The sequence below is a fragment of the Salmo trutta genome, chromosome 28 (assembly GCF_901001165.1).
Source record: "Salmo trutta chromosome 28, fSalTru1.1, whole genome shotgun sequence".
Lineage (NCBI taxonomy): Eukaryota > Metazoa > Chordata > Actinopteri > Salmoniformes > Salmonidae > Salmo > Salmo trutta.
The window spans coordinates 25,916,306-25,988,394 of record NC_042984.1 but is presented as its reverse complement, the minus strand read 5'-3'; the positions used below and the strand labels follow the sequence as shown (position 1 = coordinate 25,988,394).

The window sequence follows — 72,089 nt, the reverse complement described above, 5'->3', positions numbered from 1 at the left end:
TCTTGGTACAACAAATGTGTATGAAAATATACAATGTATCCTAGTATCACTGTGGTGAAATCCATATCACTTTAAACTGTCTCATGGCCATGTTGAGATATGAAGGACAAGCAGTGGATTATTTTACAAATCATTTTTATTCAATCAATATTTACAGGCCATTTTGTGTTCTCACTCAGAGCTTCACAAACCCTGTTGATCCTCCCCCTGCTAGTTGGGTTGGTGCAGACAGACTTTCAGGAATCCCTTACAGTATCCAGGTTTATCCTTTAGCATGTTCAGTTTACACAACCAAAACCTCCTCACTAATATGACATCAGGTAAAAACCTTAGTCAGTGGGGAAGCAATGTAACCGAACACTCCAGATGAATGGTTCATAGTTAAGTGACTACCACAGTGTCCCTTTCTATCTGAAGCAGTAACATGGCTGCTATAGAGGGCCCTGGACTCCCCTGGGTTCTTTGGAGTAGCGTAGTGATATTCCTCCATTCAAATACCATGGCATACTGAAGGGGCCAGAGGCTAACCACCTGGCAGACTTGGACTGACTCTCAGATTCCTTTCATTCCAAACATACATTTGTTGAACACGTCGGTGCAGCATTATCAGTTTTGAAAGTAGGTGCTAACTCAGGTATTATGAACATCACCTTTTTTTGCACTCAATCCCTCCCTAAGATTGAAATGTCAGACTGTCTCTCATCAGCACCTGAGTTACTACTTCAGTGAAGTACATTAGAAGAAATGAACATACAGTTGACAGTAGAAATGGAGGAGGGGCAGTAAAGGGTACAGCAGTACATTTATTTCCCATATGACCCCCCCCCCCCAAGTCCTGCCAGCACCACCTCTACAGTTGAGTTTGAACGAACCGATATTTACAGAATGATTTAAAATGGGGTTTGATTAAAATACAGCTCTGACATCACTACAGTCTCATCATACAAAAAGGCCAAAAAAATTAAACAAAAAAGGACCAAAATGCACAATTTGATCTCCATTTGTCTTGTTGTACTGTTTTATTTAAATATTTTAAATAGAAATCAGGACAGACACCAGAAAAAGCTCAATTTTAAAAAAGACAACCGTAAACAGAAGTTAACAGAACTCAAACTTCCACACATCACCCTCTATTGAAAACTAATGGCAATGTACAGATTTGATCAATAATCAAAATAAAAGTGGAACATTGACAAAAAAAAAAACATGAGATGAGGGCTGTGGATTAAGGGGGAATTGAATGGTATCTCTAGCATTATTGCTGGGTGAAGCTGGTAACAGGTATAGTGCCTTCAAAAAGTATTCACACCCCTCAACTTTTTCCCACATTTTGTTTTGTTAGAAACTATATTTAAAATGTAGATTTGCCACTGGCCTACACACAATACGCCATAATGTCAAATAGGAATTGTGTTATGTAATAATGAAAAGCTGAAATGTTGAGTCAGTCATTAAGTATTCAACCCCTTTAAGGCAAGCCTAAATAAGTTTAGGAGTAGAAATTTGCTGAACTCATAAGTTGCATGGACTCACTGTGTGCAATAAGTGTTCAACATGATATTTGAAGGACTACCTCATCTCTGTACCCCACATACAATTATCTGTGAGGTCCCGCAGTTGATCAGTGAATTTCAAACACAGATTCAACCAAAGACCAAGGTTTTCAATGCCTTGCAAAGAATGCTACCCATTGGTAGATGGGTAAAAAAAAACAGACATTGAATATCCCTTTGAGCATGGTGAAGTTAATTACACTTCGGATGGTGTATCAATACACCCAGTCACTACAAAAAGACTGACAGCCTTCCTAACTCAGTTGCCAGAGAGGAAGGAACCCGCTCAGGAATTTCACCATTATGCCAATGGTGACTTTAAACAGTTACTGAGTATAATGGCTGTGATAGGCAAAAACTGAGGATGGATCAACAACACTGTAGTTACTCCACAATACTAACCTAATTGACAGAGTGAAAAGGAAACCTGTACAGAATAAAAAAACAATTAATACTTTTTATTCAGGACAAAGTTATGTTTGGAAAAATCCAATACATTACTGAGTAGAATTCCCCATATTTTCAAGCATAGTGGTGGCTGCATCATACGATGGTATGCTTGTAATGGTTAACGTCTGGGGAGTTTTATATGATAACAACAACAAAAAATGTATGTAATGGAGCCAAGTACAGGAAAAATCCTAGAGGAAAACCTGGTTGTCTGCTTTCCACCAGACACTGGGAGATTAATTCACCTTTCAGCAGGACAATAACCTAAAATATTAGGCCAAATCTACACTGGAGTTGCTTACCAAGACAGTGAATGCTCCTGAGTGGCCAAGTTACAATTTAAATCTACTTAAATCTATGGCAAGACCTGAAAAATGGTTGTCTAGCAATGATCAACCACCAATGACAGAGCTTGAAGAATTTTTAAAAGAATAAATAGGCAAATGTTGCACAACCCAGGTGCGGAAAGTTTTTAGAGACTTATGCAAAAAGACAGCTGTAATCGCTGCCAAAGCTGCTTCTACAAAGTATTGACCCAGGGGTGTGAATACTGATGTAAATGAGATATTTCATTCAATACTTATGAAAAAACATGTTTTCACTTTGTCATTATTGGGTATAATGTGTAGACGGATGAGAGATTTTTTTAATTTAATACAAAATGTGGAATAAGTCAAATGGTATGAATACTTTTGAAGGTACTGTACTACCCCCATTTTGCTTTGCTTCGGTCACTACTCTTCTGTCCTCTGTTAAGCATCCTCTGCTCTCAGTATTTCCATATGGAAGTGTCCATGGCTGATGACCAAATTAGCCGCATAGAAGCAAAAGCCCCATAGGTTTCCCATGACGAGAGAAGGAGAGGACTCCTTGGACAACGTGGGTGTAGGGTGGGGTACTTAAAGGGATCATCACAATAGGCAGAAGATGTCCTTTATCACAGTGTTAAACAGTGGGGGTGGGATGGAGAGGGGGAGAAAGCATGCTTCCTACAGAGCCTCTAATCCATCCCACACATTACCAGTGGGAGCCATGAGAGGGGAGGACATTTGCATTCCGATTCACAGCTGATCCCATACCATGGAATAGAAGGAAATGGTTTTTAAAACCCTGTGATACCCCCTGGAGCCCAGACATTTCATCTTCCTCTCCATCTCTCCCAATAGCAGGATTGCCCCTCTTCCACTTATCTGTTTTGGCAGAAGCCTTGAGTGCCGTCGGGGCCTGCTGGTTGGCGGACAGCATGATTGTTTGATCGGTCCTCTGGAGGTGTGGTAGAATTTGTACGCCCTGGTCTGGAGGTAGGGAGAAGGCCAAGAACGGATATAGTCAACTACAAAAATAGGCTTTAAATCAATAGTTGGGCTTCCAAGCTGTTTTTTTTATTTTCACTAAATAAATCTATTGTAAATTGAGCAGATACAATAACGATCCATTAGAAAGTTGTGACAAGATTCCCAGACTTTGTTTACAGAATCATAGAGATGATGGTGTCTGTTCTAAACATGTACAGGTATACATACAGTACACTTGGGATTAAGAACTGTAACATAGTAGATGTGCAGTGGACACAACATTGCCCAGCACTGTCCAGTGGTAACAGGTGTAGGTGTGTGAGGTATTTATTTACCTGTCTGTGTTGGGCTTTTCCTGAGGCGACTCTTCAGGGCTGGCACTGCCCAGTATTCTCTTCCTGGCCTCAGCGTACTCCGCTTCCCGCTGGGCCAGGGACTTGACCTGTGGCACGGGCCGGTTCTGGCCCTGGGGCGACCCTAACGACCCGTTACTGGAGGGCCGCTTCAGAATGCGGATCTGGGGCGGGGGCGCAGCGTGTGGGGAGTCGTCCTGGATCACGATGCCCGTCTTCAATGGCGACTGTGTAGTGTTATTACTGGACACTCTGGGAGGCAGATGTTTTGAGTAATGAGGTTATGAAATGCACATGCCATTAATTAATTGACTATATTCCAAAAATCCTGTTCATTATTAGAAATGTTTGCTCTATGACTTGTTTGATTAATGAGTAATGTATGAGTGAGTGCATCTTCTGAAGGCCAACAGTGTTTCAGAACTGAGCACTTTACTCACTTCTCTTTCTGGCTGATCCTAAGCTTTCCTTCTAATCTTCTGTCCATTTCCTGCATTTAAGAGACAGAACAGAACGATCGGTCATTAAAATGCAATTGTACATTTCATACATCATGAAAAATTCTAACATTAAGCCAAATGCAACTTAAAAGGGGTAGCCGGGGAGAGTAACGTTAGCAGGTAGAAAGGGGGAGTGGAGGGTGGCTGCAAACCATGGAGGGCTGGATTCTAATTTCAAAGTTATTTATACACTGGCAGTAAAACCATAGCAAGGCTGAAATACAGGATTGCTAGTAGCTGGTAAATTGACGTTAAAGATGGAAACCCGTTTGACACCATGATTTGTTTTCAAGATGCAGAAATATTACCGCTAGATATAGGTGCACAGAAATCAGTATAAATGTTTATGAAATATGCATTAATTCATAAATGATTGACACACAACTAACGTTAGCCAGCTATACAAGACATTTGGATTTTAAAGTGAAGCTACCTAAAGCGTTTCAACAAGCTATTTTGAACATTCAGGGCAATCTTCCATCACATCAGGTCCAAGGACAGCTTTGGCTTGCTTTTCAGTTGTGGTAATGTCATCATGCCAGTCATTAGCTAACGACGTTACTGGCTAGTTCAAACAAACCGGCGTTAGCTAACGTAATGTCATTAGCTGGCTAACTAGTAGCGTTATCTAGCTGGCTAACGTTGCTAGCCTAACAATATGAACATACCAGTATCTGGCTAACTAACGTTAACTGATTGGCTAACGACGTGGCTTTAAATAGCTACGGTAGCTAGCTAACGTTAGCCATAGCCCGATAGCTAGCTGGCTACCCGTTGCCAATCGGTCAAAAATACTAAATCTGTGGTGGTTGCTGACTGAATGGCTAGAAGTTTAGGTTAGCTTGCTAACTATGCTGGTTGCCGGCGAGAAGAAGAGGCTAGCTAAATGTAGTGGCTGGTTCGACTGGGCCATCATTGCATTTCCTGTGTCAGTTCCCTGGCTCGAATTTAATATTAGCCAGTTAGCTATGTCTAAAAATATCTGTCCCACTTCGTCTTTCATTTCTGGCATTGCTTGCTAACTTTACTAGCTATCCATGTTAGCCAACTAACTTAAGCTAGTTAAGCGAACGTTGGTCATACGGACTGCCTAACAATGTGTCAAGTGACCCTTTCCTCAGCAAAAAAAAAAGCCAATGCATACTAACTCCCACAGATCTCCATTGTAGCATATTCTTACCCCACTGTCCGCTACTTAATCACAACTTTGGGAAACTTCATCATCCATGTTGCATTCTTTCAGACACGCTGAAGAGTTTCGTTCGTGGGCACGCCAGATCCGCCCCTTATCCCACTCGCTGACATCACTTGGTTTTACGAACAAACATAGCCAGAGCACGGCGTAGAAAGGTTTGTGTTCCGAACGAAATGACGTTTCACAGTTGCCATGCCTCTCCCCTGCTTAAAAAAAAAATGTAAATTATGATTTATTAAGCAGTAACATGCAAAACACAAGACACAGAACAGCCAGAGGGATTACACAAATAAATAAGGAAGATAAGAAAAAATAATAATACAAATCCACATTATATTAAATCAAATACAGACATGTAGCGAATACATTTTTTAAACATTTTGTTTTGTATACGTTTTAATGATTCTAAATAGTTTTCCAAATCAGATGAAAAATGTAAGAAAAAGTGCTTTTTCTTCATAAATGTTGATTTGTGTATGAAAATTTGTCCTAATAAAATAAAGGGATTTATGACATACTGACGTTCAATTGTGGAATCAGTGTAGTAAAATAATATGTCAAATTTAGATATTTCAATGGTTGTATACATTTTGTTGCGAAGATTTAGTTTTACATCAATCCAGGACACCTCACCATGTAAACAATTACAATAAGTGTTCAATAGATTCAGTTTCTAGTTCACAAAAAAAGGATTCACTGGTAACATCAGGTATATATTTAGAAATGAGTGTGAGGATGTAAAAATCACTAAAACCTCTCCAAAATCTGGATCGTCACTAGCGATGGACATTTCGAGTTTTTTCTGTGAGCCGGATCATTTGGTTTCGTTCAACTAAAAGAGCCACTCATTTGGCTCTTCGTTCAGTAAGGCTTATAAATGGAAAAACCATGAAAAAGAGTCAATCTCTCATTTAAAGCCCAAAACATTGCCTAACATTATGTCAGATAGTGAAATGTGAGTTCAAATACATGCTTACCATACCCAATTATTAGATGGCCTACAAAAAATATATATAATTATGCACTTAAAAAAGTAACATGGACCAGAATGAGACTCTCTCCTCACTATATCAAATAAAACTAAATGTTATTGGTGCATACACATATTTAGCAGATGTTATTGCAGGTGTAGCGAAACGCTTGTGTGCCTAGCTCCAGCAGTGCAGTACTATCTAACAAATCACAACAATACACACATCTACAAGTAAAATAATGGCTTTAAGAAATATATAGTCCAGAGTATAAATATATATGTATGCATGTATATACAGTTGAAGCCGGAAGTTTAAATACACCTTAGCCAAATACATTTAAACTCAGTTTCACAATTCCTGACATGTAATCCTAGTAAGAATTCCCTGTCTTAGGTCAGTTAGGATCAGCAATTTATTTTAAGAATGTGAAATGTCAAAATAATAGTAGAGAGAATAATTCATTTCAGCTTTTATTAATTTCATCACATTCACAATGGGTCAGAAGTTTACATACACTCAATTAGTATTTGGTAGCATTGCCTTTAAATTGTTTAACTTGGGTCAAACGTTTTGGGTAGCCTTCCACAAGCTTCCCACAATAAGTTGGGTGAATTTTGGCCCATTCCTCCTGACAGAGCTGGTGTAACTGAGTCAGGTTTGTAGGCCTCCATGCTCACACACACATTTTCAGTTCTGCCCAGAAATGTTCTATATGATTGAGGTCAGGGCTTTGTAATAGCCACTCCAATACCTTGACTTTGTTGTCCTTAAGCCATTTTGCCACAACTTTGGAAGTATGCTTGGGGTCATTGTCCATTTGGAAGACCCATTTGCGACCAAGCTTTAACTTCCCGACTGATGTCTTGAGATGTTGCTTCAATATATCCACAGAATTTTACTTCCTCATGATGCCATCTATTTTTGTTTCATCAGACCAGAGGACATTTCTCCAAAAAGTACAACATTTGTCCCCATGTGCAGTTGCAAACCGTAGTCTGGCTTTTTTTATTGCAGTTTTGGAACAGTGGCTTCTTCCTTGCTGAGCGGCCGTTCAGGTTATGTCGATATAGGACTATTTTTACTGTGGATATAGATACTTTTGTACCTGTTTCCTCAAGCATCTTCACAAGGTCCTTTGCTGTTGTTCTGGAATTGATTAGCACTTTTCACACCAAAGTAGGTTCATCTCTAGGAGACAGAACGCATCTCCTTTCTGAGCGGTATGGCGGCTGCGTGGTCCCATGGTGTTTATACTTGCGTACTATTGTTTGTACAGATGAACGTTGTACTTTCAGGCGTTTGGAAATTGCTCCCAAGGATGAACCAGACTTGTGGAGGTCTACAATTTTGTTTCTGAGGTCTTGGCTGATTTCTTTTGATTTTCCCATGATGTCAAGCAAAGAGGCAGTGAGTTTGAAGGTTGGCCTTGAAATACATCCACAGGTACACCTCCAATTGACTCAAATGATGTCAATTAGCCTATCAGAAGCTTCTAAAGCCATGCCATAATTTTCTGGAATTTTCCAAGCTGTTTAAAGGCACAGTCAACTTAGTGTATGTAAACTTCTGACCCACTGGAATTGTGATACAGTGAAATAATCTGTCTGTAAACAATTGCTGGAAAATGTACTTGTGTCATGCACAAAGTAGATGTCCTGACTTGCCAAAACTATCGTTTTTTAACAAGAAATTTGTGGGGTGGTTGAAAAACGTGTTTTAATGACTCCAACCTAAGTGTATGTAAACTTCCGACTTCAGCTGTATCTAAGTGAGTCTATGAAATGGCTAATATATGAATGTTAGCAAGTTATTGATTCATGAACCTTATTTCTAAGGCTACATATATTCATATGGGCTATTTTCAGCCCTTTCCTGTGTAGCTTATCAGAGATAGACATAATACTGAAAAGAGCAAACAAAGCAAGTGAAAAATATATACATTCAGCAGTCCAGCTCCTCAGACCTGTCCTTGGTCAGCAGGATCACTGGAAAGAGACAAGTAGTCCCAGCAACTGATGCCAGCTGCGTTGCGGGATCCAAACTAAGAAGCTTGCTAGTTACCAAGAACTTCCCAATACACTCCAAACATCAAACTTTTCAAAAAAGGTACTTCAACAAAGTACTGAGTAAAGGGTTTTGAACTCTGTGAAGCATTTATTTGAGCTGCAATTTCTGAGACTGGTAACTCTTATGAACTTATCCTCTGCAGCAGAGGTAACTCTGGGTCTTCCTTTCCTATGGCGATACTCATGAGAGCCAGTTTCATCATAGTGCTTGATGTTTTTTGTGACTGCACTTGAAGAAACTTTCAAAGTTCTTGAAATTTTCTGGATTGACTGACCTTCATGTCTTACAACAACAACAAAAATGCTGAAAAACTGCTGTGTTGTTCAATGCACATGTAACCAGGTCAAAAATACCGACCTACGGTTAGCCAATGCTCCCACGTCAGGAAATAGAGCCAACCGGAATAACCCTGTGGCTTCAGGTTATTTGGCATGTGAGAATGGGAAATGTGAGGACCAGTGTCCAAGTAGGCTACACATACACTACCGGTCAAAAGATTTAGAACAACTACTCATTCAAGGGTTTTTCTTTATTTTGACTATTTTCTACATTGTAGAATAATTGTGAAGACATCTGTGCAATTTGATTAATCAGCTGTCTTTGCTAGGGATGGAGAAAAAGTGTGACACCAATCATGCCCTCAAAGACTGGAGTTGCCCACCCCTGTCTTAAAGTCATGATGCACTGTTGTTTCTCTTTGCTTATTTGAGCTGTTCTTGCCATAATATGGACTTGGTCTTTAACCAAATAGGGCTATCTTCTGTATACCACCCCTACCTTATCACAACACAACTGATTGGCTCAAACGCATTAAGAAGGAAAGAAATTCCACAAATTAACTTTTAACAAGGCACACCTGTTAATTGAAATGCATTACAGGTGACTAAATCATGAAGCTGGTTGAGAGAATGCCAAGAGTGTGCAAAACTGTCCTCAAGGCAAAGGGTGGCTTCTTAGAAGAATCAAACATATATTTGATTTTTTGGTTACTACATAATACCGTATGTGTTATTTCATATTTTTACATCTTCACTATTCTACAATGTAGAAAATAGTAAAATAAAGAAAAACCCTGGAATGAGTTGTGTCCAAACTTTTGACTGGTACTGTATATATACATATTGTCACGCCCTGACCTGAGAGAGCTTTTTTTATGTCTCTATTTAGGTTTGGTCAGGGTGTGATTTGGGTGGGCATTCTATGTCCTTTTTTCTATGCTTTGTATTTCTTTGTTTTGGCCTGGTATGGCTCTCAATCAGGGACAGCTTTACATCGTTGTCGCTGATTGGGAGTCATACTTAGGCAGCCTGTTTTCCTTTGGGGTTTGTGGGTAGTTCATTTCTGTTTAGTGTTTTGTTATACCTGACAGAACTGTTTGGCTGTCATTTTCTTGTTTTGTTGAAAGTGTCTCAATAATATTAAATATGAGCACTCAACACGCTGCGCCTTGGTCTACTTCTTCAGACAGCCGTTACACATATACAGTGCATTCGGAGAGTTTTCATACCCCTTCACTTGTTCCACATTTTGTTCCGTTACACCCTTATTCTAAAATGGATTAAATAGTATTTTTTCCTCATCAACCAATACACATTAATTGCAATAATTTATGTCTAAGGTTGTAGGACAAGAATGAAAATGTTCTCATATCTGTGATTAATAGTTTTCATCAATTTTGTCCTTAATTGGTTCCCTATTTTTTTCCTTACAGCTTCTGAAGTTGCAGCTTCTTTCAATATTAAAAAAATGCTACATGCTTTAGATTCATCCAGATTCTGTTTAAGCGATTGTATAAGATTGTAAGAACTTAAAAAAATTGGTTGTGGATAACCCACATTTTTCTTGTAATTGATTGAATGACAGTAGAGCCACTTTGGAACCAGGACTTAAAGGTCTTGTCATTAAATGCTGGAGGTAATGTGGGGTTATTCCATTTCATGGATTTACGTACGTTTCCCAAGTACGAATTGAAAATCATTGGCGGTGGGGGAAAAAGTACCCAATTGTCACCTACTTGAGTAAAAGTAAAGATACCTTCATAGAAAATGACTCAAGTAAAAGGGAAAGTCATCCAGTAAAATACTATTTGAGTAAAAGTCTAAAAGTATTTTGTTTAAATATACTTAAGTATTAAAAGTAAATGTAATTGCAAAAATATACTTACATCAAATGTTATTTGTCTCACGCGCCGAATACGACAAGTTTACAGTGAAATGTGTCCCACCCTGATCTGTTTCACCTGTTGTTGTTATTGTCTCCACCCCCTCCAGGTGTCACTTGTTTTCCCAGTGTATTTATCCCTGCGTTTCCTGTCTCTCTGTGCCAGTTCATCTTGTATGTTCAAGTCAACCAGCGTTTTTTCACATTCGCCTGCTTTTGCTATTTCTCTGTTTTCTAGTCCAATTTCTGGACTCTGTACCCGCCTGCCTGACCATTCTGGCTGCCTTGACTTCGAACCTGTCTGCCACTCTGTACCTCCTGGACTCTGATCTGGTTTTGACCTTTTGCCTGTCCACGACCATTCTCTTGTCTACTCCTTTTTTGGATTATTAAACATCTAAGACTCCAACCATCTGCCTCCTGTGTCTGCATCTGGGTCTCGACTTGAGTTATGATAAAATGCTTATTTACAAGCCCTTAACCAACAATGCAGTTTTAAGAAAAATAAGTGTTAAGTAAAAAATAGATAATAAGTAAAAAAAAAAAAATAGTTAAAGAGCAGCAGTAAAATAACAGTAGTGAGGCAATATACAGCGGGTACTGGTACAGAGTCGATGTGTGGGGGCACAGGTTAGTCGAGGTAATTGAAGTTATATGTACAACTACACATAGTGACTATGCATAGATAATAACCAGAGATTAGCAGCAGTGTTAAAGAGGGGGTGAGGTGGGACAATGCAAATAGTCTGGGTAGCCATTTGATTAGCTATTCAGGAGTCTTATGGCTTTGGGGTAGAAGCTGTTAAGAAGCCGTTTGGACCTAGACTTGGCGCTCGGGTACAGCTTGCCGTGCGGTAGCAGAGAGAACGTGCTATGACTAGGGTGGCTGGAGACTTTGACAATTTTTAGGACCTTCCTCTGACACCGCCTGGTATAGAGGTCCTGGATGGCAAGAAGCTTGGCCCCAGTGATGTACTGGGCCGTACGCACTACCCTCTGTAGTGCCTTGCGGTCGGAGACCAAGCAGTTGCCATACCAGGCAGGGATGCAACCAGTCAGGATGCTCTCGATGGTACAGCTGTAGAACCTTTTGAGGATCTGAGGACTCATGCCAACTCTTTTCAGTCTCCTGAGGGGGAATAGGCTTTGACGTGCCCTCTTCACGACTGTCTTGGTGTATTTGGACCTTGATAGTTTGTTGGTGATGTGGACACCAAGGAACTTGAAGCTCTCAACCTGCTCCATTACAGCCCCGTCGATGAGAATGGGAGCGTGCTCGGTCCTCCTTTTCCTGGAGTCCACAATCATCATCTTTGTCTTGATTACGTTGAGGGAGAGGTTGTTATCCTGGCACCACACGGCCAGGTCTCTGACCTCCTCCCTATAGGCTGTCTCATCGTTGTCGGTGAGTTGTCCTACCACTGTCGTGTCGTCAGCAAACTTGATGATGGTGTTGGAGTCATGCCTGGCCATGCAGTCATGTGTGAACAGGGAGTACAGGAGGGGACTGAGCACACACCCCTGAGGGGCCCCCATGTTGAGGATCAGCGTGGCAGATATGTTGTTGCCTACCCTTACCACCTGGGAGCAGCCCGTCAGGAATTCCAGGATCCAGTTGCAGAGGGAGGTGTTTAGTCCCAGAGTCCTTAGCTTAGTGATGAGCTTTGAGGGTACTATGGTGTTGAACGCTGAGCTGTGGTCATTGAATAGCATTCTCACGTAGGTGTTCCTTTTGTCCAGGTGGGAATGGGCAGTGTGGAGTGCAATAGAGATTGCATCATCTGTGGATCTGTTGGGGTGGTATGCAAATTGGAGTGGGTCTAGTGTTTCTGGGATAATGGTGTTGATGTGAGTCCTGACCAGCCTTTCAAAGCATTTCATGGCTACAGACGTGAGTGCTACGGGTCGGTAGTCATTTAGGCAGGTTACCTTATTGTTCTTGGGCACAGCGACTATGGTGGACTGCTTGAACCGTGTTGGTTGGAAATGGTTCACAGGTTGAAAATGTCAGTGAAGACACTTTCTAGTTGGTCAGCGCATGCTCAGGGCACACGTCCTGGTAATCTGTCTGACCCCGTTGCCTGGTGAATGTTGACCTGTTTAAATGTCTTACTCACATCGGCTACGGAGAGGGTGATCGCACAGTCGTCCAGAACAGTTGATGCTCTCATGCATGCTTCAGTGATGCTTGCCTCGAAGCGAACATAGAAGTAATTTAGCTCGTCTGGTAGGCTTGTGTCACTGGGCAGCTCGCGGCTGTGCTTTTCTTTGTAGTCTGTAATAGTTTGCAAGCCCTGCCACATCCGATGAGTGTCGGAGCTGGTGTAGTATGATTCAATCTTAGTCCTATATTGATGCTTTGCCTGTTAGATGGTTTGTCTGAGGGCATAGCGATATTTCTTATAAGCATCCGGGTTAGAGTCCCACTCCTTGAAAGGGGCAGCTCTACCCTTTAGCTCAGTACGGATGTTGCCTGTAATCCGTGGCTTCAGGTTGGGGTATGTACGTAGAGTCACTGTGGGGAAGACGTCATTGATGCACTTATTGATGAAGCCAGTAACTGATGTGGTGTACTCCTCAATGCCATCGGAAGAATCCGGGAATATATTCCAGTCTGTGCTAGCAAAACAGTACTGTAGCTTGGCATCTGCGTCATCTGACCATTTCTTCATTGACCAAGTCACTGGTGCTTCCTGCTTTAGTTTTTTGCTTGTAAGCAGGAATCAGGAGGATATACCTTTGGTCAGATTTGCCAAATGGAGGGCGAGGTACAGCTTTGTACCCGTCTCTGTGTGTGGGGTAAAGGTGGTATAGAGTTTATTTTCCTCTGGTTGCACATTTAACATGCTGGTAGAAATGAGGTAAAACGGATTTAAGTTACCCTGCATTAAAGTCCCCGGCTACTAGGAGTGCCGCCTCTGGATGAGCTTTTTCCTGTTTGCTTATGGCCTTATACAGCTCATTGAGTGTGGACTTAGTGTCAGCATCGGTTTGTGGTGGTAAATAGACAGCAATGAAATATATAGATGAAAATGATCTTGGTAAATAGTGTGGTCTACAGCTTATCATGAGACACTCTACCTAAGGCGAGCAAAACCTTGAGACTTCCTTAATATTAGATTTTGTGCACCAGCTATTGTTTACAAATATACACAGACTGACACCCTTTGTCTTACCGGAGGCAGCTGTTCTATCTTGCCAGTGCAGCGTAAAGCCAGCCAGCTGTATTTTATCCATTTCGTCTTTCATGGATAAAATAGCCATGACACGGTGAAACATTTTTAATGTCCCGTTGGTAGGATATTCGTGATCGTAGCTCATCTATTTTGTTATCCAATGATTTTTCGTTGGCTAATAGGACTGATGGTAGAGGCAGATTACCCACTCGCCGTCGAATCCTTACAAGGCATACCAACCTACATCCCCGATATCTCTGTCTCTTTCTCCTGCGAATGAAGGGTGTGAGGGCCTTGTCGGGTGTTTGAAGTAAATCCTTTGCGTCCGACTCCATAAAGAAAACATCTTCGTCCAGTACGAGGTGAGTAATCGCTGTCCTGATATCCAGAAGCTCTTTTCGGTCTTAAGAGATGGTGGCAGAAACATTATGTACAAAATAAGTTACAAATAATGCGAAAAAACACACACAATAGCACAATTGGTTAAGAGCCAGTAAAACGGCAGCCATCTCCTCCAGCGCCATTTACATTGACGAATCAAAAGTTAAAGTATAAATCATTTCAAATTCCTTATATTAAGCAAACCAGACGGCACCATTGTCTTGTTTTTAAAAAAATGTACAGATATCCAGGGGCACACTCCAACACTCAGACATAATTTACAAGCAAAGCATTTTTGTTTAACGAGTCTGCCATATCAGAGGCAGTAGGGATGACAAGGGATGTTCTCTTGATAAGTGCGTGAATTTTATCATTTTCCTGTCCTGCTAAGTATTCAAAATGTAACGAGTACTTTTGGGTGTCAGGGAAAATGTATGGAGTAAAAAGTACATCATTTTCTTTAGAAATGTAGTGAAGTTAAAGTAAAAGTTGTCAAAAATAAAAATAATAAAGTAAGTAGGACTTTAAAGTATTTTTACAACACTGATCATTTGGATTGTGTTTTTTCTTTAAAGCCTTTAAACCAAAGTAGTGAATATATTTTAAAGCACAGGGTATTACATTTTTGGCTTCAATACTCCTCCAAGCACAAGGACAGTCTGCTGTCCATTGTTAAGTGAACACAGTTGTGCGGCCTAGCAATACATTTTCATGAGGCAGTCCAAGACCTCCAGCTTTATAAGGTAAGTGTAAAACATTAAATTTGACTCTTGAGGTCTTTCCATCCCAATTAAAGTTGGAGAGTAGGCCATTTTATTTCCTTAAAGAAGTTGGATGGAATTTAAACTGGTAAGGCTTGGAATAAATATATAAACCATGGAAATATATTCATTTTGATTATGTTGACCCTACCGAACGTAGAAATACGGAGAGTTCTCCATCTCTGAACATCTGATTCAATCTTACTGTATCTAGTAAAGGAAACTGGTTGATTTTATCGTCCACCTCCAAATTGCATGGTATCCATACAACCAGGTATTTCATATGTGTCTTTATCCAGTTCCACTGAAATTGTCACATCCTGACCAGTATAGAGGATATTTTGTTATTGTAGTTTGGTCAGGACGTGGCAGAGGGTAGTTTATTTATGTATTACGTTTTTTTTTTGGTCACTGGTCTATGTTTGTATTTCTATGTGTATGTTCTAGGGTAGTTTTTCTATGTGTAGGTTGGGTGCTGGACTCTCAATTGGAGGCAGGTGTTTGTAGTTGCCTCTGATTGGGAGTCCTATAAATAGGTGTGTGTTTTGGTTTGTCACTTGTGGGTAGTTGTTTGAGAGCACTGCTTTTGTTGAGCATGCTTCTCTGTTCCTGTCGTTAGTTTGTTTATTGTTTTTCCATGGTGTTCACATTTTTTATAATAACTATGTTGAGCACGCAACCCGCTGCGTTTTGGTCCCATTCTCTCTTCCACGACAGCTGTGACAGAAATCTACTTTCCAAGCTTGAAAAGTCATAATTAGAAATGGGCATTATTTCAGTTTTCTCCCAATTAATTTTGTATTTTGATACAGAACCTTATGTGTCCAACAGTTGCAAAATAAATGACTGACAATGTTCTTGTTCAGATAAATACAGTAAAATGTCATCTGCATACAATGATATCACAATGTTCTCCACCAAACTCTATATGAGTACTAATTATTGATGCTAGGGGTTCTATGGCCAGAGCAAATCAATAACTGGACAGAGGGCATCCCTGTCTGTCTTGAAACACAGTCAATTAAAGAAAAGTTTACAATAAAAAGGTCAATTCTTGAATATGAATTGTGGGTATGAGAGTAATAAGAGTATTTTCTTTCAGTTGGATGTTTATCTCTACAGTTCGCATACAGTGCCTTCGGAAAGTATTCAGACCCCTTGACTTTTTCCACATTTTGTTTCGATACAGCCTTATTCTGAAATTGACTAAATTCCTTTCTTTCCTCACCAATCTACACACAATACCCCATAATAGCAAAGCGAAAACAGTTTTTAGAAATAAATATTCAGACCCTTTGCTATGAGACTCGAAATTAAGATCAGGTGCATCCTGTTTCCGTTAATCATCCTTGAAATGTTTTTTCAACTTGATCAGAGTCCAACTGTGGTAAATGTTACTAATTTATTAAAAATAAAAAACTGAAATATCACATTTACATAAGTATTCAGACCATTTACTCAGTACTTTGTTGAAGCACCTTTGGCATCAATTACAGCCTCCAGTCTTCTTGGGTATGACGCTACAAGCTTGACACACCTGTATTTGGGGAGTTTCTCTCATTCTTCTCTGCAGATCCTCTCAAGCTCTGTCAGGTTGGATGGGGAATATCGCTGCAGAGCAATTTTCAGGTCTCTCCAGAGATGTTAGATCGGGTTCAAGTCCAGGCTCTGGCTGGGCAACTTAATGACATTCAGAGACTTCTAATCAAATCAAAATGTATTTGTCACAGGCGCCGAATACAACAGGTGTAGACCTTACAGAGAAATGCTTACTTACAAGCCTTTACCAACAATGCAGTTTTAAAAAAGTATTTACTATATAAACTGAAGTAAGTAATAGTCAAGGTAATTGAGGTAATATGTACATGTAGGTAGAGGTAAAAGTGACTATGCATCGATAATTAACAGAGAGTAGTAGCAGTGTAAAAATGGGGGGGAAGATCAACGCAAATACGTAGTCTGGGTAGCTATTTGGTTAGCTGTTCTGGAGTCTTATGGCTTGGGGGTAGAAGCTGTTAAGAAGGCTTTTAGACCTAGACTTGGCGCTCTGGTACCGCTTGCCGTGCGGTATTAGAGAGAACATTCTATGACTAGGGTGGCTGGAGTCTTTGACAACTTTCAGGGCCTTTCTCTGACACCGCCTGGTATAGAGGTCCTGGATGGCAGGAAGCTTGGCCCCAATGGTGTACTAGGCCCTACGCACTACCCTATGTAGTGCCTTGCGGTCAGAAGTCGAGCAGTTGCCATACCAGGTGGTGATGCAATCAGTCAGGATGCTCTCGATGGTGCAGCTGTAGAACTTTTTGAGGATCTGAGGACCCATGCCAAATCTTTTCAGTCTCCTGAAGGGGAATAGGCATTGTCGTGTCCTTTTCACGACTGTCTCGGTGTGTTTGGACCATGACAGTTCGTTGGTGATGTGGACATCAAGGAAATGGAAGCTCTCAACCTGCTCCACCACAGCCCCGTCAATGAGAATGAGGGTGTGCTCGGCCCTTCTTTTCCTGTAGTCCATGATCATCTCCTTTGTCTTGATCACTTTGAGGAAGAGGTTGTCCTGAAGCCACTGCGTTGTCTTTATCAAAGATCTCTCTATACTTTGCTCTGTTCATCTTTCCCTCGATCCTGACTAGTCTCTCAGTCCCTGCCACTGAAAAACATCCCCACAGAATAATGCTGCCACCACCATGCTTCACCCTACAGATGGTGCCAGGTTTCCTCCAGACGTGACGCTTGGCATTCAGGCCAAAGAGTTCAATCTTGGTTTCATCAGACCATAGAATCTTGTTTCTCATGGTCTGAGAGTCTTTAGGTGCATTTTACTGAGGAGTGGCTTCCGTCTGGCCACTCTACCATAAAGGCCTGATTGGTGGAGTGCTGCAGAGATAGTTGTCCTTCTGGAAGGTTCTCCCATCTCCACAGAGGAGCTCTGTCAGAGTGACCATCGTTTTGGCCTGCCGGCCAGCTCTAGGAAAAGTCTTGGTGGTTCCAAACTTCTTCCATTTAAGAATAATGGAGGCCACTGTGTTCTTGGGGACCTTCAATGCTGCAGACATTTTTTGGTACCCTTCACCAGATCTGTGCCTCGACACAATTCTGTGCAAGGGTCCACATTCAGAGGACCACAGCAGGAAATGCAAACGTGTAGTGTGTTCGAGGTTTAAAAAGGCCTCTAGTGTTTAGTAATTTCCAGGTAAAAACTTCTGACAAAAAATGTATCAACCCCTACAAAAATGTCCATCAATTTTAATCCACACAATAATTCTAATTTCCTGTTGCTGCAGGATTGTTTTCCTGCTGTGAGAAAATGGTCAAATAGATCCTACATTTATAGCGTAGGGGACAATACACTCCTAACCCTGAGTACATACAGAGGCGTCATGACCATAGGGGGCACAGGGGCACAAGCCCGCTCAGATTTATCCTGTCTTTTCTCTGTAATACTACTAGCCACTTAGCAATTTTAAACAGTTGGCTTTAGCTTGCCCAGCTAGGTTCCCAATCTTTCAACCTCATAACTAGCTATAGTTACGAGTAGCTAGCTTGTCTAACTATTTTAGCTGGCATGCCTGCTGGCAAGGTTGGTAGACTTTAGAAAAGCAAGCAATACAACTAAATGTACTGAATAAGACTCTTGTACCCAGATTTGAGCAGAGAAGCATTTTTAGTTTCTTTTAAAAAAGAACCACCAGTCAAGAGGATACAGACAGCTCAAGAGGTATGCTTAGATATGCAGATATTTATTTTTTATTTTTTTAATTAAGCGTAATGGTTATGGCTCTAGATTGAAGGAAAAAAACTGATTCAGGTGTTTGAAAAATGCAAAATTCTCCAACTTACAGACGAGGGGCCGAGCACCCTCCGGACCACCACCCAGCCAGTCCCATGTACTTTGTGCCCCCTCAGTTTTGGGGGTGCATGACGCCACTGAATACTTTCCTCCATTGAAGCTACAAAGGTGTATGGGAGTAGCATTAGCCACCCTAGCATGGTGGTGGAAAATTGTGTTTTATTATTAAGACAGTTCACATATTTTTCCCTTTTTTTTCCCCGGCTGCATGCCATTAAAGCTAGTTAAGGAGGAAAACGATGCCTTTGCAGCCTGACTGGAGGATGTTTTATGTACTCGCAGGTCACAGGGGGTTAGGAATGTATTGCCGGCTACGCTACCTGCGTTGGGATGCAAAAGATCAGACGACTTAAACTTTGGTAACATGGGGTTAGACCCCACGAATGCATTTGTGGTGCATTCAAGTAAATCCAAATTTATCAGTGTAGTTTGTGTGTAATCATTAAAAAACATGATTTCACAATTGTAAACATCTACGTTGATTTTCAGGTAGTTCATCGAGTATGTTGCTTGGGTGCCATGATGACATCGATATCTTGGCAAGGCAACAGTATCATCGTTGAATGTCCATACAGTCAGGTAGCAGGCTATGCAGTTTGTGAGGCAAACTTTTTGATGAACAATCAATCAAGTTCTGGAGTGATGGATGCAGGTTTGAGTGTGTTGCTTAGATCAAAAAGTGGAATGGAATGGTATTTTTAGCCATCATTTTGCTGTATTGCTCATCAAACTCAGTGTTTTCCTGTGGACTAAAATTATTCTGCCAGTCCCCGACCTCTCCTCTGAAAATACACAAACGGAATAGTCACTGATTAGTCCAACGTCTCTCTCTCTCTCTCTTTCTCTCTCTCTCTCTCCCCTTAGGAATTCAGATGCCTGACGATTAAAGACGGCGTCAGGTACAGTGGAGTAGTTGGCAATGGGGTTTTCTTTCATTGCAGTGAATGTCGTCATATGCATTATGTCATGAATTAATTCATCTGATAAGTGATGCCCCAAGAATTGTGCGATGCAGCGGATCTCCCTAGCAGGGTCCTGAAAATAAAACTTATTTGAGTGTAAATTAGAGTCAGTGGTATTCTCTCAGTATTCATTTAAACTATATACAATGAGTAAGGTCAGGAGTTTCTCTGACCATGTGACCTGACTAGTGCCAGGTGGTTTTCTGGTCAGGTCATGTGATCAGAAAAACCCTCCTGACCCCAACTATGAGTTATTTAACTAAGAAATGTTTCACTTTGTTTTTTAACACCACAGTCCTACTGTCAACAGCAATGTAGCCTACTTTCATGTCTTCAAAGAAAAGGTAGAGAATTGGCTTTGTTTCTTTCTCCCTCCAGTAGACGATCCTTTCACATGGTCGTACCAGGAGCCCCATCCACATGTTAGTGTGCGTGTTTATTGATTGTTCATGTCGGTACTTGTCGGCTGGTTATGTTTGCTGGATTATGTATTTACGTACACCGGTTATTTTCGAGTGACCGGTATTTCTCCGCACCTTGAGTATTGTCTGTATACTGGTGCTGTCGTGGAATTAAATACCTTGTACACTAATTTCTGCTCTCCTGTGCCTGATTCACTGCACCAGTTACCCACCGCCTGACAGAAACACGCACCTCAAAATGGAGTCAGCAGGAGCAAGTGCAGACAGTGAAGTTTGAAATTAAATAAGTTTGCTAATATGGGTGATTTTCTACAAGAGATCTGCCTCCAGAAATAAAAGCTTCTCACCCACCTACCCTCCTGCTCTCATAAAAGCCTAGGTTTTCTGCATGTTAACACTAGAAGCTTATTACCTAAAATGGATCAATTGAACGTGTGGGTTCACAGATCCAATCCAGATGTGTTGGTCATTACTGAGACATGGTTAAGGAAGAGTGTTTTACATATTTGAATACTGATGTTAACCTTTCTGGTTATTACCTTTTTCGGCAAGACAGATCTTCCAAAGATGGGGGAGTGGCAATCTTTACCGAGGATCACCTTCAGTGCTCGGTTGTCTCCACCAAAGCTGTCCCCAAACAATTTTGATTTAAATTTATTTTGCAATGCTCACGCACGCAACGCGAGCGGCGTAGCCTAGTGGTTAGAGCGTTGGACTAGTAAACGAAAGGTTGCAAGATCAAATCCCCGAGGTGACAAGGTACAAATCTGTCGTTCTCCCCGTGAACAAGGCAGTTAACCCACTGTTCCTAGGCCGTCATTGAAAATAAGAATTTGTTCTTAACTGACTTGCCTAATTAAATAAAGGTTCAATAAAAATAAAATGTCTGCCCATGACTCTGACCTTTGAACAGCACAATGAATGCGCAAAGCTCAGTGTTATTTAATCATAAGGACATAAACAGCTGAGGTAGACATTTACATTTTGAAATTATTGAAGTATCCTGTCAATTGATAATCGGCATGGTCTTTTATCTTAATATAATTGTTGCTATGAAATTACCTATTTCTGAAATTAGCCTATAATTTCAACAGGTTTGATATCGAAACTATAGATATAGGGAAACATTAGGCTAATATTGTAGCGATTTACCGCAAATGTTATCCTTTATTACCTCTTATCTGGATGGCTAATGCTGGACGCAAACCCTCTGGACAGTCTACTCTAAGGTGAGATTTGTGTATCGTTCTCTAGGCTACCCCAGATAGGTCGGCGCTTGGCCTGCTCCTTTCTTGGTTTATTGTGAATGCCCTTTTGCAGGTTACCACTCATGCTGTAGTCTAACTTTATTTTAAGAACCATTTTGTTGAATATGTCAATTTTGGAGATGTCAGGTGATCAACTATTTTTGGTAATATACAGGACTGCGCATGTGGGATCTCTGTAACCTAATGAGAGTACACTTATTCTTAGGTGAGAAACGTATACGCCAATGGTAATGTCCCAAAAGATCATATGGGAAGATATGATTCCACGTGTCTCAGTAACAAGTGTATAATACCTATGTTAGTTACATACGCAGCTTCAGTGACTAGGTTAGGCTATATTGTTAGCTGTTATACTTGTTTCACACATTACAAGTTTATATCCATTTGACTAGTAAACAAACTCAAATCGATTGTTGCTAAACCTCCTCTTGCCCTAGAATTATAATCTGAATGCAATTACCATTTCATAGATAGGGAGGGACTCATTAAAAAATAAAACACTTGAGATGTGGACCAAACCATATCCAGGATGTGGATAACTGACCTTTTCCCTACTAACCTTAGGACTATTGATGTACAGTTTACTAATTTGTGCAATTGAATGACATGCTTGTATTCATCACTATGAACAGACTGTTATACGATTTACATTGGCAACAGTAATCAATGTATCCTTATAAATCATTGTTTTGTATTTCACTGCCTTGAAATGTTTACTGTCTCAAGTTACTCTCTACTCAGTTCAAATAATGAAGGCAGCAGTAAAGAGACATCTATGCAAAAGACACCAAGGCATCAAGCCAGTACTAAAATTGGACAAAGTGAAGCTCTCCAGTTCTTGCTCCTACTGGTGATGCAGGCTGTAGTGGGCTCTCGGGTTGCGTCCCTGGTGGTTCTAGAGTTCTCCCTCAGAACAATGTCAGCTTGGGTCACAGCTGGACCAGTGAGCATTATAATAGCATACTTGTCACAAAAAATTACATTAATCTTTCACACATTCATCAGCCTTGATGCATCTCTCCTCTTAATTAATTTCCCTCCCGCTCTCTGAATCTGCAGGAGTCCAGTAGGTTCCTACAGCAGCTGCTGGTCCAATGTCAGTTCTCCTTGGGCTGTGCTCTCAGCTGCGGTCTCCATTTCCTCCACAGCTCCGGCTCTGCCTGCTCCTCGCTGCAGGACTGAGCTGGTTCCTGGCCAGCCAGACTGGGCGCCTACGACTCCATGTCATGGCACTGTACAGACTACACAGTTCCCAGCGCTACTGTGGGGTGTGCATGACACTGCTAACATCAGGTTGCTCTCTGTTACCGCGCCTGACCAGGGCCCTTATGCTCACCTTTCCAGTGGCTGCCATTGCCGCCCTCAGGTTCTGGACTCCACTGACAATCTGCTACACACTGATGGTGGTGTATATGCAGGGTGAGAGACTGAACATACAGTAGCCTACATGGTTAAACTTTTAAGCAGCAGGTTGTCAGACTATTTTGTACATAGCAGAGGGCAAGTAAAGGACACGCATATTGTTATTCTCATTGAGAAAGCTGATGATAATTATTTTCTACTCAGAGGAGCAACATCGTCAGCCAAATGGCCACGCTGTTTTAAACAGCGGGGAGTGGGGCTCATGGTCCTGATGCTGATTGTCGGCCGCTGGGCAGATGTGGTCCTCATCATCCTGTGCTTCCTGGGTGAGGCTAGCTGTCTGATACCCTCCAGAGACCTATTGGATGCTACAACACAGGTGAGAATGAGTGTCCCTCAATTGACCGTGCTATTCCAGCTTGCTGTACGTTTATCAATTTATCTAAATATTTCTGTCATTTCAATGTATCTTACATAATCGAAATGTGTGTATTTATGGAGGAAGTTAGCAGTTACCACATTCTCAGAGGAGTAAGAACCAGAGGAGATGCCTGACACCTGGCAAAGACCACCAGAGTTAGACTAATTGACATGGGAAGAAACTATTTGTGCTGGAACTCTTAGATTATATTTTTTATTATTATTGATTATCATTGGTGTAAAGTACTTAAGTAGTACTTTAAAGTATTTTTACTTAAGTGATTTTTTGGGGGGGGGGCGGGGTGTGTGTGTATCTTTACTTTACTTTTTTATATTTTTGACTACTTTTACTTCACTACATTCCTTAAGAAAATATTGTACTCCATACATTTTCCTGGATTGAATCATACTACACACTACACCGGCTCCGAAGCTCGTCTTATGTGGCAGGGCTTGAAAACTATTACAGACTACAAAGGGAAGCACAGCCGTGACCTGCCCGGTGACATGAGCCTACCAGACGAGCTAAATCACTTCTATGCTCGCTTCGAGGCAAGCAACACTGAGGCATGCATGAGAGCATCAGCTTTTCCAGACGACTGTGTGATCACGCTCTCTGTAGCCGACGTGAGTAAGACCTTTAAACAGGTCAACATACACAAGGCTGCGGGGCCAGACGGATTACCAGGACGTGTGCTCCGGGCATGTGCTGACCCACTGGCCGGTGTCGTCACTGACATTTTCAACATGTCCCTGATTTGAGTCTGTAATACCAACATGTTTCAAGCAGACCACCATAGTCCCTGTGCCCAAGAACACAAAGGCAACCTGCCTAAATGACTACAGACCCGTAGCACTCGCGTCCGTAGCCATGAAGTGCTTTGAAAGGTTGGTAATGGCTCACAACACCATTATCCCAGAAACCCTAGACCCACTCCAATTTGCATACCGCCCAAACAGATCCACAGATGATGCAATATCTATTGCACTCCACACTGCCCTTTCCCACCTGGACAAAAGGAACACTTATGTGAGAATGCTATTCATTGACCACAGCTCAGCGTTCAACACCATAGTACCCTCAAAGCTCATCCCTAAGCTAAGGTTCCTGGGACTAAACACCTCCCTCTGCAATTGGATCCTGGACTTCCTGACGGGCCGGCCCCAGGTGGCGAGGGTAGGTAGCAACACATCTGCCACGCTGATCCTCAACACTGGAGCTCCCCAGGGGTGCGTGCTCAGCCCCCTCCTGTACTCCCTGTTCACCCACGACTGCATGGCCAGGCACAACTCCAACACCATCATTAAGTTTGCAGATGCCTGATCACCGACAACGACGAGACAGCCTATAGGGAGGAGGTCAGAGACCTGGCCGGGTGGTGCCATGATAACAACCTATCCCTCAACGTAACCAAGACTAAGGAGATGATTGTGGACTACAGAAAAAGGAGGACCGAGCACGCCCCATTCTCATCGACGGGGCTGTAGTGGAGCAGGTTGAGAGCTTGAAGTTCCTTGGTGTCCACATCACCAACAAACTAGAATGGTCCAAACACACTAAGACAGTCGTGAAGAGGGCACGACAAAGCCTATTCCCGCTCAGGAAACTAAAAAGATTTGGCATGGGTCCTGAGATCCTCAAAAGGTTTTACAGCTGCAACATCGAGAGCATCCTGACTGGTTGCATCACTGCCTGGTACAGCAATTGCTCGGCCTCTGACCGCAAGGCACTACAGAGGGTAGTGCGTACGGCCCAGTACTTCACTGGGGCTAAGCTGCCTGCCATCCAGGACCTCTACACCAGGCGGTGTCAGAGGAAGGCCCTAAACTGTCAAAGACCCCAGCCACCCCAGTCATAGACTGTTCTGTCTACTATCGCATGGCAAGCAGTACCGGAGTGCCAAGTCTAGGACGAAAAGGCTTCTCAACAGTTTTTACCCCCAAGCCATAAGACTCCTGAACAGGTAATCAAATGGCTACCCGCACTATTTGCATTGTGTGCCCCAACCCCTCTTTTACGCTACTGCTATCTGTTCATCATATATGCAGTCACTTTAACCATATTTACATGTACATACTACCTCAATCAGCCTGACTAACCGGTGTCTGTATGTAGCCTCGCTACTTTTATAGCCTCGCTACTGTATATAGCCTGTCTTTATACGGTTTTATTTCTTTACTTACCTATTGTTCAACTAATACCTTTTTGCACTATTGGTTAGAGCCTGTAAGTAAGCATTTCACTACACCTGTTGTATTTGGCGTACATGACAAATAAACTTTGATTTGGACACCCAAAAGTACTTGTTACATTTTGAACGCTAAGCAGGACAGGAAAATAGTCAAATTCACGCACTTATCAAACGAACATCCCTACTGCCTCTGATCTGGCGGACTCAGTAAACACAAATGCTTTGTTTGTAAATGATGTTGGCGTGTGCCGCGGGCTTTCCGTTAATTAAAAAAACAAGAATTAAAAAAAATAAGAAAATGGTGCCATCTGGTTTGCTTAATATAAGGAATTTGAATGATTTATACTTTTGATACTTATGTATATTTTAAACCGAATACTTTAAACTTTACTCAAGTAGAATTTTACTTGAGTCATTTTCTATTACGTTATCTTTACTTTTACTCAAGTATGACAGTTGGGCACTTTTTCAACCACTGTTGATTATTGACAACAGTGTTTCACATACCATGGGAGTATATAATGAAAAATATACTGACACATCCCCTAACCTTTTTAATAAGGTACCTTGCAATAATTTTATTTTCAATCCATGCAGAGCTCTTGGGAGATAGGGATGATGCTCTTGCCATAAGAAAAGCACAATCAATAGTGCTACTCTTTCACACAATTCCTTGGCCACAACCAGTCTCTTTGTTCTCAAATGTCACTGCCATTAAATTGAGCCAAAATATGTTTAGAATTACACCTTTTGGACCTTAGCAGCCCTGAACGAATGTAACAAATGCTGCTATAGTGTAAAACATTGGTTACACATTTTATTACAGGCCATCATTGTAAATAAGAATTTGTTCTTAACTGACTTGCCTAGTTAAATAAAGGTTACACACACATCATATGATGTAACGGTATTAATTGACACCAAAGATGTGATAATAATCTCCTGACAACAGGATGTTGATGGTTTGAAATTTCTTCCACTTTCTTTGGTTAGATTGGATTTCATCACAGGCAGGCTCATGTCATATGGTATATTGATGTGAACCATGTCAGACTCATCTTGAAAAGAAATGTACACAAAATGGCTGAAGCATAATGTTGGCACTTGTAAATCACACAAAATGGCGCGATACAAACTGTTTGCAGGCTCTTTTCAGAAAAGACGAACAAACCAATCATAACTCGCTATATTGAAAACGTCAAATAGTTTGAATTCTGCCTCTCTTTTAACTGAGTGTCGACAGACTAAAGTATGGGTGTGTTAATTGAAAATAATTACATCGAATATAAACTAAATTACGTCTCCCAGGAAAAACCTATTCGGCACTGTTTTTTGCTGTATGCAGATAGGCCTACCTCATTTAAACCCCACATTTATGGCAACCACAGCAGATTATTTTTTCAGTCCTTTTCTCTCTTTTGACAGCAGTTTTCTGGCCACTATTAGTATGCGCAGATTGTATTTGACAGTAAGGTATTTATTTGCCTGCCTCCAAAATTGGACTTGTTTATTCCGTTTATTTATTCCATGATCATTTGAAGAAGTGTGGATAATAAAACGGTGCCGCATGATCAATATAATCCAGGGTCGACCAAGACTGAAGGTGTAAAGGAATATGGCAGGGTATAGGCTTGGTAGTTCCACCACAAAATGCCTGTTTTAGATAATAAAACAATTGTACAATCCACGAGGTTATTGGATTTTATTTAGCAGTTCCTTTTTACATCAGAAATATAAAAAAAATTTCGTTGCGTTGTTATTGGAAGCACACGATTATTTCCAAGAGCATTCATGTATGGAGTTCGTGAAACAGCCGTGGAAATTATAACGTGCCAGTACCTCCTCGTTGACGATTTGACTCAACTGTAGTCTTCCTACAAATGTCTATCTCTGGCCCTTTTGTAGGCGAGCCATACGCATGCGCCCTTGTTCAAATGCAGCTCCTTTTTTTTTTTACCGTATTGCAGCGCATACGTAGCCTAAAACAATGGATTTGTTTTCTTCACGTAGGCCTACCCATCCTTATTCAAACTGTCCATTAGATTTCATGAAACCTTCACTGTAAACTGTAGCATACCGTTCCGTCAAGTAATTTGATATTTAATAACATTAACTAGGCTAGTCTACTGAACTTGCAACACAAGGACTTTGACCTATAGGCAATTATATCTTATCACCTTACTTTGTTTTGTGGACTTGTGCCTGATTATGCTGTTAATTATTAAACAGAGCTCAGAAACTAGCAAAAGTGTGGTATTACTGATGTCTGTGGTATAGCCACTAAGTTGAAATGGCATTGCAACTTAGTGTTGGAGCTAGAAACATAAGCATTTCGCTACAAATCTGGGTAAGCCACCAATAAACTTTGATTTGACTTATTCAAAAGTGCAAAGATATACACTGTATACACAAGTATGTGGACACCCTTCAAATGAGTGGATTTGGTTATTTCAGCCACACCCGTTGCTGACGTGTATAAAATTGAGCACACAGCCAAGCAATCTCCATAGACAAACAGTGGCAGTAGAATGGCCTTACTGGAGAGCTCAGTCACATTGCTGTTGGGAATCAAGTCCCCACAGCAATGTTCCAACATCTAGTGGAAAGCCTTCCCAGAACAATGGAGACTGTTATAGCAGCAAAGGGGGAACCAACTCCATATTAATACCCATGATTTTGGAATGAGATGTTCAACGAGTAGGTGTCCACATACTTTTGGTCACGTAGTGTATTTTGTACAGGTAACGCACTGCTAGATTAGTTATCCTCCAGGGATGAAGTGGTAAAAAAGGGGGAAACCCTGAGCGCTGTGAGTATACCCTATGCAAATAAAGATCAACTTAAAGTGCCGACCCATCATTCAGGGCAGGTGTCACATATCAGTTTGCAAACAATGTTAAAAAAAATATTGAATTAATAAGCTGCATACAAACATGGTCTCTTTTTTGCTTTCTTGAGTAAGGCAGCTCCAAAATGCAGGTGTTTCTGCCTAGCTCAGTGCTTTCTGTGGTGGTAGGGCAGCCAGCGGAAAATACGGAGTGTAGGTGTTGGTAATGTCCTCTAGTTGCTCAGTGTTGTGTCACTCATGGGGACACTATGTCACTGCAAAATTTACGGGAAGAGCTCAAATTTCATATGAAATTTCATATGAAGAGAAATTATAGATATAACGTATTGATGCACATTGGACATCAACATTACACAAGTTGAAAATCGCAAATTCAACAATGAGTCGTTTGGAAGGAATCAGTACCTAACTGCAAGCGTTGCAAAGCAATAACTAGACTGCTATTCAGTGGAGTGGGTATGTGGTCCAAGTCTGGGTTTAAGGGTCTCTTTTCCAAGCTTAAAAGGATAAACATTCAACAACATGGGCCAGAAAAGGTTGAATAGATTGACAGTGCTGTCAATCCAGCATGACTTTTGCCATGTTCAAAACAACTGGAGAATCTCAGACTTCAGTGAGTTCAAGACAACTGAGAACTGGGGGAAAAAAACAAGCTCTGACTTGGAAAATAAGTTTCCAACTCGGAATTCCAAGTCGGGAACTCAAGCCTCTTACTATAGCTCCAACTTGAAGATCACTGACGTCACGATTCGACCTTGTTTAGTTCAGAGTTTCCAGTTTTCTTAAAAGCACCATAAATCCAGAGAATGCCAGACTTTGATAACAAACGTTGATTGACAAAATGTACTCACAAGAAGGACCGTCGCGTCACCTTCCTGTTCAAGTGGGCACAGCACAACAAGGTGAGTCCAAAAATGTATTGTATGCTACTGCATAAATTATGTAATATGCCAGGGAGATATGTATACTGTAGCTAAAAAAGTAATACTCAGTGTATGTTGTGTAGTAAGCTGTTAGTAGCCCATGTGCCTCACCCTAATAATTTGGTCCCTTTCCCCCTCATAACTTAGCCTACTGTTCTGACTTGGTGGTGCACATCTAGCCTATAGCCCATTTTAGAGAAATGTAATCATCTGTAACGATGTGAGCTGAGAGTCGGGAAGCAAGTTCAGGGAGTGAATGTTTTAATAAATAAACACAACATAATACGAACAACGCACAGACATAACACAGGAACAGAAACAATAACGCCTGGGGAAGGAACTGAAGGGAGTGACATATATAGGGAAGGTAATCAGGGAAGTGTTGGAGTCCAGGTGAGTGACGCGCAGGTGCGCGTAACGATGGTGACAGGTGTGCGCCATAACGAGTAGGCTGGTGACCTAGAGGCCGGAGAGGGGGCACACGTGACATCATCGAATATTGTAAGAGCGTTCATTGTCTGCCCCCTTTATTTATACTACGGTTCTGACTTGGTGTACAGGGAGAATACTGTAAGAACGGTCCATGTTCTGAATTCTGTCGCTGTACATTTCAAAAGTGCTGAACAAATAGTTTTATTGACTATGTCCGTCCTAGCGCCCTCATTAATGTCTTAATCTAAATTACGGATTGCCTCTTATCCGCTCGTTTTCCCCTTATGCCATGGTTTGTACATCTCAATTGTCAGTGGAAACCACATTTGTTTAAGCAAGTCAGCCATATCACAAGGCTCTGCTGATAGCCAGGAGTAGCAGGGATAAGGATTCACTCCATGGTGCTGCAAAGAAAGCTCTGCTGTTTTTGTAGGCTTTATGTAGGCCCTAACAGTTTGTTGGCACCGTTTGTCGGTTATAGTGCAATTAAAGTATTGTTTAGTGTTGTGTTGTGTAGTGGCTTTGCTGGCACGCATAACAAAAACAAATGTTTTGTTTGCCCCACCAAGATTGACATGCTAAAATCGTCACTGGCACTGTCTCCCAAATTGGTGGCCCAACTATTATGATTTTCAATAGAAATCTATGAATTTCTAACTTCAAGCTCTCTCATACCAAGGTAGTGGAATTCTACGCTACCAGTAACCATAATGTCCTTCAAGCCAAGGGGTTTATCTGTAGAAAACTATTTGCAGCAGGGTGAAACAATTCCATGAGACATTTGAACCTTCATCTTTCGTCATAATTAACTCTTTATTTTACATATATTATTAACTCTTTATTTTACAGGCATGTACAACCGACAATACATAAGCCTACTTAAAAAAATAAATTCAACCTATTTAAGCACAACGTCAAATTCTTGAAAATAATACATTTCTATAAGCTTATAAATGCCATATAAGCTTAGTAAAACTGTCTAATAAAGGTTTTATTACTAAATGTGTTGTTTTTGTCATTTGCGTCTTTGTATAGCAACTGCAGTAACCTACGGTTGTATATGTTTTCTTATCCAATGGATAAGACACTATTCAATGTCACAATGTAAAACATGTTTCAATGGCCTGTTGTAGGACTGTTTTCCAGTTGCTGCCTGTGTGTGTGAAAGATTAATTTCATACCCTTCGTATACCAAAACCAATGACCCAAACCCCAAACTCACGCATTCGATACCCACGCATGCGCAAGAGGAAAGGCGATCTCATCTGAAAGCGAAAAAAAGAGTTCACACACAGTGCCACGCGTGCGCTGTGTGCGCCACATTACGAGCAAGGTTGCTGCATCTTTTTAGGTAGCTACAAGCATTATTTCGACAGCCAAAGGTCGCATGGTGTCAGGGACGCGCCTAGTCACGGGAATGGTAATAGACCGCATGCTCGTACACCCAGATCGCGCACAGTAAAGGAAATCAAACAGAGTGCAATAATTGAACCTAATGGTTACATTGGGTCAGAACAAACAGTTGATGATCTACGCACAATACTTTGCTGCGCTCAATTTCGCAACGTATTTTACTTTGTATCGGAAAAGATAAGGACATCACAAACTCTTCTGTATGATCGGGGGACAGGAGCGCACAGTATGGTCCGTGAAACCAGACATTTATGGGTGGGAAATTTACCCGAAAATGTACGAGAGGAGAAAATCATTGAGCACTTCAAGCGGTGAGTAAACGATCTTATTCCGAATATTTGATTGAGTAGCCTACAACTGTCAGCATCTGTCTGCCTGATTCCCCTAAAACTAGAAGATGATCAATCCTGGAGCGAATTGCCCAGACAGTGACAGTAGGTAGCCTGGCTAGGCATCTGCCAGCAACACAAGCTCACAAAACTCGGGTGAAGAGTAAGTCGATAGATATTGTAGTTAACTAACATGAACGTACAAATTGCAATCTTATGACCCACACCTGCATTTCGCGGTCTTGTAAGCCATCTTTCCCACACGGTGGACTTGGAAATAGCCTAGCTAGCTAATTGCTTTAGCAAAACAGCTATAGCTAGCGCCACTGAATACTCTTGCCACTGTAACAGCCTACCGGTTGTGGTGTGTTAAGACAGTGACTTGAATTGTGTTTACAGTTTTATGGTTAGCCTAAAACTTGCCAGTTGCGGAGTGTCTCGTGCAATGGAATTCTAACTAAAGCAAAAACAATTGAGGTAGTTTGCAGTTCCGCCAAGACTCACTGCAAATATTGAGGTGGCTTGTGTGAAGTGATGCAGAGCTGACTCTTGCCAGCAGCATCAAAATGTAACTGATATGGCGTCAATTAGCCTAATGTCATTAAATGTCAGTGGCTAAACCAGTTGACTATCAAAATAAACTGAAATGTTCATTGAATGTTGCTATTAGTTGTTATTCAGTTGATTAACATAACATTTGGTATTGATTACAGTGATAGCTTACAATGTCACTAAGATTTCCTTCCTTTTTATTTTAATTTCATTTATTTCACCTGTATTTAACCAGGTAGGTTAGTTGAGAACACGTTCTCATTTGCAACTGCGACCTGGCCAAGATAAAGCATTGCAATTCGACACATACAACAACAGAGTTACACATGGAATAAACAAAACATACAGTCAATAATACAGTACAACAAAAGAAAACAAAAAGTCTATATACATTGAGTGCAAATGAGGTAAGTTAAGGCAATAAATAGGCCATGGTGGCGAAGTAATTACAATATAGCAATTAAACACTGGAATGGTAGATGTGCAGAAGATGAATGTGCAAGTAGAGATACTGGGGTGCAAAGGAGCAATATAAATAAATAAATAAATACAGTATGGGGATGAGATAGGTAGATAGATGGGCTGTTTACAGATGGGCTATGTACAGGTGCAGTGATCTGTGCGCTGCTCTGACAGCTGGTGCTTAAAGCTAGTGAGGGAGATATGAGTCTCCAGCTTCAGAGATTTTTGCAGTTCGTTCCAGTCATTGGCAGCAGAGAACTGGAAGGAAAGGCGGACAAAGGAGGAATTGGCTTTGGGGGTGACCAGTGAGATATACCTGCTGGAGCGCGTGCTACAGGTGGGTGCTGCTATGGTGACCAGTGAGCTGAGATAAGGCGGGGCTTTACCTAGCAGGGTCTTGTAGATAACCTGTAGCCAGTGGGTTTGGCGACGAGTATGAAGCGAGGGCCAACCAAGGAGAGCGTACAGGTCACAATGGTGGGTAGTATATGGGGCTTTGGTGACAAAACGGATGGCACTGTGATAGACTGCATCCAGTTTGTTATGTTGATTAACATAACATTTGGTTAGATTACAGTGATAGCTTACGATGTCACTAAGATTTCCTTCCTTTACATTGGTTGCATTCATAAGTTGTGTAAACAAACGACCATATGATGATTATAAGCCCTAATGAAACTGCGAACATATAAGAAACACGGCTATATATGGCACGGATCATATTCTCTATTGTAGACTACATGTTGATATAGCAACATTTTTTTACAACAATTTTTTACTTTATATACAAACGATAGGCAATTGTTGCAAATAATTATTTTTCACTACTTAAATGTAAAGGGCAATATTTTGCCACATTGTTCCATTACTATTACTTCACATTGTTATCAGTATGTCAAATCAGATTTGACGGCGAAGGCTATCGTTTTTGTGCATTAAACATTTCCCAACATCTGAATACATTTGGTTCTTGTTTCGACGCTGTGTGCGCTCTCTAGCTCCATACTGGCTGCCAAGGAAAAAACAGCCCGCCTATCGTTCGATCTAGGCACGAGGAGTAGCCTAATTAAAAGATGTGACATCCATATTATTTCTTTACGTTAGCTGAAGTGCTGCATTCATGTAACATTATGGCTGTCTATCCTGTGTTGTAGGCTAAATGGCGTATGTATTTCTGCTACGATTTCAAGCGCAGTGTTTGCTATGCAGTGCATGTAGACAATATTCATCAGACCATTATGACTTTGAGAGTATCCTACAAAATACAGTCCGAAATGGCCAAAACGGACGTTTATTTAGGCATACTTTAATTTAATGTAATCCTTAGCCTTTGATGGTATTGTCAGATGCATGGATTATGATAGCCTAACTGTTTTTCAAATCTTGCGGGGCATTTATGTCATGCTTATGATTTTAATGCATTGGTTACGTCATAAGAATGTAATATGCTTTGGCTATAACACGTATAATAAGACAAACGTTTTGGACAATTGATCGCTTACATATTGTTTTGACTTTTGAGGATGAAGCATTTTGTTGAGGGGAATGAGTGCGCGTGGAAAACACATTTCGGGGTAGCCTACTTACTCACTGCTCTTCAAGCAGCCTTTAGTTACAGCTTTTGTAACAAGAAACAGCCAGCGTATGCAGGTGCATGACAGCTAAATTTGTGATTGGAGTCCTTGAAGATGGGGGACGGCAGAATGAGGAAGCAGTGTGAATGGTTTTCTAAAATGGCGTCGGAGGGTATTCAATGTGGGAACTGGCATGACAGAGAGACTGCACTTATGGACATTCTCAGGGTGTCTTTCGGAAAATAATCAGAAACAGATTTATGCTCTAGTTTTCATTGAATAGAAAAAAAAGTGTTGCATGGAGCTAAGCTCTCCAAGACGTTGGCAAATAACTCCAATCACACTTTTCTTTCTCCAGTTGGTTTATAAACGCCATAGGCTACAAGAGAAATACATTTTCAGGCAGTAAACACTTTTAATTATAGGCTACATTCAAGGTAACGATTGAAATCACTTTTTAAAATATAGGAAAACATCACTTTTTTCTGTATTTCTCTTAGCAAGCCTTATTGGAATGCCATATTGCATAAAACATTGCACCCACAAGCAAGAGGAAACCAGGAAATGTCACGTGTAGTTATGCTGCATTGTGCAGACCTCATCAGAGTTCCATCTTTGAATAGCTAGGAGGAACTTTTGTCATAACTAGAATACATCCTCTATTGAAAAATGTATGTATAGTGCTATGTGCTTAACCAACAATGCATTATGAAAAATAACAAATAATGTTGCCTGGTGAGGTTGGGAAATAACACCAGTGGCCAAATAAATGTTTTGTATGGACATCCCTTTGTGGAGTGTCACCACCCCCCCCCCCCCCCCCCCACACACACACACACACACAGAGAGAGCTGTGCCAGTAACCAAAAGGTTGCTGGTTCAAATCCCCAAGGTGGAAAAAATCTTTCAGTTGTGCCACTGACTAGGTTTTCCCTTCCATTTCAATATTATAAAACACATAGGTCTACTTTATGGTGAACAGTAGGCTCCTTTACCCATTGACTTGTTTCCATTTCCAATGAAATATGGCATACACCTTAAATCAATTGAGTATTTGTTGCTGATCTCTTTTTCTTATAATTCCCCCTTTCCTCCATAGATATGGACGTGTGGAGAGTGTCAAGGTCCTTCCAAAGCGGGGGTCAGAAGGTGGAGTTGCAGCCTTTGTTGATTTTGTGGACATTAAAAGTGCTCAGAAGGCTCATAATTCTATCAACAAGATGGGGGATAGAGACTTGCGCACTGATTACAATGAGCCAGGCACAATCCCTAGTGCCGTGAGAGGGCTGGACAATAGCCTGTCCTTAGGCTCTCGTGGGCGGGATGTTTCGGGGTTCACAAGGGTGGCAGGGGACCTGGTGTATGGGCCCCCTGCATTGCTCCACAGCAGAGAGGGACGCTATGAACGCAGACTAGACGGGTAAGTGGACAAAGTTTCTCTGAACGCAGGGGGAACTTGGTTTCTTGTAATGCCTTACCCCCAAGCATATTCCACAATCTATTCATTTACTTGTTTGGGGGTTAAAGAGGAAAATGAGGGGAAAATAAAAGAAGTTCATACGCAGGAATAAATCTGTAGGCATCCCTTCCAAAGTCCTCAGAGCGTCGCCATCGCTCATGGATTGATATGGTAGACACCAAGATATACTGTAAATGAGCATGTATGTACATCATGCACACAATTGTATTTCTATGTGTGTAGTAAATAGCGTATTGGCTGTTGGGTATTATCTTTGTAAACGTAAACATTCCTGTGAGGTGGATATCCCATTTGCAGAGAGTATGGGGCATATTGGATATCGTAAAATTCCCGGGATTAATGGATGCTGGAGAGAGTTTGTTCCAGCGGCCTTCCCTGGGATCGCCCTGATCTGGAGTACCATGCCCTCCTTGGTGGATTAATGGGTCATTTTTGTATAACAATTCAACCAAGAATACATATTTGCATATTAAAGATGCATTAATTCGTTTTTGGGTTAGTAGAAATTGGGTTCTCGATCATTCTGCACCCATTCCAGTGGTGTTTTCAAATGCATCACTTCCCTTGTGGTCCGGAGTCATGTGGATAACCTAAACCGGATATGTATTCCCGTTGGATTAAAACTGGCCAATCACAAAAGGATATTCTATCATTCAATAAAGTTATGGGTTTTCCGGTTTTGTGTGGGATTATGTTTTGTTTCAGGTTTTAAGAATTAAATTCTGGGAGACCTCTACTGTTGATCAACTTTGTAGAGAAATGACAGAAATGTTGAGCAAATTACAAATACTTTTTTTGACTTCTAATTTAATTTTGTTGGTGGTTCAAATACATTTTTTCATATTTTTGCTCTTGAAAGAGTGAGACTGTCCAATGGATGTAGGGGGACGCATTAAACATAATAATTTATTAGAGGTTTGGACTATTTTTGGATCATACAAATCAATACAATTACATGGAAATATGGGGCTACCTGTCTTCTGTCATTGGATTACCTGCCTCCTGAATGTGGAACTACATCTGTCCATCCTTGGATACAATTTTTCCCAGAATCAGAACACACATCATCCTGTCAACTTCTTCCCAAAGAATAAGCCTACTGCCTTTAAGGGAACTGTACATGTTCGGGAGAATCATTGGGTGAACTGGATTACTTCTGACAGGTAAACTGTGTTACGGTCAGATAATTTTTGCTTCAATGGATCTAGTTGGACTATTGCTCAATTTTGCATACAGAATGTGGCGGACTATTAAAGATGAAGATGAAAGACTTTTCCATAAAATCGTGTGCCATGATGTTCCAGACTCATTGCTCATAGGGTATCAATAGAGCACTGTTTACAGAAGCTGGACAATTGGATATCATTTCTTGATTTGACTGGACTCTGTAGCCTCATTTTCCATGATTTTATTTTTATCAGTTACGTTTTATGTAACCATTTCTGAAAGGATAGTTTAGTCCTATGACTATTTTCCACCACAGCAAAATCTTGTTACAATTGGATTTGATTTTTGGATTATCTGATCAAAGCAAGTGAGGATTCCTGCCATACTGACGTGGATTACTATTTTGAACATAAACCTACCTATATTGTGTGCTTTTCTCTGTGGATATATTTTTACATTGACTCTTTTTGGAATTAACACCGCAAACATCTGCTTGGAATAATTTATTATCTTGGCTGCAAAGACTTTTGTTTGAACATAAACCTACCAGAATGTTTTTGATACATTTTTATGCCCACCCTATGGTTTTTCCTTTTTTTGCTCACAAAGTTCTGTCTCCCTAGATTGTATTTGGAATTGTAGGTCGGGTTACCGCTGTCTCAAAAGGTTGGTATATCCTGCCCTGTGTATTTTAGCTGTTCTCTCTAACCCCTAGTTTGAACCCCTGTCTCTCCATATTTTTCACTAACAGAAGTAGCTGTTAAACATACTGTTTAACTGCTTGTTGTTATTTGCAAAGTCTTTACTTTTTACCTGCTGTCTCCCCTCACCTTGAACCTACCCTGCCCACTTCCCAGCTCATAATCCCTGCTCTCCCTAGTCAATAGTACCACTTTGCTGAGGCATTTTTCACATTAAAGTGAAAAATGTAGATACAGTTTAGATCATGGTAAACAGAGAAGGAATCATGCACCTCCTCTGAATGCTTTTTAAACCATGAACAATTATGTCAGATTTAATAGTTGTATCAGTTAATCAAAATCTGATTATATTCAACCCAATTTGAATTGCTATTGTATATTACATTTTACTGTCAGATTTGCCACCACTAAAGGGTTTATGCCAATGTTTAGATAGCTAGTCTCTCATTTGGTCTTGCTACATGATCGTTAGTAGCCTAACCTTGGAAACTTGTGGTCAAGTCCTTTTTTTTCTGAGCCCAAGAGCAGGATAAGTCCAGGAACAGATTCCTGATGTAGAATTTATACTGAAAGCCAAATGATCCATTGGCTTCAGCGACCCTAATTGTCACAATTTACAATGTTGCATGTAAAATCAGAGAACTGCGATTATTAGAATTTTTTGTTGGTAGCATGACATATTCACACTAACCTCACAGTTTTTACATGATACTGGCAGCCACAAAGTAGCTAAAGAACCAAAGAACCGTTATTCCTTATGGCTATGGGCAGTGCATGCACTTGACAGCAACACACCTACTACAGTAGCTAGCTAGCAATCCGCTCGCTGTATACAGTACCAGCATGTGATGGTAACAAACAATTATAGATAAAAATCCTGCCTTAATAGGTTGAATTATTTTAGGAATCATGAATAATTCAAATTCCATGAGTGTCAGGACAATGGAGACACTGGCATTGTACACACATTTGAGATTAAAATATTCAGAAAGTCCCAAAATAGGTTAATGCGGTTCTGTCCAGATTTGGACTAAACAGCATAGTTGCAAATATCTACATGGAGGAGTTCACAAAAGTGTGCGTCCAAACCATAGAGCAGAGATCATCAACTAGATTTTGCTGCGGGCCGATTTTATTGTTGAGTGGATGGTCAGGGGGCCGGAACATAATTTCAAATAATTTGTAGACTGCAAATTGACCGCAAGAAGCCCAAAAAGATGTAATATGATATTCGACTAAAAGATAATAATTTCAAATCTTGCTTGCATTTGTATACGATCACGAGTCTCTGTTATGCTTGGGAATAATTGGGAACACATTTCCAACATTTAAAATCGCTTGGAGCTGATTTCCTGGTGTTTTTAAATATTTTATGTCCAATAATAAATAAATAAATACAAATATTTGCTCAGAAACTTGGGGGGGAGGGGGGGGCAGGCATATAAAACCAGCCACCAGTTGGACCCCTACCATAGAGAATGATAGAGGCCTCTAGTGACCATAAGGCTGTATTAGCATGGGCAGTGCCATTGAGGGCTTCCACCATTTTAATTTAGTCAACTGGGTGGGACTTACAACTTCATTGACATCTCTCATGGTGACCTTGTTGGAGTCATGTCCAACCATGTCATCAGGAGGGATCAGCCAATCGTGAAGAAGAAAATATACTACTTCAAAATAAAGATGGCATGTGCAGCACCATTGAGGCTATCACAGATGGTATAATGACACAGATACAAAGAGGAGTCCTCTATATAGCTCTATTGTCCAAACATGTCATCATGCAGCCATTCAAATCTACCTGAAAACATAAATATGTATGTATTTGCTAACAGAAAAAAGGCTAGTGGGCTCAATTGTTAAGTAATAGCTCATTGCAAATAAATTGTTTTTCCACTTAAGTTGACTGTTTTTGTTTCACCCAGAATGGTTTTCATATGTATTTTTCTACTTAATACCTAAACCTCATTCAGAAAATGTTTTGGGTTCACAGCCTTTTAGCTACATAATGTATCTAAAACAACTAGCAAACACTCTAATCCAAACTATCTCTTATAAATAAATTTTTGAAAAGTCACTTAATTACGCAAAAAATCTATTTTGTTTTGAAGGAAGATCCACTCCACCAGTTTGAGAACAGGCAGTACTATATTGTATTTTGCAATTCGGGAAATGCCCCATTGGCCATTCTTCTTAAAGTAACATTAGGTTTTGAAACTTTCTAATTGTGACTAACCAATCATTTAGACTTCCATCATACTCATCACTTTATTCAGAAAGGAAGTTATGGTAAAGCTTTATTTTACAGCTAGCTATGTATCAGACGCAAGGGGGTGTGGTCTATGGCCAATATACCACGGCTAAGGGATGTTCTTTTCACGACACAACGCGGAGTGCCTGGATACAATCCTTAGCCGAGGTATATTGGCCCTATACCACAAACCCCAGAGGTGCCTTATTGCTATTATAGACTGGTTACCAACGTAATTAGAGCAGTAAAAATAAATATTTTGTCATACCCGTGGTATACGATCTGATATACCACGGCTGTCAGCCAATCAGCATTCAGTGCTCGAATCACCCAGTTTATAATTTCAATTAGATTGTATATTAGTTATACTTTGGTTTCTTTGAGATTCATAGACTCAAGCAAAGCAGAAGTTACACCGCCAGCCCCTTTTAAACTGCGTCTCAATAAGTCACAGATTAATCTCATATGTATGAAAAAGGGAATTAATCATCTAAGTGTGTTCGCTACATTGTAAGCTGTTCCATTTTTAAGTAGGCATGAATTGGGCTTTTTTATTCCTCTGCCTTAATTCACACCATTTTAAAATATTTGTTGATAATTCACCACTTCGCAAACTCATGCATTTTTTATGGACCCCAACTGCCTCCTTATTGAGGTGGTGGTGTACCTGCTATAAGAACATAAATTAGTACAATTCTATTAATTAGTTATCAGAGCAGTGCATATCAATCAATTTCAGTGTACATTAAATATTTCAATTGGTGTTTTAGGCCATTCCGACATAGATGAAGGCTGTCACACCTTGACAAGCTACCAGTTAGGAGGTCTGGTGATTTTCTACTTTAGATAGCAAGTTGCAGTATCTTGCAGGATAATCTTCAGAAACTTCTGTATTGTACTGATTACATAATTGATTATGGATACGCGCGGTATCTTTCTAGCTAGCAGCTAGCCCTGTGAATTTACTTAAAAGATAACATAACAAATTGTGCTGTCCAGAATAGGATATATATATATATATTTTAATAACGTTAGGTTTTAGCACTGCATCCATTGAAGTCTCCAGACTCTTGTTTTTCCACATCCGGTTGTGCTCTCTATTGTGTGGGTCATGAGAATTATATAGAAACTAGTTTTATTTTCATTCTGCTTTTCTGTCGAGCATATGTAATTCCATGTCCAAAATATCTACTCCTTTTATCTAGTTTTCATGACATTTTCCAATTGAGAAGATTTGGATGTTTGTCAAATACTAGGGAAAATAAATCACAAACAAGTGAAAGATTAATCGCCGTGCCTAGTTAGTAGTTGTTCAATTTAATTTAGATAGAAATCAGAAAGTATCTGCATAAAAGTGACAAATTCTACAAAATATTATGAGCAATATGAATTAATGAGAAATGTTTACAAATATCTAATAAGTAAAGTATGATATCAATTGATATGTTTACTGTATATTTTAAGTCTCAAATAAACAGAAACACCCTTTGAACACTCAACTTGACTGCTGTCTTAGTTATTTGATAGCCTGACACTTTTATTTACCACCTTGTAAAGCTCAACTAGTTGACTACTAATTAGTGTCAAAAAGCCTAATGTGTTTCTCTCTCTCTCTCTCTCTCTCTCTCTCTCTCTCACTCTCTCCATTTCCTCCTTCCATCCCTCTCCCTGTCACTCAGGACTGCTGAAAGTCGGGATCGAGCATATGATAACAGTGCCTACGGACATCACGAGCGTGCTGGCAGTAGCTTTGACCGGCAGCGTCACTACGACTCAGACTATTACAGAGATACCAGGGAGAGAATGCTTAACACTGGCTCTAGCACTGCCAGTGGAGGTGTTGGGGCTGGCTCTGCAGGGGTCAGTGGAGGAGTTGTAGGTACTTGCGTCAGTGCCTGTGGAACAGGTGGTGGGGCTGGGGCTGTGGCTGGAGGAAGTGGAGGATCTTCATCGGTTGGTGTGGGATATTATCGTTCACATAGCCGGAGCCCGAGCCACTTTGATACACCAGAGCCTCAATATGATACTCGTGCCAGAGAACCCTTTATACTGGGCAGCATAGTTCACAGGGATCTATACCAAGAAGAGCGGGGTCGACGTGGAGATCGATCTTACCACGACAGTCGCAGCCGGTCTCCACACTCTTCACATTCACGTAACCTCTCTCCACAAAGGTTGGCGAGTCCAGCATCCTGGCCTCCCCGCTCCCACAGTGGCTCCGGCTCTCGCAGCCGTTCCTCCAGTTCCAACTCTGTCAGCAGCACCAGCAGCAGCACCAGTGGCAGGTAGGTAGAGCGAGTACTCATCAGTTTCACTGTCATGCATTCTGTCCCCTGTAGTTTATTATATGATGTCTCTCAGTAGCGGCTCGTCCATTAGAGGAGGCGCTCCACTTTTGATTGGTCAAAAAAGTAAAAATATATACAGTACCAGTCAAAAGTTTGGACACACCTACTCATTCAAGGGTTTCTCTTTATTTTTAATATTTTCTACAGTGTAGAATAATAGTGAAGACATAAACTATGAAATAACACATATGGAATCATGTAGTAAACAAAAAAGTGTTAAACAAATCAAAATATATTTTATATTTGAGATTCTTCAAAGTAGCCACCCTTTGCCTTGATGACAGCTTTGCATGCTCTTTAAAAAAAAAAAATCTTTCACCTTTATTTAACCAGGTAGGCTAGTTGAGAACAAGTTCTCATTGACAACTGCGACCTGGCCAAGATAAAGCAAAGCAGTGCGACACAAACAACAACAAAGAGTTACACATGGAATAAACAAACATACAGTCAATAACACAATAGAAAATAAGTATTTGTACAGTGTGTGCAAATGAGGTAAGATAAGGGAGGTAAGGCAATAAATAGGCCATGGTGGCGAAATAATTACAATTCAGCAATTAAACACTGGAGTGATAGATGTGCAGAAGATTAATGTGCAAGTAGAGATACTGGGGCGCAAAGGAACAAAAAAAAACAGTATGGGGATGAGGTAGTTGGCTGGGCTATTTACAGATGGGCTATGTACAGGTGCAGTGATCTGTGAGCTGCTCTGACAGCTGGTGCTTAAAGTTAGTGAGGGAGATATGAGTCTCCAGCTTTAGTGATTTTTGCAATTCGTTCCAGTCATTGGCAGCAGAGAACTGGAAGGAAAGGCGGCCAATCGTGGAATTGCCTTTGGGGGTGACCAGTGAAATATACCTGATGGAGTGTGTACTACGGGTGGGTGCTACTATGGAGACCAGTGAGTTGAGATAAGGCGGGGCTTTACCTAGCAAAGACTTATAGTTGACCTGGAGCCAGTGGGTTTGGCGACGAAAATGAAGCGAGGGCCAGCCAACGAGAGCATACAGGTCGCAGTGGTGGGTAGTATATGGGGCTTTGGTGACAAAACGGATGGCACTGTGATAGACTGCATCCAATTTGCTGAGTAGAGTGTTGGCGGCTATTTTATAAATGACATCGCCGAAGTCAAGGATCGGTACGATAGTCAGTTTTACGAGGGTATGTTTGGCAGCATGAGTGAAGGATGCTTTGTTTTGCGAAATAGGAAGCCGATTCTAGATTTAATTTTGGATTGGAGATGCGTAATGTGAGTCTGGAAGGAGAGTTTACAGTCTAACCAGACACCTAGGTATTTGTAATTGTCCACATATTCTAAGCCAGAACCTTCCAGAGTAGTGATGCTGGACGGGCGGGCAGGTGTGGGCAGCGATCGGTTGAAGAGCATGCATTTAGTTTTACTTGCATTTAAGAGCAGTTGGAGGCCATGGAAGGAGAGTTGTATGGCATTGAAGCTCGTCCAGAAGTATACAGGATGGTGTCGTCTGCGTAGAGGTGGATCAGAGAATCTCCAGCAGCAAGAGCGACATCATTGATGTATACAGAGAAAAGAGTCGGCCCGAGAATTGAACCCTGTGGCACCCCCATAGAGGCTGCCATAGGTCCGGACAACAGACCCTCCGATTTGACACACTGAACTCTGTCTGAGAAGTAGTTGGTGAACCAGGCGAGGCAGTCATTTGAGAAACCAAGGCTGTTGAGTCTGCCGATAAGAATGTGGTGATTGACAGAGTCGAAAGCCTTGGCCAGGTCGACGAATACGGCTGCACAGTATTGTCTTTTATCGATGGCGGTTATGATATCGTTTAGGACCTTGAGCGTGGCTGAGGTGCACCCACGACCAGCTCAGAAACCAGATTGCATAGCAGAGAAGGTACGGTGGGATTCGAAATAGTCTGTGATCTGTTTGTTAATTTGGCTTTCAAAGACCTTAGAAAGACAGGGTAGAATAGATATAGGTCTGTAACAATTTGGGTCTAGAGTGTTTCCCCCTTTTGAAGAGGGGGATGAACCCTGCAGCTTTCCAATCTTTGGGGATCTCGGACGATACGAAAGAGAGGTTGAACAGGCTAGTAATAGGGGTTGCAACAATTGCGGCGGATAATTTTAGAAAGAGAGGGTCCAGATTGTCTAGCCCAGCTGATTTGTTGGGGTCCAGATTTTGCAACTCTTTCAGAACATCAGCTATCTTGATTTGGGTGAAGGAGAAATGGGGGAGGTTTGGGCAAGTTGCTGTGGGGGGGGGGGGGCTGTTGACCGGGGTAGGGGTAGCCAGGTGGAAAGCATGGCCAGCCATAGAAAAATGCTTATTGAAATTGTCAATTATCTGTTTGAAAAAGCTATCCGTTGCTTTCCTAACTGCCTGTGTATATTGGTTCCTAACTTCCCTGAAAAGTTGCATATCGCAGGGGCTATTTGATGCTAATGCAGTACGCCACAGGATGTTTTTGTGCTGGTCAAGGGCAGTCAGGTCTGGAGTGAGCCAGGGGCTATATCTGTTCCTGGTTCTAGATTTTTTGAATGGGGCATGCTTATTTAAGATGGTGAGGAAAGCACTTTTAAAGAATAACCAGGCATCCTCTACTGACGGAATGAGGTCAATATCCTTCCAGGATACCTGGGCCAGGTCGATTAGAAAGGCCTGCTCGCTGAAGTGTTTTAGGGAGCGTTTGACAGTGATGAGGGGTGGTCGTTTGACCGCAGACCCATTACAGACACAGGCAATGAGGCAGTGATCGCTGAGATCCTGGTTAAAGACAGCAGAGGTGTATTTGGAGGGCAGGTTTGTCAGGATGATCTCTATGAGGGTGCCCGTGTTTACAGATTTGAGGTTGTACCTGGTAGGTTCATTGAAACTTTTTGTGAGATTGAGGTTATTTAGCTTAGATTGTGGGACAGCCGGGGTGTTAAGCATGTCCCAGTTTAGGTCACCTAACAGTACGAACTTTGAAGATAGATGGGGGGCAATCAATTCACATATGGTGTCCAGGGCACAGCTGGGGCAGAAGGTGGTCTATAACAAGTGGTAACGGTGAGAGACTTGTTTCTGGAAAGGTGGATTTTTAGAAGTAGAAGCTCGAATTGTTTGGGCACAGACCTGGATAGTATGACAGAACTCTGCAGGCTGTCTCTGCAGTAGATTGCCACTCCGCCCCATTTGGCAGTTCTATCTTGTCAGAAAATGTTATAGTTAGGGATGGAAATTTCAGCCTTCCTAAGTCAGGATTCAGACACTGCTAGGACATCCTGGTTGGCGGAGTGTGCTAAAGCAGTGAGTAAAACAAACTTAGGGAGGAGGCTTCTAATGTTAACATGCATGAAACCAAGGCTTTTTACGGTTACGGAAGTCAACAAATGAGAGTGCCTGGGGAGTGGAGCTAGGCGCTGCAGGGCCTGGATTAACCTCTACATCACCAGAGGAACAGAGGAGGAGTAGGCTAAGGGTACGTCTAAAGGCTATAAGAACTGGTCGTCTAGTGCGTTCGGAACAGAGTGTAAAAGGAACAGGTTTCTGGGCGCGGAAGAATAGACTCAAGGCATAATGTACAGACAAGGGAGGATGTAGGATGTGAATACGGTGGAGGTAAACCTAGGCGTTGAGTGACGATGAGAGAGGTTTTGTAGTATTCAGACCACTTTTTCACATTTTTGTTACGTTACAGCCTTATTCTAAAATGTATTTAATTTTTCTAAATCCTCTTCAATCTACACACAATACCCCATAATGACAAACGAAAACTGTTTTTTTCTTCTCATTTTTAACACAAGTATTCAGACCATTTGCTATGAGACTCAAAATTGAGCTCAGGTGCATCCTGTTTCCATTGATCATCCTTGAGATGTTTCTACAATTTTATTGGAGTCCACCTGTGGTAAATTCAATTGATTGGACATAGTTTGGAAAGGCACACAACTGTGGGACCTACAGTTGAAGTCGGAAGTTTACATACACTTAGGTTGGCATCATTAAAACTCGTTTTTCAACTACTCCAAAAATGTCTTGTTAACAAACTAAAGTTTTTGCAAGTCGGTTAGGACATCTACTTTGCGCATGACACAACACATTTTTCCAACAATTGTTTACAGATGGATTATTTCACTTATAATTCACTGTATCACAATTTCAGTGGGTCAGACGTTTACATACACTTTGTTGACTGTGCCTTTAAACAGCTTGAAAAGTTCCAGAAAATGATGTCATGGCTTTAGAAGCTTCTGATAGGCTAATTGACATCATTTGAGTCAATTGACCTGCACAAGTCTGGTTCATCCTTGGGAGCAATTTCCAAACGCCTGAAGGTACCACGTTCACCTGTACAAACAATAGTACGCAAGTATAAACACCATGGGACCACGCAGCCGTCATACTGCTAAGGAAGGAGACACATTCTGTCTCATAGAGATGAACGTACTTTGGTGTGAAAAGTGCAAATCAATCCCAGAACAACAGCAAAGGACCTTGTGAAGATGCTGGAGGAAACAAGTACAAAAGTATTATATCCACAGTAAAACGAGTCCTATATCGACATAACCTGAAAGGCCGCTCTGCAAGGAAGAAGCCACTCCTCCAAAACCTCCATAAAAAAGCCAGACTACGGTTTGCAACTGCACATGGGGACAAATATCATACTTTTTGGAGAAATGTCCTCTGGTCGGATGAAACAAAAATGGAACTGTTTGGCCATAATGACCATTGTTATGTTTGGAGGGAAAAGGGAGAGGCTTGGAAGCCGAAGAACACCATCCCAACCGTGAAGCACGGGGGTGGCAGCATCATGTTGTGGTGGTGCTTTGCTGCAGGAGAGGACTAGTGCACTGCACAAAATAGATGGCATCATGAGGCAGGAAAATTATGTGGATATATTGAAGCAACATCTCAAGACATCAGTCAGGAAGTTCAAGCTTGGTCGCAAATGGGTCTTCCAAATGGACAATGACCCCAAGCATACTTCCAAAGTTGTGGCAAAATGGCTTAAAGACAACAAAGTCAAGGTATTGGAGTGGCCATCACAAAGCCTTGACCTCAATCCCATAGAACTTTTTGGGCAGAACTGAAAAGCGTGTGCGAGCATCGAGGCCTAAAAAGACTCGGTTACATCAGCTCTGTTAGGAGGAATGGGCCAAAATTCACCCAACTTATTTTGGGAAGCTTGTGGAAGGCTACCCAAAACGTTTGACCCAAGTTCAACAATTTAAAGGCAATGCTACCAAATACTAATTGAGTGTATGTAAACTTCTGACCCACTGGGAATGTGATGAAAGAAATAAAAGCTGAAATAAATAATTCTCTCTACTATTATTCTGACATTTCACATTCTTAAAATAAAGTGGTGATCCTAACTGACCTAAGACAGGGAATTCTTACTAGGATTAAATGTCAGGAATTGTGAAAAACTGACTTCAAATGTATTTGGTAGAGGTGTATGTAAACATCCGACTTCAACTGTATATAATGTCCCACAGTTGACAGTGCATGTCAGAGTAAAAACCAAGCCATGAGGTCAAAGGAATTGTCCGTTGAGCTCTGAGACAGGATTTTGTTGAGGCAAAGATCTGGGGAAGGGTACCAAAACATTTCTGCAGTATTGATGTTCCCCACGAGCACAGTGGCTTCCATCAGTCTTAATTGGAAGAAGTTTGACTGCCCGATCAAACTGAGCAATCGGGGGACAAGGGCTTTGGTCAGGGAGGTAACCAAGAACCCAATGGTCACTCTGACAGAGCTCCTGAATTCCTCTGTGGAGATGGGAGAACCTTCCAGAAGGACAACCATCTCTGCAGCACTTCATCAATCAGGCCGTTATGGTAGAGTGGCCAGACGGAAGCCTCTCCTCAGCAAAATGCACATGACAGCCCGCTTGGAGTTTGCCAAAAGGCACCTAAAGGACAGGCCATGCGAAACAAGATTATCTGGTCAAATGAAACCAAGATTGATCTCTTTGGCCAGAATGCCAAGTGTCACGTCTGGAGGGAACCTGGCACCATCCCTACGGTGAAGAATGTTGGTGGCAGCATCATGCTGTGAGGGATGTTTTTCAGCAGCAGGGACTGGGAGACTAGCCAGGATCGAGGGAAATATGAACCGGTCAGAGCTTGAGAATCTGCAGAGAAGAATGGGAGAAACTCCCCAAAAACAGGCGTGCCAAGCTTGTAATGTCATACCCAAGAAGACTCAAGGCTGTAATTACTGCCAAAGGTGCTTCAACAAAGTACTGTGTAAAGGGTCTGAATACCTATGTAAATGTGATATATCAGTTTACATTTTTTTATATATTAGCAAAAATGTCACACCAGTTTTTGCTTTGTCATTATAGGGTATTGTGTGTAGATTGATGAGGATGAAAAAATAAATAATTTAATACATTTTAGAATAAGACGGTAAAGTAACAACATTTGGAAAATGTCAAGGGGTCTGAATACTTTCCGAATGCACTGTAATTGGGCCGCTGAAATGAGCGCTCAGATCTTCTGGACCAGGTACTCAACAGATGGCACTTAAGTTGGAATTGACAGTGTTTTAACTACTTGCAGATATGAAACAAACAGACATTACCGTGTAGTTTAATAATAAAATGGTCTGATGGGGATGTGGAAATACTCTGTATTCATATCCCGAAAGAAAGAAATGATCTCACTAAAATAAATGTTAATAGAAAGTTAGCAAAAATAGATAAGATCTTGCTATTTGTGGAGAAATCACCCTGATTTAAGTCTTTAGTCATATCCCTGTTTACATATTTACTTATGGCCAGGCCTACACCTAGTGACCTGTTTTTTAAAATTTTATTATATGAGCAAAAATATTCAATTTTATTTGGAACGGCAAGCCACACAAAATTAAACGGGCCTATTTATGTGATGAATATAAATTCGGAGGACAGAAATGATAAATATTAAAGCATTAGACCTCTCACTAAAGGCTTTAGTCATGCAAAAGTTATAATTAAATCTCAACTGGCTCTCTAGCAGATTAGTAAGTATGTCTCACCCCATGTTCAAGAATGGCCTTTTTCCCTTTATTCAGATTACAACCTCTCACTTTATTTCATTTTCAAATAACCGAATCTCCAAAATATTGCTATTTTTAAAACAAGTCATATAAAGTTTGTTGCAATTCCAGTTTAATCCACCAGAAATGACAGAACAAATAATAAAACAAACATTATTAAAAATAACATTATTTTCTTTAAAAAAGAAAAGATATAATCATTGTAAATTATATCATAAATAGGACTGCTGGAGTTATGTCACACAAAATATATGCAAATGTCTGCTCTAACCAAAATTACAACCAACTAATTGCAGCCTTACCGCAAAAGTGGAAGGGTAAAAAATAAGGAACTTGTCTGTCGGCCCTGCATTAAAGACCAAAATTGGTTAAAGAAAATTGTGATGAATAAAAAAGTATACCAGTTTCATTTAAGGACAAAAAAACAGCTGTGCCATATAGATTGTAAAATAGTTGGGAAGAGATTTTTGATATACCGATTCCATGTCACATGGTTTATGAACCAAAATGACGCCGGATTCAACACTTAGAATTTCTCAATTTAAATTATTACAAAATTCTTGCAACCAATAGAATGTTTTTATATATATATGGGTGATACAACCATCCCAGCTCTGCAGATTTTCCCGTGAAGGGAAAGAATCATTAGATCATTTGTTTTGGTAATTTTTAAAATTTATTTTACCTTTATTTAACTGGGCAAGTCAGTTAAGAACAAATTCTTATTTTCAATGACGGCCTAGGAATAGTGGATTAACTGCCTTGTTCAGGGGCAGAACGACAGATTTCTACCTTGTCAGCTCGGGGATTTGAACTTGTAACCTTTCGGTCCAACGCTCTAACCACTAGGCTACGCTGCCGCCCCGTAATGTCCATATGTAGCTTGTTTTTGGTCGCAGGTACAGGAATGGCTGAGAAATTGCAAAATTTACCTGGAGTTAACTCTGCAAATAGCACTGCTGAGTCTTTTGGAAAGTCATAGTCAATCGATCAATAATATAATAATACTTTTAGCAAAAATTGTTACATTTACAATCTGTAGAAGCTATGACAATAGAAAGGTTCAGAAATTTTGTGAAACATCACAGCACAGTTGAACAATATATGGCAAATATAAATAAAAAATGGATGGTGTTAAGCGATAGATGGGAGGGGTTGAGTGGAGCTGAAGTGTGGGACTAAAAACAACAAGATAACTAATGTAAAATATACTGTCTGTAAAATGTAAATAGGTTGAGAACTTTTGTTAAACACCACAGTTAAATGTATATGGCAAATAGAAATCAAACTGAATGGTCTTCAGAGATAGATGGGAAGGGTTGAAGGTAGCTGCATGTAAAATGTATCTAGTATGTATAAGTTGGAAGTAAAAGCCTGAGTGTCGTTGTCCATTGGTGTAGGGTTAGGGGAAAATAATATGTATATTTATTTACCAAAAAATATATGGTGAGTTGAGAATGATGCAGACAATTACATTGATGGAAGCTACAATCTATTTGCAATATTAAAGAAAAAACAAACCAACAATCACTAAATTAGTAAAAAATATCAAATTCCCAGTTCATGCTTCAAAATCAACTTTATAAGAGGTTTAAAAGTAGGTTTTATTTGATTTAACATTCCATGACATGCACTAAGGCATTGTTGGCAGAATAGATCGATGCAGTTCAATGCATGATTAATATAATTCACCGATACATTTATTGGAGTCCAAAACATATTGCTATCAGGTTGTAAATCACAGCTGGCCTGGTACATTGTTTGCTGCCTCTATTCGGGATGCACTGTTTCGGTTTCAATAACTCAATATTTTGGACATAAACGGACGAATGTAACTTTAAGGATGGGTTTGTCAATACAATCAAACTAGCAAGGACTAATAAGTCAATCATAACGTGGTTAATAGGCTAGTGTATTTAAGAATTTTCACCTAAAATGACATACCCAAATCTAACTGCCTGTAGCTCAGGACCTGAAGCAAGGATATGCATATTCTTGATACCATTTGAAAGGAAACACTATGAAGTTTGTGGAAATGTGAAATGAATGTAGGAGAATATAACACATTAGATCTGGTAAAAGATAATACAAAGAAAAAAACATGCATCTTTTTTTATTTTTATTTCATCACCTTTGAAATGCAAGAGAAAGGCCAATGTATGACTTAGGAATCTAGGCGCTATTTAGATTTTGGCCACTAGATAGCAACAGTGTATGTGCAAAGTTTTAGACTGATCCAATGAAGCATTGCATTTATGTTCAAAATGTTGTATCAACACTGCCCAAATGTGCTTAATTGGTTTATTAATACATTTTCAAGTTCATAACTGTGCACTCTCCACAAACAGTAGCATGGTATTCTTTCACTGTAATAGCTACTGTAAATTGGACAGTGCAGTTAGATTAACAAGAATTTAAGCTTTCTGCCCATATCAGAAATGTCTATGTCCTGGGCTAATCACATTAGCTCAACCGTCCCGCAGGGGGGGGGGGGGGGGGGGGACACCGATACTGCATTACATTTACATTTTAGTCATTTAGCAGACGCTCTTATCCAGAGCGACTTACAGTAGTGAATGCATACATTTCATACATATCATATGTTTTTTTTCTGTGCTGGCCCCCCGTGGCAATCGAACCCACAACCCTGGTGTTGCAAACACCATGCTCTACCAACTGAGCTACAGGGAAGGCTTACTGTAGAAGTTTTAAGCAAAGTTGCTATTCCTCAATAAAGTTATTGGAAATGTTCTTAAGTTTTTTCCTAAGAAAAAAGTTAAGAAGAAATGGGATTCTTGAAAATAATGTTTTAAGATTTCTTCGTGGAAAAGTACTTAACTTTAGGACAGCTAAACCCTTGTCTTGTGACAACTGGATACTTTTGTAACCGTGAACATTTTCTTGCGCCACTGCCACAGTCTGCTTCCGGACATTTAAATACAGCAAGAAAACTAATTAAACGCGCATTATCTAGCTAGCTAGTAATTAACAATATATTACTACATTCTAGAAGTGTTAAATAGCTAGTGTTAGCTCGTCAATTTGGAAAGAAGAACTTGGCTAACTCCCTTGCCATACCCCCGACGGGAGAGAGAGACTCGGCCACTCTCACCCATCCTCTCTTTTTGGTCTCTGCAGTGACTCCGCAGTTATCGAGTCTCCCCAACAGCAACGTTTTCCTGGCTGTTATTTCCTCCACCATCAATTCAAGCTCTTATTTGCTGAAGTTTTGTGCTTTTCTTGGTTATCCATTTTTGTTTTTGATATAACTAGTCTGATGGCTATAATGTGTGAAAAATGTGTAAAAAGGGTTTGCGAGCCAACTAAAAAATGTATATTCTTGAGACATAAAGCAGATAAATAATAAAATGGAAATATCAACACTTTATTATAATGAGCCAAATCCTATCATCCCTGTCACAGGTTTATTTATTGATTTCAAGCACGTCACTAATGTCAATGCCACATGAGAAGATATTTACAAAGTTCTTAGGAAGGATATTTACGAAGTTCCTAAGATAATTAAGAAATGCACTTACGAACTATCATATGAACTTCTTATTTTTTTCCATAAGAAACTTCTTACGTTTTTTCGTAAGTAGTGTTTTGTGACTCTGGCCTCAGAGCCCTATACTATGAATCTGTTTTTTGTATTTTTTTATTTAACTAGGCAAGTCAGTTAAGAACAAATTCTTATTTACAATGACGGCCTACCTCAGCCAAACCCGGACGACGCTGGGCCAATTGTGCGCCGCCCTATGGGACTCCCAATCATGGCCGGATGTGATACCACCTGGATTTGAACCAGGGACTGTAGTGACACCTCTTGCACTAAGATGCAGTTCCTTAGACTGCTGCGCCACTCGAGGGGTTAGTGAGGTAACTTTGGTCAACTCGTTATAACTGCTGACACAAAGTGGCTCACCTTTTAGCCGGGTCAATTTCTATGGCAACAAATCCTTCAGAACAAACCTGCTCCGGGGAAGACTAACTCGAGGTTAACTCTACTTATCCTGAATGAAGTGTGTGAGCCATGAGTTGATGACCAATCAAAGTAGATTCCCTTCCTCTCGGAGAGTGCGTCATCATCCCTTCATTCTCCGGACTATATTTGAGGAAGATGACGGATTTAAATATTTTATTAATCAAATGTTCTTGTGTGTAAAAAAAAAAAAAAAAAAAAAAAATATTCAAATACATATCACACAACACATTTAGTAATGACAGGACTAGGGTTGCAGAATTCTGAAAACGTTCAATAAATTCCCTGATTTTCGCTATATCCCGGTTGGATGATTCCCGGAATCAGGAGAGAATAAGCAGGATTTCTGGAAAACCAGGGTGTGCACTCTGCTGCACATGTGGTTTCAGGGAGAAATGCTACAGAGAATGTTTGGAGATGGCTGGTGCATTTTCTCACTGCCTACCTCTGTGTATGGGTGATAGCTCCCCCCTCCGTGAGATCCAGTTGGAACTGGACATTTCTGGCCACTGCTGGCTCCCTGCCCACTCCCACAGGCCAGGCTCCATTAGCAGCACTTCTGGGAGTGTTTGAGAGAAGGAGGAGGAGCAGCAGGAAACAATTGACAGGGAGAAGGCTGAAAAATGGAGAAAGGAATATTGGGGTGTACTATTAAGGGAAAATTCTTGCAAATGGGAACATATTTAATGGTCATGTATACATATAGTGCCTTCAGACAGTATTCACACCCCTAGACTTTTCCCAAATTTTGTTGTGTTCTAGCCTGAATTTAAAATGGATTCAATTAGATTTTTTGTCATTGCCCTACACACGATACCCCATAATGTCAAAGTGGAGTTGTTTTTTGAATTTTATTCAAATTAATACAAAATTTAAAGCTGAAATGTCTTGAGTCAGTAAGTATTCAACCCCTTTGCTTTGGCAAGCCTAAACAAGTTCAGGAGTAAAAATGTGCTTAACAAGTCACATATTAAGTTGCATGTGTGTGCAATAATAGTGTTAAACATGATTTTTGAATGACTAACTCATCTCTGTACCCCACACATACATATCATTGTAAGGTCCCTCAGTCGAGTTGTGAATTTCAAACACAGATTTAACAGCACGAGCGGTCTTCCGTCCAAACTGCTCTCTATTTTCCCTATTGTAGTAGTTCTATGCTACTCTCCCAACCTTGGTTGTTAGTCAAGGTGATTTGATTCAAATCCATATGGGCACGACCTGCTGAACATTTTGTGAAATTGGAACAATGGTGGCCAATATTTCAAGCCTTAATGCACTCGTGGGATAATTTGTATATTAACCGGTGAACGGTTATGCAGAATTTTCTGCTTCAACATATGAATAGAATAAACCCCGTATCAAAACAGATTTAATTTCATGTTGATGAATTGGGCCTATAACAGTGCCACTGCAAGACAAGTAATGGTATTACATATCTTCATGTTAGTTTAACCTTCATTATTTCCAACCTCATACAGAGGGTTGTTCAAACAAACCTGATTGTTGAGTGTGTAATGGATCGATGATGTTTACGATATACATCAGATCTGTGAGCTATATCAAAATCTTTTGGAATTGTTCAGACAAAAGTACACCATTTCTGAATTAGAGTTCTTTACAGGGATTTACTCCTCTTCTTATGTCTGATATGTGAGATTCTGTGACATTCACAGTATGCTATTTTCCATTAAGCCTCTGTTCCTCTCCGGCAGCAGTGATTCCAGCAGTAGTTCGAGTGATGACTCCCCAGCACGTTCAGTTCAGTCTGCTGCCATCTCCGCACCTTCAGCTCTGGCTTTATCTGCCGTTGACAAGGATGAGCCTCGAAAAAGTTTTGGTGTCAAGGTCCAGAATCTTCCTGTGCGTTCTACAGGTGAGGATTTGACCCCTTTTCTGCTGTGTATATACCATACATTGTTTAGTCTAGACTACAGGTTCAATACAATGTTAGGATTTGGCAATAATTACATTTGTTGAGTTAATGACATTGTTGTTGAGGCTCTTTGTACTGCAGATATGAATTAGTCACTATGTACAGTGTATTCGTAAAGTATTCAGACCCCTTGACATTTTCCACGTTTTTTGTTACGTTACAGCCTTATTCTAAAATTGATTAATATTTTTTTCCCTCATCAATCTACATACAATACCTCATAATGACGAAGAAAACTTTTACTCAGTACTTTGTTGAAGCACCTTTGTCAGCGATTACAGCCTTGAGTCTTCTTGGGTATAATGCTACAAGCTTGGCACACCTGTATTTGGGGAGTTTCTCTGCAGATCCCCTCAAGCTCTGTCAGCTTGGAATGGGAGCGTCGCTGCCCAGCTATTTTCAGGTCTCTCTAGAGATGTTGGATCAGGTTCAAGTCTGGGCTCTGGCTGGGCCACTCAAGGACATTCAGAGAAGCCACTCCTGCATTGTATTGGCTGTGTACTTAGGGTTGTTGTCCTGTTGGAAGGTGAACCTTCGCTCCAGTCTGAGGTCCTGAGCACTCTGGAGCATGTTTTAATCAAGGATCTCTCTGTACTTTGCTCTGTTCATCTTTACCTCGATCCTGACTAGTCACCCACTCCCTGCTGCTAAAAACATCCACACAGCATGATTCTGCCACCACCATGCTTCACCCTAGGGATGGTGCCAGGTTTCCTCCAGATATGACGCTTGGCATTCAGGCTAAAGAGTTCAATCTTGGTTTCATCAGACCAGAGAATCTTGTTTCTCATGGTCTGAGAGTCTTTATGTGCCTTTTGGCAAACTCCAAACGGGCTGTCATGTGCCTTTTACTGAGGAGTGGCTTCAGTCTGGCCACTCTACCATAAAGGCCAGATTGGTGGAGTGCTGCAAAGATTGTTGTCCTTCTGGAAGGTTCTCCCATATCCAAAGAGGAACTATAGAGCTCTGTCAGAGTGACCATTGGGTTCTTGGTCACCTCCCTGACCTAAGCACTTCTCCCCCGATTGCTCAGTTTGGCCGGGCGGCCAGCTCTAGGAAGAGTCTTGGGGGTTCCAAACTTCTTCCATTTAAGAATGATGGAGGCCATTGTGTTCTTGGGGACCTTCAATGCTGTGCCTTGACACAATCCTGTCTCGGGGATCTAAGGACAATTGCCCTGACCTCATGGCTTGGTTTTTGCTCTGTCATGCACTGTCAGCTGTGGGACCTTCAATAGACAGGTGTGTGCTTTTCCAAATCATGTCCAGTCAATTGAATTTACCACAGGTGGGCTCCAATCAAGTTGTATAAACATCTCAAGGATGATCAAAGGATACCGGATGCACCGGAGCTCAATTTCGAGTCTCATAGCAAAGGATCTGAATACTTACAGTTGAAGTCGGAAGTTTACATACGTTTAGGTTGGAGTCTGTATAATTTGAATAATCTGTCTGTAAACCACTCCACAAATTTCTTGTTAACAAACTATAGTTTTGGCAAGTCAGTTAGGACATCTGCTTTGTGCATGACGCAAGTAATTTTTCCAACAATTGTTTACAGACAGATTATTTCACTGTTTCACAATTCCAGTGGGTCAGAAATGTACATACACTAAGTTGACTGTGCCTTTAAACAGCTTGGAATATTCCAGAAAATGATGTCATGGCTCTAGAAGCTTCTGATAGGCTAATTGACATAATTTCAGTCAATTGGAGGTGTACCTGTGGATGTATTTCAAGGCCTACCTTCAAACTCAGTCCCTCTTTCCTTGACATCATGGGAAAACCAAAAGAAATCAGCCAAGACCTCAGAAAAGAAATTGTATACCTCCACAAGTCTGGTTCATCCTTGGGAGCAATTTCCAAACGTCTGAAGGTACCACGTTCATCTGTACAAACAATAGTACGCAAGTATGGGACCACGCAGCCGTCATACCGCTCAGGAAGGAGACGCGTTCTGTCTCCTAGAGATTAACTTACTTTGGTGCGAAAAGTGAAAATCAATCCCAGAACAACAGCAAAGTATTTTGTGAAGATGCTAGAGGAAACTGGTACAAAAGTATCTATATCCACAGTAAAACGAGTGCTATACGGACATAACCTGAAAGGCCGCTCAGCAAGGAAGAAGCCACTCCTCCAAAACCTTCATAAAAAAGCCAGACTACGGTTTCCAACTGCACATGGGGACAAAGATCGTACTTTTTGGAGAAAGGTCCTCTGGTCTGATGAAACAAAAATAGAGCTGTTTGGCCATAATGACCATCATTATGTTTGGAGGAAAAAGGGGGAGGCTTGCAAGCTGAAGAACACCATCCCAACCATGAAGCACGGGGGTGGCAGCATCATGTTGTGGGACTGGTGCACTGCACAAAATAGATGGCATCATGAGGCAGGAAAATTATGTGGATACATTGAAGCAACATTTCAAGACATTAGTCAGGAAGTTAAAGCTTGGTCGCAAATGGGTCTTCAAAATGGACAATGACCCCAAGCATACTTCCAAAGTTGTGGCAGAAGGGCTTAAGGACAACAAAGTCAAGGTATTGGAGTGGCCATCACAAATCCCTGACCTCAATCCTATAGAACATTTTTGGGCAGAACTGAAAAAGCGTGTGCGAACAAGGAGGCCTGCAAACCTGACTCAGTTACTTACACAAGCTCTGTCAGGAGGAATGGACGAAAATTCACCCAACTTATTGTGGGAAGCTTGTGGAAGGCTACCCAAAACGTTTGACCCAAGTTAAACAATTTAAAAGTAATGTTACCAAATACTAATCGAGAGTATGTAAACTTCTGACCCACTGGGAATGTGATGAAAGAAATAAAAGCTGAAATAAATCTTCTCTCTACTATTATTCTGACATTTCACATTCTTAAAATAAAGTGGTGATCCTAACTGACCTAAGACAGGGAATCTTTACTAGGATTAAATGTCAGGAATTGTGAAAAACTGAGTTTAAATGTATTTGGCTAAGGTGTATGTAAACTTCTGACTTCAACTGTATGTAAATACTTTTTTTTTTTTTTATATATATTTTATTTAAACATTTGCAAACATTTCTAAAAACCTGTTTTCACTTTGTCATTATGGGGTATTGTGTGTAGATTGATGATAACAAATGTTTTAATCCATTTTAGAATAAGGCTGTAACATAAGAAAATGTGGAAAAAGTGAAGGGGTCTGAATACTTTGAGTGCACTGTATGCACCTGAAAGTATTTAGTCAAGCTTTTATATTGTCTTTTTTCCCTCTTTCAGATACAAGTCTGAAGGATGGCCTGTTCCATGAGTTCAAGAAGTATGGGAAGGTGAAGTCTGTGCAAATCCATGGAGCTTTAGAGGAGCGCTATGGACTTGTGTTCTTTCGCCAGCAAGAGGACCAGGAGAAGGCCCTTGGCGCATCAACGGGGAAGCTATTTTTTGGCATGCAAATTGAGGTCATCATCTGGAATGGCCCTGGTGCGTCCACAACTGGTATATAAAGTGGCTTGAGTTTTTCCTAACCACTTAACCTGACCAGGAATATCTCTGGGCTCTACCTTTTTAAACATGATTTATACAGGTTTATGAAAACATTAATTTCTCTTTTTAGAGACTGAAAGCGAGAATGAGTTCCGGCCTCTGGATGAGAGGATAGACGAGTTTCACCCCAAAGCCACACGAACTCTGTTTATTGGCAACCTGGAAAAGACCACCAGCTACCATGACCTGCTCAATATCTTTCAGCGTTTTGGGGAGATAGTGGTATGTAAAATACATTCTGCATGTTGCAAAGGAGATTTTGTGAGGGAGGAATTGCCTAATTTAGTGTTGCCTTTCTTTCCATTCACATAGGATATTGACATCAAGAAAGTTAATGGTGCCCCTCAGTATGCCTTTCTACAGTACTGTGACATTGGCAGTGTTTGTAAGGCCATAACGAAGATGGATGGAGAGTACCTCTGCAACAATAGGCTAAAGGTGAGGACAGCATTATAACTCACATTTTACACAAAACACTTATTTTGAATGTACAACTGAGATTTTAGTTGTTGATAGTAGTGACAGGAGTATTGTCAACAGGATAATATCGTTGATATGTTATTTATCCCTATTTTTACAGCTGGGATTTGGAAAAAGCATGCCCACAACTTGTGTTTGGTTGGATGGTTTAGCCTCCAACATCACAGAGCAGTATCTCACTCGTCATTTCTGTCGTTATGGACATGTTGTCAAGGTAAGCCTGCTGCTTATTCCTGTTTAAGCCATTTTCTCATGACACATTTCATTTCATTCCACATGTTATCTAAAGGAAGATCAAATAGTTTTGCCAAATTTTTGTCATACTTCTCTCCCCTCCCACCACAGGTTGTATTTGACAGACCCAAAGGAATGGCCCTTATCCTGTATAAAAACATTGAATATGCGCAGGCCGCTGTCAAAGAGACCAAGGGTTGGAAGATTGGTGGCAACAAAATTAAGGTCAGCAAAAAAAAACATTTTGAACTAGAATGCCTGTCGGTTGGGGAACAGGCCAGATGATTGAAGACCATAGTCCAAACAATCATTTTTGTCCACCTTATCAATTTCCATGTGTTTTGTTTGCAGGTGGACTTTGCCAATCAGGAAAGTCAGATGGCTTTCTATCGCTCAATGCAGGCATCTGGGCAGGACATTCGCGACTTCTATGAAATCCTATCTGAAGGAAGGTTTGTATAATTTAGCTCTAGATTTCTTTTGTCACAGATCCCCCATTGAAAAATAATATAATGATTTTGGTTCCTGTGTATATTTTTGTGTTTTTCAGTGATGAACGCAGGCCGCAATATGAGTTTGCAATTGAACGGCCATTCTTTGACAACAGTGTGCGAACACCTGGAGGAGCCTTAATAGAAGACCCCCGTCGCAAGTTACCTGCCAGAGGCCGCGAGTCCTACACTGAATGGGACCCATACCAGGGAGATTTCTATGACCCACGTTACTTTGATGACCCGCGTGAATACAGAGATCACAGAGACCCCTATGAGCAGGACATCCGCAAATACAGTTACTTGCAGAGGGAGCGTGAGAGGGAGCGCTTTGAAACAGACCGTGAACGTGACCATGGGCGGAGGACAATTGAACACAGCCAGAGCCCTTCTCACCCTAATCGCCCTGTCAGTCCTACAGTGTCCCCCTCTCTCTCTGAGCGTCTACCAAGTGACTCTGATCGCCGCATTTGCTGTAGATCCTCAGAGCAAAGTGGCAGCTGCAGTTCACTCTCACCTCCAAGATTTGACAAGCCTGACAAGGAACACCCTGACCGGCATAATAAGAGTGATAAGCCAGAGAAGGAGAGATCCTTTGAAGTTGAACGTGGTATTGGCGGTGAAAAGGAAAGGCGGGCCGGGCGCAAGGAGAAAGGTGAAAAGGAGAAAGGCGAGAAACTGAGGCTGAGGAAATTTAAGTTGCTATCTCCCAGCATTCCATCGCCTGAGACGGACCCTGAACTTGAAAGAGAAGGTAGTCCAGGCCTTCGAAGCAAAGTCAGCAAGTTTCCTCCTAAGGAAAAAGAAGGCTCGGGCAAAGGACAGCTAGACCTACCACCTTGTGTGGTGCAGCTAACGCGTGTGAAGGAGAAGGAAGGAAAATCGCTTGGTCATGCTGTCCTAGAAAAACAAAAAAGTGGGAATGACAGTATTCGGCTTGAATCACCTTCAAGTGACCAGAACAGTCCTCCCTTTCACATAAAGCCTCAAAAAGGAGATATAATCAAGCATAGAAAGGTGCCCAAAGACAAAAACATGGCAAGACTGGTTGAAGTTGTAGAAAATGATGTTAAAATGAAAGCCAAAATACATATGAAAGCTGGCCCTGGGTTTGATGGTTCTAACTCTGTGGATGTTGACCGTCTAGCTGCACGAAAGAGGCGTTTTGAAGAATCCATGCTGAAGACCGATCGACTGAAGAGGGCTAGTCAGGAAGAGGAAGAGTGTGGTAGATTGGGACTCAGGAAGCCAGCTGACAGTGCAATGGCAGAGGAGAATGAGGGTGACAAGAGCCTATTGCAAAAAGGGGTTCATAAGAAAGAGCATTGCAAGGCTAAATCTGAGAGACTTGTTACTGTTTTAAGTCCTAAAGATAAACAAGAGTCTGATATTGTCCCCATGGGAATGGGCCTTGGACTCAGTTTGGAACTTCAGTCACGACTTGGAGAACCAACAGAAGATGAAACTGATCCATTAGACCCACCCTGTCTGAAAATGGAGTTTTGGGGATCAAAAATCCAGAGGAGTTCAAGTCTCATGAAAATCTCTGATCATGGGAGTCTTGACCAAGACCCATTCAAGGTACAGCTGCAAGAAGACAGTGGCGAGCAGGGTGTAGGACTATACAAAAGCAGAGGGGAGACTGAGGAACGACTTGCGTCTGACATTGACCACTCTCAGAGCTGCAAAAAACAAATGGAACAGAGCCAACGGCTTTGGCAGAAGCTAAAAGAGCCTGACAAATCAGATAAAACTGAAAGCCCACAAGGCAGCAACACAGAGGACTTTGAATGTCGCAGTCTGTTGCATGAGGTAGGAAAATCACATCAAGATGTCACACATGATTCTCCATCTAACAAACGTAATAAATCTGATAGTTTTGACTTTGACTTGCTAAGTGCTAAGAGAGAACGACACTACAGGTCTTCCCAGGAATTAAATGAAGACCTTTGCCAGAGTGTCACATCCTTTTCTGTCTCTGGTCACTTTCCCTCAAATGAAGAAGTGTGTGCTTCCCAGTTATCACAATCAGTTACCAATAAAGAGACTAAAGACTCTCCTAAAAAAGAGGAGAAAGTCTACTCACATGTAGATTCATTGAAATACAGCTTGGACATGACACCAAATAGTCTCAGTTCCCCGAACACAGAATTTCCTATGTCTAAGACAACATTGCTTGGGTGTGATGAAGAGCTACTCCAACGATGGGAGAGCGGAATCAAATCTGACTTCCTCAGAATGGACATGACCTTCCCCAGTAGCATTGTGAAACATGAAAGCATTCGCAAACGTCTTGTGCGTGAACTAGAGCCTGGAGAAGTACAATCAGATTCAGATAATGATGGGGAGAACAAAAAACACTCCCCTAAGCCCAACACCTCACTGTCCTCTATCCTCAGGGAACGTGATGAAAGGTTGACAGACCTGAAGTTCTCAGGCTCCCTGGAGAAGAATAAGTTCTATTCTTTTGCATTAGATAAGACTATAACTCCAGACACAAAAGCACTTCTTGAGCGAGCCAAGTCATTGTCCTCCTCAAGGGAGGATAATTGGTCCTTTCTTGACAGAGACTCTCGCTTTGCAAGTCTTCGCAGTAGATCAGACAAAGAAAAGGTAGAGTCTGCACCACGACCTATCCCGTCTTGGTACATGAAGAAGAAGAAGATTCGTACTGACTCTGAAGGTAAACTGGATGACAAAAAGGAAGACCCCAAAGCAGAGGATCAGCAACGGCAGGAGCTGTTTGCCTCTCGTTTTCTTCATAGTTCAATCTTTGAGCAAGATTCACGGCGTTTGCAACATCTTGAGCGCAAAGATCCAGATCCTAAGTCGGGATTTGGTAGACATCTTTCCAAACAGGATTCTGTTGAAGGACAACCTGAGCCAGGAGGAGTGGACCTTCAAGAGCCCATAGTGCTTTTTCATAGCCGCTTTCTAGAGCTTCAACAACAGAAGGAGACCTCAAGGGACCACTTTCCACCAGAAATTGAAAGCGTTGATGTGGTTGATAAGAGTGAAGGAGAAGAAGTTCAGAATGAACAACAAGAAGGGTCTTCCAAGGTTTCAGAGTTCATGCAGAAGGCTGATATTAAATCAGTCGGCCCTTCTCTCATCCTGCCAATTTCACTGTTTCTTCCTTCACCCAGAGAGATATTGCCACAGCAGGAGAAAGAGGCTGTTTTAACTTCCTCATCGGAACAGACTGTCTCACCGATTAAAGAGGAAAAAGTGGAACATAATCGTGATTTGTCCCCACCCCAGTCTCCTCCACTAGTAGAGATCCAACCACCATCCTCGATTGTAATCACACCCCTACGGTCTGTCTTTTCAGAGGCTGAGGTTAAAGTTGAACTTAGAGAGGAATTATGTGAACCCAAAGTTACAACTGAAAGCAATATTACAGTGGATCATGCGTCTATCTTTGATGATAAGCTTCCCACTCCTGGTGCCTCATTAAGTTGTTTTGATGCAGAGGCTGCCGAATTCCCCTGCTCTGCTTCCCCCAAGATTGAAGAGAATATGAACATGGTAAAGATGGAGGTCCAACCAGAGAAACCAGATTCTAAGGACTTTGACACACCTCAGAAATCTGAAGCTTCCCATGAGGTTCACATGCCAGTTTCAGAGGCTGAAATGAAACCAGTAAAGCCAATTCGCAAACAACCCAAGAGTAAAAGGGCTAAGCCAAATGTGTCCGTAACACAAATCCTGAAGCCCCCCGAAACAGTTGTCTCTGAGAAAGCAGTTACTCGAAAGAGTGAGCGAATTGACAGAGAGAAACTGAAAAGGTCTTCATCTCCACGAGGAGAAATATCATCAGAGCCTATAACCACAGCCAAGTCACCAGTTCATGCCCTTGACCCTGAGAATGAATCAAGCCTATTCCTCGGAAGGACTAGACGCCGAAATGTTCGGTCTGTTTATGCCACACCATCTGAAGGGGAGTCCCAACCACCAGGTAAAGAGGTGGTGGAGTATTCCCGCGCCACACGTAAACGTGGTGTTGACAAAGATCCAGTGCAGCAGCTGCAGCAGGACACATTGAACACATCTACTAACACAAGGCGAGGTCGCCCATCCAAGTCACGCAGGCGAGGGGAAGATGTGTCACCAGTGAAAGGAGACTCACAGAAAGCAACAGAGGAAGACATTGATATCAAAGAGCCTGTGAACACTGGAGAGGGTTTAAGAATGTCTGAGGGGTGGCATTCACCCCGTATGCAGAAAGTGCAGACCGCTCAAGTGTCTTCACCTACTGGAACCTCTGTTGGCAGGAGAGCAAGTAGAGTAGACAAACAATCTGAGAGTGCAACATCAACAGGAGAGAAGTCGGGTGAAAGTACAAATACTGAAGAGCCTGAGCCCAAAATAAAAGATAAGTCTGAAGAAGCAGGGACATTATTAGAGGAAGCAAAGCAATGCTTGCCAACACAGAAAGACGAAAAAGACAAAGATCTAACTGATCAAATTGCAAAAAAGTTATCTGAAGGGGACATTGAGAGGATAGAATCTACTCATGTAGAGAAAAGACAACAATCTGAAAAGAGTGGGAAAGTAAAAGCACCAAGGTTGACACAAAATGCCAAATTGGTGACAGAGGATAAATCTCATTGCTTGAGAAACTTTGAGATTCGTGTCAGCATAGATGATGTGAAAGGGTTGCTTTGCTCTGGGGAGGATGAGTCTGTATCTTTTGAGACCACTGTTAAAAAGGCCAAACCAGGAATACCAGATAAAGAAGAAACAAGGACTCAGTATCTGAAAGAAGCATCAGAGCTCAGCCCAGAGGAAAAGGAAGTTCTGTTAGACCCTGAACCACCGGTGGACCCAGCAGCTGCTCTTTTGGCACGTCAGATGGAACTGGAACGGGCAGTGGAGAATATTGCAAAACTTACAGTTGAGAAACCTATTCAACCCTATAAGGAACCACCTGCAGAGCCACGTACCCTACTGCCCCCTGTCACTGTAGAACCAGAGGACGAAATGGAGGGGGAGAAGTCTGCTAATCCTGCCAGTGAAACCGAACTGGCTGCTGCCATTGATTCCATTACTGCTGAAGACATATCTACTGATACAGATGGGTTCACAGCTCCTCCCACTTACACTGCACTTGTTCCTACCCCAGAGCCCCTGGTCTCACCCTCTGCAGATGAGATTTTGGAAACAGAAACACACATTATTGACCCAGACCCAGAGATGGGAGTTCTGATTCCCAGTGTCAAGCCCTTGATGCTAGATGCTAAAGCCTCTGAATCATCTTTCTCTGGGGCCTCTGCCCAAGATGATTCCCCTCCACCAGAAACACCCAAGAAAACAGGGAAAGCAGTCAGAGCTAAGACTCCAAAGAGGTCCAGGGGACGAAAGGCTTGTATCAACAGGAAGGGAGAGACTGCTGAAGATGTACCAGAAGCTGAGACCTCCCCTATCAAGCTAACAGAGTCCATTCCTGAAGACATGGAAATCATCAACTCTAAGTCAGCTACTGCTACAGCAACAGTGGATGTCACATGCACCATGACTGTGGACACCCCTAAGGAGGCAGAACAACCTGCTGTGGAACAACCCGTACCTGAAGAATCTGCCTTTCACTCTAGCACCAAGAGTCCTCCTCATTTCAGAAAGTTACAACTATCAGCAGTAGCCCCTGCTCTTTCTTCCTCCCTTGCCCTCAAACCATATCCAACCCAATTGAATGTCCCTCCACCCCGCCCAGGCACGATGCCTGTTTCACCAGACTGGCTTCCCAGATCTGAAGAAAGTAGAATTCATGCTACTCCTGCAATTCAAGTTAATATAGTCACCCCCTCTGCACAAGCAGTAACTGCACTTGGGAACCAGCCAGCAAATCCACCCATGCCTCCTGATACTAAGGCATCGGATATTGACCCTAGCTCCAGCACTCTAAGAAAGATCCTCATGGAGCCCAAATATGTATCAGCATCAAACAGCAATGCCATCCCTACTACAGTCCTAACGACAACGCTGGCAGACATTCGCATGTCAGAGAATGAGAACTCGTCTGACACAATGACCGCTTGGCACAAGCATCTTAAAGACAGAACCTCGCCTTTGATACCACATCCCACTTTTCAAAAACCTTCCCCGCTCACAGAGACCCAGCAGAACTTTGGAGAGAAGATGGTGCATTCAGTAATTTCTTCGCCTACTACCTCTGTCATCAGCCGGATTCCAATGCCCTATGATACTGAGGAAGCACCTCGAATCTCCCTAAGTAACCGTAATGCTGGCCTATCTTTACCCAAACAGAAATTCGGATCAAGTATGAACGAGAACAATCGTTACCATGGAGTGGATGCGGCAGAGGATTTGAACAGCAGAGGATGGTCTGTAGTTGAGAGCACACCCTACAACACAGACTCCAGTCCTGGCCTCAGGGTGAATACATCACAGGGTGTGGTAGTACTAAGTTACTCAGGGCAAAAAACAGAGGGACCTCAACGGATCAGCGCCAAAATTAGCCAGATCCCACCAGCTAGTGCAGTTGACATAGAGTTCCAGCAGTCTGTCTCTAAATCTCAGATTAAGCAAGAACCGCTTACCCCATCCCAGCCTTCCACCCCCAAGGGACCCCTGACACCCACAGGGTACGGACACCCTGGGGTACTCTTAACTGGCCAGTCATACAATTTTCAGCCTGTCATCTCCACCATTAAGCAGGAAAGTCCTGGTTCTGACAAGTCAGAGTCGTTATATCACACTGGACTTCAGGGTAGCACAGTAATGATGATTCAACCAAAGATGATTCAACAACCGGTCACTAGTCCTCAGGTATTGATGTACAAGAAAGGGCTTGGAGTAGAATCCATACCAATGCTGGCAGATATGGCAAAGGCACACCAGACATCCAACCTCAGTCCAATCATGAATCCACATCACCCATCTTTGACTGGAAACCGTATGAGTCCTAGTCCCAGTACCCCAACTGATCAGTCAGTCCCACACCTCAAGCAAGAGCCCTATTCCCCTCGAACAACAGGCCACTCACCTTCACCCTTTGCCAAAGTTTGCCCTCCCAGCAACTCAATGTCCCCCCATGGCAGCTCTATGGTTTTGCATCCTGGTATGCCTGAGATGTCTCTGTACATCTCCAGTATGCACCACCCCAATCCAGAGCAGTCTGTTATCATGAGCCCAGTGTCGCATAGCGTCACCCAGTCAGTGTCTATGGGTCGCCTCTCTCACAGCGAGGTCAGGATGAACACCCCACACCTTTCTGGAATGAATTACGGAAGACGGGCGGATTTTCTACCATCTTCCCACACTGGGCCCCCTCAGCGCTCCAACATGCCAGCCGTGATCAGAGACATGGTGGTGCAGTCCCATGTGGCCCCCACTCGGGGAGCCTCAGACCGCAGCGCCGAGGAGGACATAAGGCACTACCACCAGGGGCTGTGCAGATCCTCTGCACCCCAGTTCCAGTCAGATGTGATGATGACGCAGGCAGAGAAACAGAGAGGGCTGCATCACGCAGGTCTACGTCTGGACCAGTACAGCATGGCCTCCCGAGACATCAGAGACATACGGGACATGCGCATCCTGATGCACCATCAGCTAGGAGAGCACACCATCGCAGAGGGACGTCAGTCACGAACTCCTGAGGCAGGAGCAACCTCAATTACCAACATTTCTGCTGCTTCCAATAGTCCCTTGGTTGGAAAAGGCATGACACAGATGGGGAAGGAGACTCCCAAACCATTGGAAGCAAAGATGTCTCACCCACCTCATACCGAGAGCAGCAGGATCATGGGGGTCCATTCATCCGTCCCTGTTATGGTGTCTCCTCATCATCCTCAAGGGATTCAGCTGATTCATCCAGGCGGCGCTGGCTCCTTCCCAGTGTACAGGGATATGCGGGGCTTCCACTCCCAGTTTTCCAGTCACTCTTCGATGGGATTTAACCTGGCTTCCCGCGGCATCACACCTTCCCAGGTCAGAGAACAATGCATTCATGCTTACATTTAGTTCATTAGTTTATAAGCTTTCATCTGTTCAGTGTTTTTGCCATAGTATTTTCAGTTAGGATTGACTTTTACTATTACATTGTTTCTCTCCTACATGATTACTTCTATGCATGCAGCACTGTAGTCCTATTTGTTACTAATGTTTCTAAACATCTTGTTTTTTATTTGTTTCCTCAGGATGGTGATCTCAGCCACAGGGGAAAGCTGTCTCAGTCACTATCTGCTGGGTCACTTGGTGGAGGATGTGAAACCAAGTCGGACAACTCCCACCTCCGTCACACAACCTCCATGGACCTATCCCACATGCCCCGGATACAGAGGGACACCATTTCACCCTCTTATACATCTCCCATGGCTCTCTCCCACAAGCAAGAGCTAGTTCTGCAGAAGGGCCCACCAGTCTTCATGTCGAGCACTCCAGCAGCACCCCTCTCAAGTTTCTCAGAATTGCGCCCTGAGGGTAAACTGGGGCACTCAGGATACCGGTCCGTCGATATGGTGCAGCTTTTAACGGTAATGAGCCTGATCATGGGAATTAGAACAATTACTAGAGGGACAATACTGAAGATATTCAGTCGTCATTTGTAAGATTAGAATTAGAAATCTGTTTAGGTAATATTGCTTGTACTTAAGATTTAACCTATTTATCTGACCTGTCTTTTCTTTACTTTTGTTTGTGCAGAAATACCCCATAGTGTGGCAAGGCCTGCTGGCACTGAAGAATGACTCAGTTGCCGTGCAGCTCCACTTTGTCTCTGGCAACAATGTGCTGGCTCACCATTCACTGCCACCCCTGGAGGGAGGTGCCCCACTCCGCATTGCACAGAGGATGAGACTGGAAGCGTCCCAGCTGGAGGGCGTGGCTCGCAGGATGATGGTGAGATGCTAGCTGTTCGCCATTAAAACAATGCAATTTATCACGATTCTTAGGCTCTTTGGTGATGTTTTCTGTTCAGGCAGCTAGTTCTCATTACAACTGTGAATGTAAACATGCTTAATATTTCAGTAGAAAAGCTCAACCGATTTAATTGGGTTGTTGTTTACAGGTGGAGAATGACTACTGCCTCTTGCTAGCTCTGCCATGTGGACGAGATCAGGAGGACGTTCTCAGCCAGACCCTTCTCCTGAAAGGAGGCTTCATCACCTACCTACAGAAAAAACTGGCAGCTGGGATCATCAACGTCCCCAACCCCGGCTCTAATCAGGTATGTTGTGCATTGACTGTTATGGCATGTAAGCATCCATTTTCAAACAGACCGGTTCCTTTCTGTATTCAAGTAAACATTAGTTGGAGATGGGAGTATGCTACTGAACTGACTTCAAACCATGTGTTTTGTCTATTCCTTCCCCAGCCGGCATATGTGGTGCAGATTTTCCCACCGTGTGAGTTCTCAGAGAGCCACCTGTGCCGGCTTGCCCCCGACCTCAACAGTATCTCCAGCATCTCCCCTCACCTCATGATTGTCATTGCCTCCGTGTAATACCTCTCCATAAAAAAACTCAATTTTCTTGAACCCACCAGAACCAAGCCAACACCAGCCTTTTTGGACTTTCATCCAGTTTAGAAAACTGGAAATGCCTCATAGTTTGGATGGGTTTGACCATTTTTTGTTTTTAAAATATGTATTTCTCTTCACCAAGTCCTTAAATCATCCTACCACCTCTGATTCCACAACTCTCTGCCTTTACAGAGAGCATACGGAAGGGTGGATTAGGAGTTTTGATGATCAATTCTATGATCATCCATTTTGCTTTTGCCATTGTTGAAGGTTAACTGGATTGCGTCTTGATTTTCTAAGCGTTCAAGGGGACAAGGGAACTAAATTAGAAGGATGGCTAAGGGATGTTTTTTATCCAAATGTTTGATTATTTTTTTTGGCGCAATGACTGGTCGGAATTGTTTTCTATGTTGAGAAAACAAAATCAAAAAGGAAATCAAAAACATGACATTTTTACAGGCAGAGAAAAAAAGGACATATTATAATAGACATGCTCCAGTGACCAATCTTTTGTACTTTTATTCTTCTACCATCTGCCAATTTAATTTCCTTCTACTTCATTTCCAGTCAGCTTGCCTCAATGTTCCATCCCCAGGAAGCTATATGGGAATTTTGAGTTGTACAGTTTATACTTAATGCCTCAACAGGAGACTATATATATATATATATATAATTTTTATTTGCCTCCTTTTCAAGTCTAATGTTTAAAGATTAAAAAGATTTAGGGAGACCAAGTGGATTACATGACAGATTATCACTTTTAAAATGTTGGGGGTATAGAGGGGTGGCAACTGACAAGGACCCCAACAAAACTCAGTCCAGTGACATTTATGAACCTTTGTTTTTACAATTGATTATGTGCCAAAATGTATTTTTCAAAGGAAAAATCACCACAATGTCTCTAAATAATCTGAACCTATTTTCATACTTGAATTTGTATTCGTCACTCAGATCTACTGTAATAGCCTCTGTTTTTGATACATTTTCTTCATCAGCCCAACCTGTTACAGCCTACTGCTACTCCATTGTGAAATCCTGTCCTCATTTCCATTGAGTACCATTAACAGTTCTATTTGAGGTTCAATTGTGGATACAATTTAGCAAACTAGTAAGCATAGTCCTCTCTCCTTGTGTCCTCCACTGCCCGCTACTGTTCCTCTGAAAATACTCCTGGATACCAATATGTGTTCCCAGTCAAAAAGCAAATTACTAAATGACAGCTGTAGCTTAACTTGAAGAAGTAAAGGGGAAATCCAATCCATGAGGCAACAAATGTGACTTGAACTTTAAACAATGCCAGGAATGGATGTGTAAACTGTCCATCTCTTTCCTTTCTCTGAACTAGTGTCTCCCTGAGCCAATGCTGTAAATACTCATGTTCCCAATCTGTGCTCTTGTGTACTTTCCCTTATTAAGGTCTCCGTTCAGGGTCCTCATATTTTGATTTGTGTTACAAAACAAGGCAGTCTGAAAGAGACACAGCTAGTTGTGAACCGATGCAGAAAGTAAACCAGGATTCTCAGTTTTTGTTTTGTAAATAGTTATATTACTGCAGGCTGAATACTCATGGTAATGTTGAAGGCACTTAATTTTGATATACAAATGACAAGAAAATACCAAAAAAAATCTTACTGTCTTTTGATCAAATCTTATTTCATAATTTGTGTATTTTGCTGTTCCTTCCTCTATGAGGACACTGTAAAATAGTTGTTTAACATACTTACAGATCATTAAATGGTCTGTCACTCTTGATTGGCGTTTTCTTGATTGTGTCAGTTGTCTTGGTATGGCTTGTTCCACTATAGATACATTACTGTATGATAATATAATGCCAACAGTTTATCATAATGTTATTACTATATGTTGCAGTGCACCTTGAAGTCACAAGATGTCAGCATAGGTAAGTATTTTGCATGTGTCTGTAGCCTAAAGCCTACCATGGCCATTTTAGGTTTTGAGTCTGAGTCCTATATCTGCACTATTAGTTCACAATCCTAGTTTATGTGGATAAATGCCTCTCATAAATGTGTTTTTTAAGAACTGTCACAAATGTATACAGAAGGCAACTGCAGTAAAAAAAAAAATCAACAGTGCATGCATAGGAGAGAGCGTAGAGAAGTTGAATTCTTAGTCTTGCAAAGCAAGTCAGACATTTGTAACTGATAATCTGTAGCCATATTTTGAATTTCTGTAAAGCAGTCTGAAGATTAGTGACTGGAAAAATGTCTAAAACGGGAATCGGCACAAGGGAAGGGCAGTTAAAGTTGCACTTTTGTACTTATCCTCCCCGAGGCTATAGGGCTCCATGGTTTGGAGAATTTTAAGACTCGTGCCTGAAAATGTGGGTTTCCTGCTGCTCCTGTAACATTCAAAAGCAACTGGAGAATCCTCAAAGGAATGTCAATGGTGAGATAGTGGTGAGGAATTACTTACGGAAATGTTTGGCAGTCAGGCCTGCGGGGACTCATATTTGGAGGTACTGAAAAGGGTGAAATGAATGGGAGACTGCCTGCAGCGAAGAGACCAAGTTCCCCAACTGTACATCATGGTTTTATAACCCTCAATTTCAGCCTACAAGGATGTTCTATATTTCCTAAATAATGGCGTCTTCCTGAATTGTCGACTGTGGTTTCTGGTAATTGAAACACTCATCCCCCATGCCTAATGAAATAATACAGAATTTTCATAACAGTATATCGTATCAGAGAGAAAAGGGAGACAAAGAGATGTAGAAGGGCTGAGGTTGTGAAAATAGAGGTTCTCAAAATACATTGAGGTTGCCACTGGATATCTGAGGGAGTGCACGCCTCTGCTCTTTCATCCCATTATCAGCCTCAAAACGCCATCTTGTCACGTACCCTATACAGTAGATTCGGAAAGTATGCAGACCCCTTGACTTCTTCCACATTTTGTTACGTTACAGCCTTATTCTAAAATTGATTAAATAGTTTTTTCCCCCTCCAATTGACACGCTACCCCATAAATGACAAAACAAACAGGTTTTTGTAACTTTTTGTAAATGTATAAAAAACTGAACTATCACATTTACATAAGTATACAAACCCTTTACTCAGTACTTTGTTGAAGCACCTTTGGCAGCGATTACGGCCTCGAGCCTTCTTAGGTATGACGCT

The 72,089-nt window shown here is 41.5% G+C and overlaps 2 protein-coding genes and 2 pseudogenes across 5 annotated transcripts; 2 read left to right on the top strand and 2 right to left on the bottom strand.

Annotated features, from left to right (window-relative positions):
• Nucleotides 1-2,615: 2,615 nt before the first annotated feature.
• On the bottom strand, nucleotides 2,616-5,510 carry LOC115165876 (SUZ domain-containing protein 1). The gene is made up of 4 exons (XM_029719324.1): nucleotides 5,332-5,510; nucleotides 4,092-4,141; nucleotides 3,634-3,903; nucleotides 2,616-3,298 (listed from the first exon to the last, which is right to left on the bottom strand). The coding sequence occupies exons 2-4, from the start codon at nucleotides 4,136-4,138 to the stop codon at nucleotides 3,190-3,192; spliced, it is 426 nt and encodes a 141-aa protein (XP_029575184.1). The 5' UTR covers nucleotides 4,139-4,141; nucleotides 5,332-5,510; the 3' UTR covers nucleotides 2,616-3,189.
• A 13,100-nt stretch (nucleotides 5,511-18,610) lies between these two features.
• Nucleotides 18,611-20,092, bottom strand: LOC115166356 (sulfotransferase 1C1-like; annotated as a pseudogene).
• A 2,050-nt stretch (nucleotides 20,093-22,142) lies between these two features.
• On the top strand, nucleotides 22,143-23,207 carry LOC115166355 (transmembrane protein 82-like; annotated as a pseudogene).
• Nucleotides 23,208-30,841: 7,634 nt separating this feature from the next.
• LOC115165874 (msx2-interacting protein) lies at nucleotides 30,842-70,707 on the top strand. 4 transcript variants are annotated; one of them, XM_029719321.1, is made up of 15 exons: nucleotides 30,842-31,268; nucleotides 34,974-35,294; nucleotides 41,153-41,758; nucleotides 54,531-54,688; nucleotides 58,006-58,221; nucleotides 58,340-58,491; nucleotides 58,582-58,707; nucleotides 58,850-58,963; nucleotides 59,095-59,208; nucleotides 59,335-59,435; nucleotides 59,534-67,424; nucleotides 67,634-67,969; nucleotides 68,139-68,333; nucleotides 68,503-68,661; nucleotides 68,809-70,707. In XM_029719321.1, exons 1-15 carry the CDS (start codon nucleotides 31,186-31,188, stop codon nucleotides 68,935-68,937), a joined length of 10,701 nt encoding a protein of 3,566 aa, XP_029575181.1. In that variant the 5' UTR covers nucleotides 30,842-31,185; the 3' UTR covers nucleotides 68,938-70,707. The 4 variants fall into 4 exon arrangements, with proteins under 4 accessions (XP_029575181.1, XP_029575182.1, XP_029575180.1 ...); XM_029719322.1 differs by having other exon boundaries at nucleotides 54,528-54,688; nucleotides 58,006-58,206; XM_029719320.1 differs by having other exon boundaries at nucleotides 54,528-54,688.
• The last annotated feature ends 1,382 nt before the right edge of the window (nucleotides 70,708-72,089 follow it).

Excerpts from the sequence above, each read along its gene's own strand:
- LOC115165876 (XM_029719324.1), bottom strand. The coding sequence starts at position 4,138 with ATGGACAGAAGATTAGAAGGAAAGCTTAGGATCAGCCAGAAAGAGAA. Across the intron at positions 3,904-4,091 it reads AGGATCAGCCAGAAAGAGAA|AGTGTCCAGTAATAACACTA; the intron begins GTGAGTAAAGTG and ends TCTGCCTCCCAG. Across the intron at positions 3,299-3,633 it reads GAAAAGCCCAACACAGACAG|ACCAGGGCGTACAAATTCTA; the intron begins GTAAATAAATAC and ends CCCTACCTCCAG.
- LOC115165874 (XM_029719320.1), top strand. The coding sequence starts at position 31,186 with ATGGTCCGTGAAACCAGACATTTATGGGTGGGAAATTTACCCGAAAAT. Across the intron at positions 31,269-34,973 it reads ATCATTGAGCACTTCAAGCG|ATATGGACGTGTGGAGAGTG; the intron begins GTGAGTAAACGA and ends TTTCCTCCATAG. Across the intron at positions 54,689-58,005 it reads TCTTCCTGTGCGTTCTACAG|ATACAAGTCTGAAGGATGGC; the intron begins GTGAGGATTTGA and ends TCCCTCTTTCAG.